Genomic DNA, 69,015 nt, shown 5'->3' with positions numbered 1-69,015 from the left:
TCTCTCTGGGGAGTCAGACCCCAAAGCCTTCTTGAGGCCATAGGAGCCAGTGTCCTAGGGTCCTGGCCTCCAATTACCAACCTGGTTTCCTCCCACCTTCACTGCTGTGTGTTGGTGGGAGTCACTCAAAGCAGGTGCACTGATCTCCAGAGAAGCAGGAGAGCCTCTGTCTCTCCTACACTCATACTCCTCCCCCATGGCCTGGACCAACCCTCTCTATTGACCCTTACCTTCCAGTGTTTCCCAACACCTACCTTGACTCCACCTAGCTTGCCTCCTTCTCCAGGCTCCTCCCCTGCTCCCAACATCTGCTGACCTACCCCCAGCTCAACTTTCTCCTTATTTCTGTCCAAATCCCTTTTATCTTTCAAGATACACTTGAGGCTCCAACCTCATGAAAGGTTCCCAGTACCTTCTGTTAATGCTTCTCCTGCTTTCTCACCTGTATTATCACCTGGACCCACACTTGATCAAATGAATTTTACTCATGGTAGTACTTCATGCCATATGGCATTATTATTCTTTGCTTCTTATATAAAGATCATGGGACTGGAAGAGGTTTTAAAGACCACCTAGTCCAACCTTCATTTTTTTTAAAAGGTAAAACCAAGATAAAGGTTTTATAACATAGCCAGGCTAAACCTGTTGGAATTACATTCAACCCCCTTGACCCAGTCTGAGGCTTGCCCACAAATCCCTGCTCTTCTCCATACGGAAGTCTGTGTCACCGGGAGGATAGGGCAGTCATGAGAGACAATCACATGATATACTCATCAAATGGAAAATGGCACCTCCCTGTTGGCTGGCCCAGAGTCCAGAGCTGCTGCTCACTTCTATACACCTTATGCTTTTCAAGTTCTTTGCTATCTGTTTTAAAAAACACGCTGAAAAATATAATTATCAGAGGTCACCCAGAGTTTCTTCAGGCCAGCCCCAATTCCCTGTTGTCTCCCCTTTTCTCCAGAGAGAACAAGCCCAATCCCTGCTCCACCACGTTAGGCAGCTGGCAGCCGGCTCCTCCTGCTACCAATCCCCATAATCCCATGCATTTTCATTTTGGAAGCCCAGATTTGCATCAAACAAGTGCCCCTTCTGACTTTCCCAAGGGAAAGCTGGGGGGTCAGAGTAGGAAAGAGCTGAGTACACAGCCAAGAAGAAATGAAGTGGAGGGTCTAGGTTGGAGCCCCACCTTCACAGAGGGTGGGAGCAAGCAAAAAACAGATTGGGGACAGAGGAGCAGGGAGTGGCCCAGGGACATTAGGGGTAGGGACAGGGTGACCTGCCCAAAATAAGGCCCCTAAACTCCAAGTAAGTTCCCTGATTCAAAATCAGCCAGGATAGGACAGAGCAAACATTTTTTTCTTTTTTCTCTCCTAGTCTGGTTGCCCAGCTCACTGCAAGGAAGAAAACTAGAATAATGAGCCACGTTGGAGACTGTCACCCGAGCAGCTCCGGAAGGACGTGGGCAGACGCCTGGCTGGGCGGCTGACTTTCTCTGTTTCTGGTTGAGATTTTACAAATATTCGGGGAGTTTGATCTGAGGCTGGTGGTGGGGAGGCGAGGGGAGCAGTGGAAGGGGTAGATAACTCAGCCCATGGGGGTTCTTGGACCTCTCCCAGGCCTGCTTTTCATTAGTGTCACCAAGGCAACTGCTCATCTGCTGTAGACCCCATCACGCCCTGCAAGACATCCACAGCATGTAGGGCTTTTCCTTTAATGATGAATCTGCTGCCATCAGTACTTCTCCAAACCCCCACCCCTCAACCCCATCGCTTGCCCGGGGAAGAGGAGATAATTCAGGGGGAGAAAAACTGATCCCAACTCTCTAAGCCTGGTGAGGAGGGAGAGAGGCACAATAGTCCCCTTCCAAAGGCTGCCATTTGTCCACTACTGTTGGAGTTCGGGTGGTAACAAGGCCCTGGTAACCAGACTGTAGCAACATCCACTTCCAGCCACTCCTCTGTTTCCCTGGCTGACCCAACCTTTCACCCTCCACACACCCCTTTATTCCTGACCAAGGCAAACCTTTGCAGAGGGCCAAGGAAGGACCTCACCAGTCAACATGCTGCTAAGTTCCAGATGCCCACTTGTGTACAAGCCCATATGGGTCTTTGGTTTCTCACCAAGGTGTCCAGAGGATCCTAAAAGGGTGGTGTTGGGGGAGATGGAAGCTGGCCAGAGGAGACAGGAGACCCATGTTTGCCAGGCTGTGAGAATGAGCAAGTAAACCAGAAGAGGTGATGGTTTTCTCTTGGAGAAAGGAAAGCTGGATTTTTTGATTGTGTGACCAGGTAGGGAACAGCACCCAGAGCCTGTAATCCCCACCTGGGCCCCCGCACCGCAGACACTCCCCCTCTCAGCACTGACTCCATGGAACTCCAGAGATCTGTTTAAAACTTGACTCCCTCTGGCTGTGAGCTCCGTGGGGCCACAGCCAAGGAATCCCGGCCTCTGCCGTGTGCAGCCTCAGCACAGCACCTGCACCAGAGGCCCTCAGTGATGTCTGCTGAAAGACGGGAAGGAGCATGTCAGGGGGCTGCAGGGGCTGGGTTTTCTGGGTTGTCCTTCTAGCCTGTCTTTGTGCTCCTGAGCAAACCTGAGCCAGAGCCTCTCCCCACCCCTCCTTTCTGTGGAATGCAGGTCACCGCAGCCTTACTGAAAGATCTGTCCTCAGACCCGGGAGCCAGCCCTGAGGGCTGCAACTAGAAAGCCACAGAAGACCCCCTCCCCCAGCTACCAGTGGAGCAGAACCAGGAGCCCACGTCATCTGGACTCAGACAAAGGCAGCTTCTGCCTCTTGCTTTTTTGTGCCTTTTCCCACCAAGATTGGCCCTGGAGGAGCAAACCCGAGTTCCTCTGCTGGTTTGAACAGGAAATTCCTGTCAGCTCTTTGGAGAGGCCAACCGGGGGAGATTTCATCACATAGATTCCCCCCGAGATACAGAATTGTATCAAAGTCCTATCCCAGCCCGGGGTGGGGTGTTGGGGGAGCAGCCGTCCTCTGACATCCGGTTCTGTGCCTCACTGAAGCAGCACTGCCAGCCTCTCTTACCTAAAGCTGGGGTGGGGTTTTCCAACTCAGCCTGGTAATGGGGAGGAATGGAATGATTAGCAGTAATTCGGTGCATCGCTTTAGCTGACTGGGTGGCACAGGTGGTTTTTCGGTCTGTTCTGGTGGCAAATCTACACTGAAGAGGCAGAGAAATGCCAGCCCGGATGGCACAGACAGCGTGGGTTGAGAAAGCCTGAGGGGTGCAGATCCTTGCTTCTCAAAGTCGTCCTGGGGCCTGCGCATGGCCATCACCATGGGTATGCAATCTCAGGGCAATCTCAGCCCTTACCCTTAATCGGGGAATACGTTTTAACAAGACAGCCCGGTATTTGGAGGCACATTGGAGTTTGCAACGCACCTGATCTCAGGAGAGAATGTACGGGTGCTTCCATCTCTGACCTCACGGATTTTAATATCAGTTCTGTCACTCAGTAACAGTGTGACATTAGGCACAGAAACACACTCGCTGAGCCTCGGTTCCCTCATCTGTAAAGCAGAGGTGATGTTATCTGTCATAAAGGGTTGACAGGAGGCGGGGGCCCAGCACCAGTAGGCTCCAACCTAGTAAATGTTAGCAGTACAGAGCTGATCGCTCAGGGAACATTAATATCATCTACTTCCACAGAGCTGAGGCTTCAGCCGGCCTTCTTGCTGTTTCACTTGTATTTTCTGAAAGGACCCATAGACCCTTGACCAATAGTTGTCCCTTTCATCTCTAGTTCTCTCCTGGCCCCCCATGTGAAAGGAGGGCGGTGAGTTGTCCTTGTGGCAGGATGAAGGTGGGGGAAGGAGCTGAAGGAAGAGACAGGCAGAGCCAGGTCAAGAGGAGGGACTTCTTTTTTTTTAATGACTTTAAAATTTTTTATTGTCCAAATTCTTACTTTTTTTAATAAATTAATTTTTATTGGTGTTCAATTTACCAACATACAGAATAACACCCAGTGCTCATCCCATCAAGTGTCCCCCTCAGTGCCCGTCACCCATTCACCCCCACCCCCTGCCCTCCTCCCCTTCCACCACCCCTAGTTTGTTTCCCAGAGTTAGGAGTCTTTATGTTCTGTCTCCCTTTCTGATATTTCCCACACATTTCTTCTCCCTTCCCTTATATTCCCTTTCACTATTATTCATATTCCCCAAATGAATGAGAACATACACTGTCCTTCTCCGATTGACTTACTTCACTCAGCATAATACCCTCCAGTTCCATCCACGTTGAAGCAAATGGTGGGTATTTGTCGTGTCTAATGGCTGAGTAATATTCCATTGTATACATAAACCACAGCTTCTTTATCCATTCATCTTTCGATGGGCACCGAGGCTCCTTCCACAGTTTGGCTACTGTGGACATGGCTGCTAGAAACATCGGGGTGCAGGTGTCCCGGCGTTTCATTGCATCTGAATCTTTGGGGTAAACCCCTAACAGTGCAATTGCTGGGTCGTAGGGCAGGTCTATTTTTAACTCTTTGAGGAACCTCCACACAGTTTTCCAGAGTGGCTGCACCAGTTCACATTCCCACCAACAGTGTAAGAGGGTTCCCTTTTCTCCGCATCCTCTCCAACATTTGTGGTTTCTTGCCTTGTTAATTCTCCCCATTCTCACTGGTGTGAGGTGGTATCTCATGAGAGGAGGGACTTCTAGGAAGAGGAGACTCACACAGCATCTTTGGGAATGGAGCCTCATCATTCATTTGGGGAATATAAAAATTAGTGAAAGGGAATAAAGGGAAAGGAGAGAAAATCAGTGAGGGTGACAGAACATGAGAGACTCCTAACTCTGGGAAATGAACTAGGGGTGGTGGAAGGGGAGGTTGGTGGGGGTTTGAGGTGACTGGGTGATGGGCACTGAGGGGGGCACTTGGCGGGATGAGCACTGGGTGTTACGCTTTATGTTGGCAAATTGAACTCCAATAAAAAAATAAATTTAAAAAAAGGGAATGGAGCCTCATAAATGGTACTTTGTTTCCCACAAGCTAGTAGCATACAGAGTCTGGATTTCATTTCTTTTACCATCTCTACATTTTCTTGAGAGACGATAGCGTTTGGTCCTTGTTGGGGAGGAGCACTGACCCCCCTCCCTTTGTTGTGTGTTGCCTGTTCTTCAGCCATAGCTCCCTCTTCTTCCCTTGTGCTGAGGTAACAGAGCCCTGGGACACACAGCCACAGGGGCCCGCTGAAGCCGTGAGGTCTCCATGGAGGCTGGGCTCAGTTTGCAGAGCTGCTTTCCCAACGGTGCTCAGCTGATGCTGCTTTTAATTATTTTAGGGGGGCAGAGACCACGAATGCTCCTGGGTGTTCCTTGAAATGTTCTGGCTGGTTACCTGCCAGCTCGTCTAACCTGGCTCAGCCTCAGTTTCCTCCTAGGATGGCAATTCTGAAGATGCCATGCGAGTCTCTACCCATTCCGGGGACCCAGGGACGATGGGTAGCTGGAGGACTAAATGAGGTGATACTTATGAGGAGTATGGCACAGAGAACGCTGTCTGGGCACTACGCTAGCTGTCGTTCTTGTAGTTGTTAGAAGAGGTGAGCCTTAGGCGGTTGGCCTAAGCAGAAAACCACAAACAAGAAAGTGGTCTCCCATTTGCAGATAGCAAGCACAGCCCCCCCCGCCCCTCCCCCATCCTGTGCAGCTCAGCAACTGACCCTCTCCTCCCCCACTTTCATTTTTTCTTTCAGCTGCAGGAGTTGACACATGTGGCCCACCAGGCTACCCCAGTGAATTTAAAGCTTTAAATAAATACATGCTCAAAACTGCTCCTGACCTGGGGACGCCTCTCCTCCCCCCTTCCTCTCCTGCTGGACACCAGGTCCAGGCAGAACCCTGGAGAAGGTATCTCCTCGGCACGTATGCGGGTCCCAGGGGCCCTGCATGGGGCGGACGAGGATCGTCCTGAGCCAGCACAGACTCTCCTCTTCCTGGGTTTGTTAGAAGCCTGACCAGGCCCGAGTCTTATGACTTCAACAGATGTTTCTGCTTAAGCAGCCCTGGCATCTTTATGGCCTGTTTTTTCCATTCTTGCTTCTCTTCCTCTGTCCCAGCAGCCCTGAACGCAATTTGGACTTCATTTTCTTTCTAATGGTTACAGGGATAGAAAGGACTTTTATTATTTTTTTCTTTTTCATTTTTTCCCCCTTTTTCCTTAGCTCTTCAAATCACACACACACATACACACTCCAGATGCATTCAGATCTGTGCTCACGGTGCGTATTTGTTAATGGCACTGGCATTTATTTCACTTAAGACTTAGTCCCATTTCAGAGCCTCCTTCCCTGCCTGCACTCTCACCTCACATTCATCCGCTGCCTGTCCCCACACAGGTCACCCCAGGACAGCCGATTGGTGTGTCCTCTCAGATGCTGATTCTGAGAGCTCACACTGGCCTCAGTCCCTGGCCTGCTATGTGAAGAGCTTTGCTGTGTGTTAGTTAGGTTCTGTGTGTCAGGGAAGGTTTGGGCTGGGTGATGGAGTGACAGTTGAGGCTCAAATGGCTAGGTATCTCTTCAAACTCCCTCGGTCAGCCGTTCTACAAAGGCTCAGGTGGGGCAGTTGACAGTTGTTACAAAATGAAATCTGTCTTCCACGGGTAGGTCATAAGCTTGAAACCAGTCTGGCTGCTCCTCACATTGTCTGTAATCCCACCCAGCTTGCCTGCATAGCAGGGTATTCATGTTCACCTGCCCTGCAGGGTTTGGGGTCACCTGTCTCAGAGTCTGGTTCCCACAGCAAAGAAACCCTGGAGACTTCAGGTCTTCTTCTGAGGGCTTCTCTATGTTAAAGGCACCTGGAACTCGGGTCTTCTTACTGCATCCCAAGACTGAAAAATAGACCTGGATTTCACCTCGGGGGTGCGGGGTGTCCTACTGCAGGTATAGACAGACCTACCTGGAGTCCTAAATGTCAGTACTACCTACAGCCTTACTTGACATTCGTCCACTGCCTTTGAGGGGCCATCCAATCTTAATTTTTCCATGTCCCTGTAACATTTCTACCTAAGAGTTTAATGAAGCACTCACCTCTCAGGGTAAGGCCATAGCTGAGCTACCTACCAACTACTGCAGACTACAGTGAGCCATTCTGATACTGACCATGGGGGAAGGTGAAGTCTTCAGAATGTCCTATCTCCAACATCCTCATCACAGAAGGGCCTTTCTGGAAAGCAGTAGGGGGGTGGCTGAGCTAAACCCCATCCTGTCCTTTCTAGATGACTGCCCCCACTTGAGAAGGGCCAGGCAGCCCCTGTCCCCACCTCTCCCCATCATGGCAGTGTCCCTGTATACATCTCACCTGTGACCCTTCTCCCTCCTTTCTATTAAAACAAGTTAAAACCCTGGTTCCTATTTGTGTTTAGAAACTGAGTCATGGCACCTTCCCTGCAGTGGGTTAGGGGAGGCTGCCACAGTGGACTGAGCTTGGGCTCTAATAGCAGGGTGACATGTGTGAAGGCAGTGGGGAGTGGAAGACTGAAAAAGACCTGGAAATAGGAGGGGGACAATGGCAGTCCTCCACACCAAGGTCTCCCGAGGAAGCTGTGTGTACTGAACAGCAGCCACACTCTTCCAGCTGAATCTTGTGGATGCCCCTTTCTGTTTGCTTTACTTATCTCACATTCACCAGTAAAGTGGCTTTTCCATCATAATCGCTCCAGAATATCCCTCCAACATGGACACTTCCCTATAAATAACTCCATGATGATACTATAACCAGAGTTCCCTCAGATAATTAAAATCAAATCCACATAGGGGTGCCTAGGTGACTCAGTCAGTAAGGTATCTGACTTTGGCTTGGGTCATGATTTCAGGATTCTGGGATGGATCCCCAGGGCTGGCTCCCAGCTCAGACAGACAGCTTGTCTGTCTGTCCCTCCCCCTGCTCATGCTCACTCTCTCTCAAATCTAAAAGATCAAATCAACCCATGAGCCCCATTGCTCTGACAGTCTCCTTCCCTGGGTGTTTGCCCCTAGCGGTACCATGTCTTCCTGTGTGTGTGTGTGTGTGTGAGTATGCGTGTGTGTGTGTGTAGTGCATGTTCAAGGAAAGGAAGAGAGAAGTGAAGAGGTGTTTCTTGAATATCAAAGGGAGGGATCTACTTAACCAAGGAGGTGAAAGACTTGTTCTCTGAAAATTATAAGCCACTGATGAAAGAAATTGAAGACAATAAAAACAAATGAAAAAGTACTCTGTGCTCATTCATAAGGATCAAAAGAACAAATATTATTGAAATATCTATACCACCCAAAGCAATACACAGATTTAATGCTATCCCTATCAAAATACCAACAACATTTTTCACAGAACTAGAACAATCATAAAATTTGCATGGAATGACAAAAGACCCCAAATAGCCAAGGCAATCTAAAAAAGAAGAAAAAACCTGGAGGTATCACAACCCTAGATTTTTTTTTAAGATTTTATTTATTTATTCATGAGAGACACAGAGAGGCAGAGACATATGCAGAGGGAGAAGTAGGCTCCCTGTGAGGAGCCCGATGCGGGACTCCCGGGACCCCAGGATCATGACCTGAGCCAAAGGGAGACCCTCAACCATTGAGCCACCCAGGCACCCACATCCCCAGATTTTAAGATATACTACAAAGCTGAAGTGATCAAAAACAGTATGGTACTGGCACAAAAACAGAAACACAGACCAATGGAACAGAATAAAGAGCCCAGAAATAAGCCCATGATTACATGGCCAATTAATCTTCCACAAAAGAGGCAAGAATATGCAATGGGGAAAAGTCAGTCTCTTCAACAAATAGTGTTGGGAAGACTGGATAGATACATGCAAAAGAATGAAACTGGACCACTTTCTTAAACCATACACAAAAATACATTCAAAATATATTTCAAAATGCATTAAAGACCTAAATATGAGAACTGAAACCAAAAAAACTCCTAGAAGAGAGCACAAGCAGTAACTTCTCTGACATTGACTCTAGCAACTTCTTTCTAGATACGTCTCCTAAGCAGGGAGAAAAAAGCAAAAATAAACTATTGGGATTACATCAAAATAAAAAGCTGCTGTACAGTGCAAGAAATAATCAACAAAATTAAATGGCAACTTACTGAATGGGAGAAAATATTTGCAAATGACATATGTGGTAAAGAGTTAATGTCTAAAATATACAAAGAACTTATACAACTCAACACCAAAAAACAAATCACTCAATGAAAAATGGGCAGAAGACATGAACAGACATTTTTCCAAAGAAAGACATACAGATGACCAACAGACACATGAAAAGATGCTCAACATTGTTCATCATCAGGGAAATGCAAATCAAAAGTACAATGTGATATCACCTCACATCTGTCAGAATGACTAAAATAAAAAACACAAGAAACAACAAGTGTTGGCAAGAAAGTAGAGAAACAGGAACCCTCATCCGCTATTGGTGGGAAAACAAACTGGTGCAGCCATGTGGAAAACAGTATGGAGGATCCTCAAAAAATTAAAAGTAGAATTATCATATGATCTTGTAATTCCAATACTGGGTATTTAACCAAAGAATATGAAAACACTAATTTGAAAAGATACATTCACCCTTATGTTTATTGCAACATTATTTATAATAGCCAAACTATGGAAGCAGCCCAAATGTCCATCAATAGATGAATCTTAAAAAAAGAAGACGACTAAGTGACCCAAAATGCTTTAACCATATGCATCTCGTTTGTAAAATAATCACAATAGTATAATTAATCATTTTTTGGCTATCGTTTAGTGACATCTTTCTCTATGCCAGGCACTTAGCATATATTATCTCGTTTAATTTGCAAAAAACCCTGTGAGGTACAAGTATTGTTATGCAATTTTTTTAATGGAAAAATAAGTATTGAAAAGTTTAAGTCAGGGATGCTTGGGTGGCTCAGTGGTTGAGCATCTGCCTTTGGCTCAGGGCGTGATCCCAGGGTCCAGAGATCAAGTCCCACATCCGGCTCCCTGCAGGGAGCCTGCTTCTCCTTCTACCTATGTCTCTGCCTCTCTCTGTGCATCTTTCATGAATAAATAAATAAAATCTTTTTTTCTTTTTTGCTTTGGGGAGGGATTTATTGAGAGCAGTTTCATGTACCACTGGGGTGCTGGGTTTTTCTCCATCCACCGGCAGGTGTCCAGGTCTCCACTGGCAGGTGTCACAGCTGGCGGTTCCCTTGCTGTCACTAGTTGGTGGGCCAGAATGCCACGACCACAATAGCCACGAGCAGCAATAAAATCACCATGATCATCCCGCAAGACGTTGACTTTCTGTCCACCATGTTCACACGCCTGGTCTTGGTGCGGAGCTTTCTCTCTGTGTTCTCCACCAGGTTGGCAAAGTCATCAATTATCTCGTTTTGTTCATCCAGTTCGTTCCCAATTTCCTTCCCCATCTGTTTCTGGCGACTTATGATAGAGGACAGGGCATCCAGACCTGCATCCCGTTCTTGGATAATCTTCTGCTGCTGTTGTTGGATTTCATCAAAACCCAAACCTCTGGCCTCCTCTGGCTCCTCAAAGAGCCAAGGGTTGGGGACTCCTGGCTTAGCCCCTCCAGTCATCAGGCTGGACCTGATGAGATCCGGTTCTGCACCCTCGTTCTTAAAAGATGCCACAAGCAGTCTCTCTCGAGTTACAAATTCATCCAGGAGGTTCTGTCTTTGGTCTCCTTCAAGCTGTGTGATCTGATGTGTTGACACAGCATTTAGCAATAAGTCCTTCAAAAGGGTGATCTTTTCCTTCAGATTCTGCAACAAAGTTCTGATTGTCACGGTAAGCCTGATTGTATTTTCACCATTTCTTTCATACTGATTTTGCTGTTGGATTTTCTTGGCAATCTCTTGTGCAATTTGGCAGGTAGAGTCGTATGTGGAGAATCAGGGGTCCGGGGCCATCGTGCAAGTCTCCGCCTGCTGCCGCCGCTGTCGGACACTTCCTCATAAATAAAATTTAAAAAAAAAAAAAAAGGAAGAAAAGTTTAGGTCAAATACCAAAAATCGTAAATTTGAGAAGTGGCAGAGATAGCATTCAAATCCCAGCTTCTGAGAATAGTCTTCCTGAGAGTGGTCTTCCACTTGTACACACAACAGAAACTACCAACACTTACAGTGCACTTTCCATGTGCCAGACACTCTTCTAAGAGCTTTACATAGATTCATTTAATTCGTTCTCACAAAACTCTATGATGCTTTCATTGAACAGATGAGGAAACTGAGGCACAGAGCTTTAGACATTGATTTCCTTCAGCAAATGTAAATGGAACACTCCTTGTGTGTTAAGCACTGTGCTAGAAGCCTGGGTATGGGACCCATAGTTGAGAAAGACATCAATCTTACTGCCTGGGATCTGTCAGCAAGGTCCATGACAATGACCAACAGCATGAGCTTAGGGTGGGATTCCAGAACTTGAAGTGAGGGATGGTAAGGATAGGGTATTCTAAGGTATGCTAGAGAGATGAACATACCAAGAAGTCTCTACAGCAAGAGTCTGAGCACAGGAGCAAGAGAGAATCTTGTCAGACTGAGGCCCACGGTCAGATCTGGGATAGCAGAAGGACGGATGGAAACAGAGCTTTTTTGTTTTCATCTGCAATATGGCCTTAAGGGCAGGACTCCAAAGCCAAGCTGCCAGGTTCAAATCTTCACTCTGCCGCTTGTCATCTGTGTGACCTTAGGAAAATTAATGAACCTTTCTGGGCTCAGTAGTCTCATCCGGAAAATAAGGATAAGGTAGGGGTCAAGTTGTCCTATTGGTAGGGAGAAGAAAACTGTAAAAAGAACCCATGAGGGCCTGTCCTTGTAGGCTTCAAGAAGGAGGAGAGATGAATTCTGATGGGACAGAGAGGGAATTTACATCCATGGTATAAAAGGTTGCAAATGAGCATGGGGCTGTTTCTTCTTAATTAACAGAGGCCAAGATGCAGGTGTCTGGAACTTGGGCTGGTTGGAGGTGGAGAACTCTCTGGTCTTGCATTTATATGGCATCACATTGTTCAATCGTGGGCATGAAGAGGGGTTGCTGCTGCCTTTGCCTGGCTCCTCAATCACCCAGGGCAGGACTATTGATCTATTCCCAGCATCCCCTCTAAAACTTCCCCCACATCAGCTTCCAGCCTGGACGAAAGGCTAGGGTGGCTGAGGGAGGTGGTGGAAAGCAGCCATGTTCTGTTGCAATAAATCTTTCCTAGAAGCTCAGCCTGCTTTCCTAGAAGAGGAGATGGCTGAGCTCATCAGCCAGGGCTGGAGCAGCCCAGAAAGAATGCTTTTCAACCTCCATAAGACCCCTTGGCTTGGGAAAGGAATGGCTCACTGGGGTGCTGTTTGTGGCCATGGGACTGTCAGGCTGAGCAGGGTGTTTGGTGACATATCATAGCAGCTGAGAAAGGAGGTAAGACAAACATGTTTGCCTGATGGGAATCTTGGGATCGCCCAGCTCCCCAAGCCCACTCTCTTTTGAGAGCTCATTCCAGGACTTCTTATAGACATTGAAGACCACAGTTTCCTCTCCCAGAAACCCCATTAAACTGTGAGTGAGTGAGTGAGTGAGTGCATGAGTGTGAGAATGTGTGCTTCTATTCCACCCCAGCCAATTTTTGATTTCTCACACTTTGCACATTTCAGCCATCATGTGTGTTCCTATGTCATTCACCTCAAACTCCTCTCCTTCTACCAGCCTCTTCTGGAAGCCTCAGGCCTCAGAGATGATGACAAGAGGGTCTAGACTTTGCCTTAGAATGAGAATGTCTTCCTTGGTGATCTCATCATCCACTGACCCTTGAAGACGTGGGGTGGGGTGAGAACTGGGATGAGAAGGGGTGATGGCATCATTCTGCTGATCGCCCTGCCCAGACCAAGCTCCCAAGCATGAAGCACCTGCCCCTTCACCTGACAGCTCCTCTGGGACTTCCTGCTAAGCTCAAATGTCAGTAATGGAAACAGAAGACATGTAGCACCCCAGGTGGCAGCTTGACTTTCTCGAACCCGGGAACCAGTGGCCTAGATTCTGCCCCAAATACTCAACTGGGAGTTTTCTCAGTGGCCAAGTCTCCCCCCAACTCCCCCCACAGCCCTACCCCGCTCTACCCAGGTCAAGCACAGTGTTTGGGTTAACCCTTTGGCTTGCTGGGATCCTTGGGCCTTTCTGCTATTCCCCTCTTGACTATTTACTCCAACAAAGCAGAAGAGTGACACCAGAAATACTAAATGCAGAGTATGATTCAGAATGAGGTATTAGTCACCCTAGAATGCATACTTCCAGGTGCCTCTGCTGACTTATCATACTCATTGCAAGCTTCTTCTGCTCTCAACAATAAGCTCACCTTCCTTGTCGCAAGATGGCCAGAGTCAAAGGGGAGCCAAGCAACATGTTTTGTCTGAAATAGCACATCTATGAACAAAGGAGTTAAATACAACTGTCTTTTTATCTTGGTGGGTGTTTCTGTGGAATTAGGAGAACCTGCAGGGCTTAATCTATTTGAGTAAATCAAGTTTGTCCGTATGTTCTGAGCAAGGGTTATGAAATAGCCAGTGTAGTTTCTCTGGCTCACAAAATGACCAGTGGCTTATAAGGAAGGACTACGTGACTTAAGACCAGGACAGTGAAACAGCCTGAGTTAGTGTCCCAGCATGTATATTGGGTTACTTAAAATAGCAAAAAACAGACGCAACCTCAATGTTCACCCATAGGGTATTAGTTACACAAACATCTGTATAATGGATAGTGGGCCCTTATTAGAATTATGTGCTAGAAGAAGGCTTAATCTCGTGGGAAAGTATTCACAACATATCATTAAAAGGAAAAAGCAGATTACAAAGCAGTATGGACAGAACATAGCAGTCTTGTAAGAAACTAGTACTGTGTATATTTTTTAACTGGAAGAATATGCATAAAAATGTTAATTGTGCTATCTCTGGGTAATTAGATTTGGCTTGAGTTTTTGGCTTTTTTTTTTTTTTTTGAGAGAGAGTGAGAGTGCACATGTGAGCGTGGGTGTGTGGGGAGGGCAGAGAGAGAATCTCAAGTAGGTTCCATACCCAGCAAGGAGCCCAACACAGGGCTCAATCTCATGACCCTAAGATCATTACGTGAGCTGAAATCAAGAGTCAGATGCCCAACCAACTGAGCCACCCAAGTACCCTGGTCTCTATTTTTAAAAAATTTTCTTCCATAAACATATATTATTCCAAAACCTGGGGAAAAATTATTTTAAAAAACAGATCACTTTAAAGGCCAGAAAATGGGTTTTCTGTTTCTTTATCCCATGTCTCTTCTCCATTTTATTTTGGAAATTCAAATCTCTCAGCCCTTCCCACAATAGACAGATACTTATGAAGCAAGAGGCACAGAGTAGCTGATGTCCTAAGCAATATCTCCAAGGTGAATCACTCACTGACAGTGACAGCTTTGGAATGGTGTCCCTCCCACCTGACACTGGGAATTAATAGTACCCAAACCAATTGTTCTTCTAACCAGTAACAAACTTCTCCATGGGATTGGGGCTCACAGAGGACAATTATAAATCTCAACAGCTGCTCCGTGGGTTTTTCAAACATGAAGGTGATTCATCCCTTCTCCTGAGCCTTTCTATTGCACCCTATCCCTTAGAGTTCTGAAAATCTGCTGTCATAGCGAGAAGGGGAAAGGGCCTGGGAGAACCATGGGAGGACAAGGAAGGGAACTGGAGGGGACACAACTAAGAGACTGACACAGCTGGGTTTTGTTTGCCTGGGTCACGGGACAGTGCCCTGCACAGAGGGGTGCCTGAGAATGCGCAAAGGGAGTAGCAATTGATTTCACGGAAGGAAACCACTGTAAAATCTACTGCCCAATAGAGACCGGCCTCGGTGCACACCATTTCTGCCACAGATTTCTAAAAACCCATCTAGTTTTAGCTGTTCCTTATCACCACCACCTTCTGAAGTAGAATGGTCCAGATGGTCAGCCCCTTCTCCTCCCTGGACATGGCACTACAGGTGTCCCAGCTGTCCCAAAGTCACTATTCTTGTCTGTGGCAGCTCTTGGTGACACACCTAGAAGGTAGCCCGGAGCACCACTGCTCTCCTGGTCCACTGGTCCGCTATGCCAGCTGGCCATTCCTGCCACCCCAGGGGGGGCACGTTACCCAAGTCTGGTGCCTGGTTAGATGGTGGCTTTTTTCAGTCAGCCTGTCCTTGGAAAACTCATTCCTTTCTTGTACTGGAAAATTCCTCTGGTGCCTGTCATTGCACTATCAGGAGACCAAGGTTTCCATTTTCGCAGAAGTCATTAACCAGCTCCTGTCTGAGACCAAGCCTGTTCCGGGAATTTTTTTACTCATCCTTTTAAAGCTATAAGCCAGCCCCAAAGATGAAGTCTGAAGCAGGGTCCTGGGTTCTCCCAAAGCAGACAAAGGAGTGGAGGCTAGGCTGGACTAAGCTATGCACTGAGTCTGGGGTCCACCTCCAACAGCTATGATCACCACAGCCCTACCTGATTTCATTTCATGCTCTCTACTCTTGATTGCCCGGGGATGGTGGAATAAAGAGTGGGCAAGGAAAGGCCAGCCAAGGAAAACTTACCCTGTAGAATGAGGCTCCCACCATCCTGACCCTGAGAAGACTTCTCAAAAAAGGAGAGAAAGAAAAAGAAGAAAAGAAAGAAAGAAAGAAGAAAGAAAGAAAGAAGAAAGAAAGAAAGAAAGAAAGAAAGAGGAGAAAGAGGAGAAGAAGAAGAAAGAAGAAAAAGAAAGAAGAAAGAAAGAAAAGAAAGAAGAAAGAAAGAAAGAAGAAAAAGAAGAAAGAAAGAAAAAGAAAGAAAGAAAGAAAGAAGGAAGGAAGGAAGGAAGGAAGGAAGGAAGGAAGGAAGGAAGGAAGGAAAAAGGAAAAGAAAGAAGGAATAGATAGATTGACCCTGCTGGAAGGAAGTCCAACCCTACTCTATCCTTGCCAGATCACAAGCTGGGAAGATGTTCGCTTTTCAGATGATTGACACAGAAATAGAGAATTGTATTTCTGTATTTCAGAGAACAAAAACTCAAGAGATTAAACTAAAGATCCTCATTGTTTCAGTTCCCAGGATTGGCTAGAGCAGGGAAGTCAGCTTGGAGAAATAGACAAGCGTCCCCTCAGCTCTAGAACCCCATGGAGGGCTCAATCTGTTTGAAGTCTAAATTCTCAAGTGAAAGTAGCTTCAGGGTGAGAAAACTACTTATGCACAAAGTGATGCTTTCTGTAGGAAATCCTTAGGTGCTACCATTTTATTATCAAAGAGGATGAAGGTGAAGCTTTCTGTTGATGTCATTGTCAGGCTATGCAAACCACACCAACTCAAACCTCATTCATTCATTCACATGTCCATTTAGCAAATATCTATTGAACACCTTGTAGGTACATGCACCAAATAAAATGCATTACCTACCATTCCCTCCAGGAGTTCACAGTCTAGGAGAAGGGCACTCAGAGAGACGAGAGACTCAGAAATTATTATAGACTATGGTGAAAGACTAAAGCAAGGTAAAAAGTCATGGGTGCATAAAGAAGCATGTTAATTCTGCTCACAGCTTCTAAAAGCTCTTCACAGTAAAGACTTGTAAGTTGGGCTGAACAATGAGTAGGAGCTTTCCAGGCAATTAGACTGATGTTTTCATCATAGACATGAGTGTACTTCACTATGTATCTGAGGTTCAAAAAGTCAGAACACAGTGGGTGACAGCCTTCTATAGAACATGCACCCCATCACCCATCAGAAGTCATAGCTGTGCTCTTTAGCAATGAACCTGTGGGCTAGTGGCCCAATGCAGGCCTTAACATTTGATGGAGCCAGAAGACATCTCAGACCTGAGTCCTGAGCATGTTCATCCAGACATGGCTCCTTCTTAGGGAAATTGAGAGTCCAGCTCCATTTAAGCATATAGGCAAAAACGCCTGGACAAAGATTGGAGAGAATTTGCATAGGGTGGGTCCTAATGTGCCATGGGCTTCAGTCCTTGGCTTGCCCCTTGCTCCCTCTGCCTACCATATCTGCCCCACTCTTCCCAGAGCATCTGATGAATATCTAGTCACGCTTCCAGACCTAGCTCAAATACCATCTTCTCTAAGAAGACTTTCCCAACATTTCTGGATCGAATGGTCATCCCCTTCCTTACCCCACTTTGGCACATGTTGCATCTTACCTGTTTCAGAAGTCGCTGTATTCATTTACTTATATGTCTAATTACCCAAGGGCAGGAAATGGGTCTCTCTCATCTCTGTAGCCCCAATTCCCAAGGCCTGGTGGACTTTTATTGAACAGATGCAGACTGCACTTGTAGGTCTTCTAATAGCAGAAAATATTCGTTGCAAAATCCCTCCTGATAGAATCAAGAAGTGTCTAATAACCCTGTTTCACATATGGAGAAACTAATGTGTGAAGGGAGACAAGTCCAGAATTTACTTGAATCTAAGACTGTAAATCTCAACCAGGACTGTGCCGACACCCAGATTCCTCGCAGCCCCCGGGCCACCCCACATCAGATGCAATTCCAAACAAGCCAGAGCCTTGCTGAACAGTTTCACAGTGCTGGGCTCTGTTATGTTCTGGAAGGTTCTTCAGAACTGTGCTTCCAGAAGGTCGGGGCAGGGAGAAGCCCCAAAGGCCCAGTGCAGTGTCAGGTTCCCCCTTTTCTGTCAGCAGGCCTGGAAGAGCCTTTAAGAAAATGGAGTATTATTATTTGTTTGTTTTTACAGTGACTCATCTGTCGTAACTGGGTTAAAGTCCACTTAGAGAAAAAAAGAACAAAAGACCTCCTGTTAGTGCTGGAAGTTTGCCTCTTAAGATATCACTGAGAGGAACTGGGAAGAAGAAAAAAAAACCCCAGCAGGGCAGAGGAAGCTGCAGGCGTGCAGGAACACAGCGGCACTTTGGAAAGGCAAACACGGTGGCTTTCATCTCCAGCGCCCTATCTGAGCGGGCCGCTCCCTTGCCGCTGCTTTGTGATCCGCTGCAGTGCTAGCCATCAGACACAGGCCAGTGCCCTGTTCCCACACTCTCCGGACCCAGGGAGGCTGCCAGGAGCTATGGCGGTATGGGCAAATCTCCATATTCAATCATCTCCAGGCCTTAGAAGAAGGCGGTGGTGGTGGTGGCGGTGGTGGTGCTGGTGGTACCAAGATAAAAAACTTACTAAGTGCCAGATGCCATCCTCACATACTATATCACAACTCATTTCAGAAATACCCAGGAGGCTAGCATGCCACCTCCCCAGCTGCAGCGGCAGGCAGCTGCCAGGAGGCAGAAATCTGGCCTCGCCTTCTTTGGGAAACCCATTGGCCTTGTGTAAGTACAGGATCCCTGGGACTGGTGGGCTCCCAAATAGGGTGGGACCAGGTTTCCAAGTGGCATTTTCCAGAGTGCAGACTCAGACCATCTGACCCCAAGACTCAAGTACTTAACTCTTATGTTCTTAAAAAAAAAAAAAAAGATAAAATAAGCTAGAGAAGGATAAGACTCTACAGTTCTCGTCCCACAGTCTTCCATCTGATAGGCCCCACTTGCAGTCCACTTGAATCCATGTCCTTCATCCAGCAGTTCTTTGAAAATATTATCTCACCTTTGGCCACCCAGACACGAAGTGGGTCTGCACCACAACTGTCCGTTCTGGCCTTGGTCCTCCTTCCCCTTAATTATAAAAGGCTGGGATTTCTCTGCTCCAAGCCTGCGAAGGAGGATTGGGGACATGCAGGAGAAGATAAAAATCCCCTGAAAGTACTAGATCCCTCCCTCCATTAGAAGCATTTCATATCACTCTCTTCCTTCCCAGGGGTCCTCTGGTCCCCCAGAGGTTAGGCCTCACCATGGGTCCCAGACCACTGCCCTGCAGGGTGATAGGACCTTCTGGGCCTTCCAATTCAAAGAGTCATCCCTAATCATTCCATTTCCTGAACAAGACTAATTTTTGGTAATTTATGATCAAACACTAAGAATCCTTCAACAGAAAAACCCAGAGGAAAGTATTGTGCTAATCTATCCTCTCTTTGCTCACGGATATCCACGTTCTACCAAATGCAGCAGACGGGTGTGGGAAACAACTTGCTTTCCATGATAGAGGTGCCATAATTAGGCTGCTCCAGTGCCGGGCTGGTCCCCTGGTTTTCTGTACGCTGCTCTGTGACTTTGAGGGGATTATTTGCACTAACAAGCAAGGCCTCCACAAACAATGGGTTGCAGGGAAGACTCAAAAGAAACCGACCCAGTGCTCCCTGGGATGCTTCTCCCTTCAGCTGGCCTCACGAGGATCAGGCCTCTGGTGGAATCACTGGAGATTTAGGGCTTAATTAAACCCTGGCTTTGGGCCAACATGCCGGTGGCCCCTTGATTTTCCCAAGTCCACCCAAGTGGCATAAACATCGGGCTAGGAATGTGAGCCGCTTAGCTGAGCCTGTAAGAGCCAGTGCTCATTAGCTAGGAGTCTTAGTCTTAGCATGGCCAGCTCACAGAGTTCAACAGGTGTCGGCAGGCCCAATCCTGGAAGGACAGCATGACTTTAGCTTAATTGTCCCTATATCTGCCACGGCTGGGGGGCTTTGCAGACCAACTTCACCATTGAGATCTTTGGGATTCCCTGCCTTTCTTGGCCCGGTAAAGCCCAAGCTCACCACCAGAGGCAACTAAATCATCTTATTGGGCTGTCCCTGATTATTATTGGCCATTCAGAGATCATTTGGCTTCTGAGCAAATGGTTGGATCTTGCACAGCCCAAACATAAAGACCAGGGGCATTTCCTTACTGGAAGGCAGTGGAGAATTTCCCATGTGAGGATACCTGTGAAACACAAGTGAAACAACGGCATGCTTTCTTCAGTTTGGCGATTCTGTTGTTGCTTAGACTCAGCATTTATTTGTGACCCTTAAGGACTCAGCAGACACAGTAAGCTGCTTAGGCCCCCATATGGCCCAGAACTGAGCAAACAACAGCTTCATTCCCAGGACCCCACCGCTGGCAGCCCCAGGACTCACCCTGGGATTATCCTGAGGCTACCCCCTAAAGCATGAACCTTGTAATTGGTCTGTCTCATAGCCAAGCCCCCCTCCACTAACATGGGGATCCCGGCAAGATGTGGGTGACTTAGGAATCCCTGCTTAGAAGCAGAAGGGGAAGAGCCAGATATGACGCCTCCCACCCTGACTAGCTGTGTGAACTTGGTTCTCATCTCTACCACAATATCCATGCCCATAAACATAATGACGATACCTGCCACAACTTTTCCCTAAAGGAGGCTGCAAGGGTGAATTAATTAATGTTTACTGAGCACCTGGAGTTCTTTGGAGAGAGGCCTTTATAAATATAAGGCATGATTAAAGGATATCAGTTTGCTAACTCTCGGAGGAAGTACTTAATGGGATCAGAGCTAAATATCTTGATGATTGAGTTTCATTCTTAAATCAAATATGCACTGGGCTCCTATCACTCGACTCTGCTGTCCACTCATGTTATTATCCTGTTTTCTTTCCTCATTTCTATACACCATAGTACAACAGCTGCTCCCCTCCTACCATGCTTACCCACTGCCTGCTTCCTTCACTCCAGCTTTTGTCACCTCCACCAAGGTTACAAGGCCACCTAATTGTTAAGCTCAATGGCTTTTCTCATTCTACATTCTCCTTGTCCTTTCTGGAGCATGACACTGGTCACTACTCGCTCCTCTCCCTTGCAAGTCTTATTCTGTGATTTCCTCAACCCCAACAGGTCCAAACTGAAGTCACCATTGTCCTCAGATCAATTCCCTGCCCTTACTTCGAGACCTCCCTGTCCGTGGACAACCCCTACTGCCGGGTTTTACTGTCCCAGCTCGCTCTGTCCTTGCAAAAACCCTCCCCAGGTGGCGAAACCTCTAGATTTGAGGTAGGTGTGACATGTGTATGTCCCTGAACTGTCCCACAGGCCTCTCTGTACCACTGTGCCTCTGGTCCTTTTCCCAAACCCATCTGAGTCTCCTGCCCCTTCCCTGTGGGCTGTTCCAGGTCGGGACACCACAGGACCCACTTCCTGCTCGCCCGCCTTCCTGCCCTGCCTCCCAGACCGGTGAGCACTCCTGCTCCCAGCCAGCCATCTGAACTGACTGAAAATCTAGCACCCAAGGTCTTCACCTAGGGGCACCCTGACAGACTCACCCCTGCCTACAGGCCCCAGCAGACCCAAACACATGGACACACATGAGCACTTGTGAGGACACACATACACTGATGTATAAGGATGTGCAAAGAGATGCTGGAACATGCACAGGCACACGCAGACACATGTATACATGTACACATCATGCAGGTAACACACACAGGCACACCCAGACACACACAGGCACAGACATAAGCACACAAAGATACAGGTACATAGACACACAGACACACATAGGCACACCCAGACACATGTAAGCAGGCACACACAGATGTAGAGACTCATATACAGATAGCCGTGCTCTCATGTAGACACACACAGACGCTCAGATATAGACATAGACACAAATACTCCCATAGATGTACAAACACATACTGCCACACTCGGAAGCACACACATTCAGATGCACACACAGATGTATACACAGACACACATACTCACATAGGCATATACACAATAACACACACAAAGTCAAAGGATACACACACACACACCCAAGTTTTGCTGCCCTCCCAACCCCCTAACAGGCTGCACTGGTCTCCCTCACCCTTGCTGAGCAACCACCTCTCCTGATTCCTGCCTTTCTGCACTCCTGTCAGGGTTCTCCAGAGAAACAAAACCAACAGGATATATACATATGTCTGTCTGTCTGTCTCTCCTCTACACACACACACACACACACACACACACACATAGAAATTTTAAGAAATTGGCTCATTGATTGGCTGGCAAGTCTGAAATTGCAGCTGGAGTCCAAAGGCAGTCTGAAAGCAAAATTCCCTTTCCCTCAGGCCTTTTCTCTCAAGGCCTTCGACTTATTGGATGAGGGCCACCCACATGACAGTGGGTTTTCTGCTCTACGCAAAATCTACTGATTTAAAAGTTAATCTTATCTGAAAAAAAAAACCTTCAGAGCAACATCTAGCTTGTTGTTTCACCGAGTATCTGGGTAGCATGGCCTAGTGGAGTTGACACATAAAGTTAATCACCACCCCACCATCTGGCAAAGCCAATGCTCATGTAAATCTCCTAACACGTCGCCCTCATCACAGTGGTTCCCTGCTCCAAAACCTGAGATCCTCACCCCTGACTCAGAGTACCCACAAGGTAAATACTCAGTAAAGGGATGACAAACAGCCTCTGTGATGGGCACCACGCAGCTTACTGGAGAAAGCCATTTTGAGGGCCCAACTGTGAGCTCTGCTAGGAGCTGAGGATACAAATATCAAAAGCCACTCCATGTGTTGTCTTCTCCCTCTGCCTTCTTGGGGTCAGGACCAATGCTATGGGTATCCCTAATCCCCCCTTAGTACCTAAGGGAGTACTTTCTACAAAGCAGGACCTCACTTACCTGGAGCATTAATTCATTTGATTCTTTTTACTGATCCCTATATCAAATTTACCTGAAATAGGACACATTTTCAAGCCTCATTTATGAAAGCATGAACTATAGTGCCCCAGTCTGTTTCTACCTTCATTTTCAAGGGGCAGCTGTTAAGAAAGATTTTCATACTGAGGAAGGGTATATATACCACAGACCATTGACAGTGGTCTCTAGGGATGGGATTGTGGGTGGCTTCTATTTGATTTTTTATACTTTTCTGTGTCTTCCAAATTGTCCTCTGTGACCATGTGTTACTTTTATAACCATAGAAACACAGTACATGTTTTTTCTTTCGTCTTTTCATTTATGAGTATGAGGGGATTCAGGGTTCTGCTCTCTGTGCTTTCTTGGGGCCCTTGGCCTATCTCTTGCCTTTCCTTTGAAAAGAAGGCGTTCTGGGACATCCTTGTAAAAATCTGTGTGGTCATAAAAGGTAAATCTAGCTGCAAATGGTTGTTCTGTTTTAATTATGTTCAAGTGTCAGATAACATGAAACTTTTAATAAAAGCATTCAGGGAGTTAATGATTACGGCTGTTATTAAACTGGTGTCAGGACAGAGCCGGGAAGCTGGGTACACCTCGTCTCGCCTTGGGCCACCTCTCCAGTCCCCGGGCCCTGTGGCCACTTCTGGGCCGCCTGTCAGAGTGTCGTCAGGCTGCATCTGGGCCAGATGAACAACACCCAGCCATGGTGGAAGCGACTGTTCCTTGAACTTTGCTTCAGACCCGCCTGCTGGGGTCTCCGGAGGAAAGTGTTCACCTCTGGCCCAGATGAAATGGAGCTTCAGAAAACCACAGCAGAGGCCACAGTGACCTCAGGCCCTGAACTTTGTAGTTCTTAGACTGCCAGAATCACCAGCTGCTGAGTGCCATGGAACTCCCAGAACTGTGAAGGGGAAGCCAAAGAGCCAGACAAACGCAGACATCTCATGGCTGGAGAGCATGTCTCGAGTCACCTTGGAACGTGGCAGGTGGGCCAGCGAGTGGCTGGAGCCATGCGGACCCAGGTAGGGTGAACAGAACAACGAGGCCAGGCTCGTTCCCAGGCTGAAATTCCAAGAAACTCACGCTGCACCAGGCCAAATTGGTGAAATCCCCCTCATTCTGGAAAGGATCCTACGCAAATTTCTGGGGTTTCCAGTGTGATATTTGATAAGTGCAAATGGGCTGAAAATATTCTCAATATTTTTTGGTTTCGTGCAATTAGCGGTGACTGCTGAGGCCCATCTCACCGACTGTAGTGTCCCGCCAGTGGTTGCAGCGGCCAGGCCAAGGCCAGCCTTTGTTCCAGACCACCGCGGCCCTCCGGTAAGGCGTGCTTCACCATCTGTGCCTGCAGAGGAAAGCAGGGGTCCAGCCCCATGTCCTCACAAGCATGTGTCCCCTGCAGGCAGAGAGAAAGCAGTGTCTCCCACTCTCCCCGCGCAAAATGCCCCGGTGGCAGCCCAGTGGCCCCCAGCCAGGCCACCATCCTTGCTAGGGGATGTCAGAGCTTTCAGCCACCAAATGTCAGGGCTAGAAGAAATCTCAGTGTTCATTGACCCAGCCTCCTCATCGATGAGCAGGGGACTCCTCAAAGGCAAGCTCCCTGAAGGCAGGGCAGGGCTGGCTCTGGTCTCTGTATCTTTATTTCCTGGAGCCTGGCACAGAGCTGGGCACCTCACATAGAAGGTGAACGAGTGAGGGAAGGCTCGAATGAACCCACTCCTTTGTTCTCTTCTTATCTTCACAGATTCACACTTCCAACGGGTCACACTTGACTCTGTCCCCCTCAGCTTCTCAGTAGAATGAGCCCCCCACGCTGTTCCCTTCCCAGCTCACAGGATCCTCGGCCCCAAGCCCACCGTGGTCCTGGCACGACAGTCAGGATTCCTGACATCAGCCTCTGCATTAGCTTCCAAGGGCTGCTGCAACAGAGGACCACAAACTTGGTAAAGCTCAGCTTATAACAGAACCTTCCCCACAATTCAGGAGGTTGGGAGTCTAAAATCGAGGTGTCGGCAGGGTTGGCTCCTGCTGAGGGCTCTCAGAGCCTCTGTTCCAGGCCTCTCTCCAGCTTCTGATGGTTGCCAGCTCTCCTCAGGCTTCCCTGACATTCGGGTCCGTCATCAGCCCAATCCCTGCCTCCACCTTCACGCGGTGCTCTTCCTGTGTGTCTCTCCTCTTGTAAGGAACTTTATCCCAGGACCCACCTTTTCCACTGCACTGACCTACGCCAACTGCCAAAGTGCTGTGTGACCTCAGATAGGTGTCTTTACCTCTCTGTGTCAGTTTTCCTGCTTCAACTTTGCAAGGAATTAAGAGCTTACCCAATTCCAGTATGACCTCATCTTAATGAATCACATCTGCAGTGACCCCACTTCAATAAGAAATAAGGCCACATTCTAAGAGTCCAGGAAAGACATGGATTTTAGGGCAATGCTATCCAACCCAGAACAGCCTTCCTGCCCTGACCTGACAAGTGTCTGTGTTATTCTCCACCTCCGTCCAAACTCACTGCCCTTTCCTTTAGCAGGGGCACAGGCTTCCGGAATGCGGTCTCTTCTGCTCACCAGTCTGAACAGCAGTTGAGAGGTAGAGGGTAGGGAGCTTGTTTTGTCTGTCACCGTTTCCCTCCATGGACATGGACACTCTGGGGCTCCCTGAACTGCCAAGTCGGAACTGTGACTGCCCACGCTGCACATTAGGATCCCCTGGGAAGCTCTTAGAACCCATGGGACACTAACCACTCTCCCAGCACGCTGCTTTGCCAGGTCAGAGGGAACCTGACATGGGTGTGTTTCAACCTCAGCAGGTGAAGCCTGGGGTAAAAATAACTGTATCAGATGCTGGGAAAACAGGTCTCTCCTTAGGAAAGGGGATGCAGCACCCCCACACATACACATACACACCAGGAATATGAGTTTCTGCACTTCACTGCCTGGCAGGTCCTAAATACCTGTTCGAAAACTCCCCACCTAGTCCACAAGCTGTGTAAGAGAGGATGCGTACTGGGAGGACCTGAAACAGACAGCAGCAAGCACAAGATGGCCTTAGTTTCCGGTTTTACTTTGAAAGTTTCAATTTTGCATTCCCTTCTATGACACAGCCATCTTGTTTTACAATAAAAAAAAAGATTATTTTCTTCCTCTTTAAATATCCAAGTATAGAAATGAGGCTCCAGAAAGATGTGCCATGTTTAAATGGTGCCTTTGCATATTCTTTGACACACCATTATGTTCCCCTGAGCTTCCTCTGAGGTTGATAAATGTAGGCACAGAGTTAGAGGGGCAGCCAATCTGCTTAAACTTTGGAAAGAACTGCATCTTACGGAAGAAAGCCTGTGTCCAGAGAGATTAAGTAACTCACCTAAGGCCACACAGTTCATTATCAGCCAACTGTATCTCAAAGTCCAACTTCTCCCTGGCATTGACTGAGGTCAACTGCTGATTTGCTGTGTGACCTTGGATAAGTGAGTTAACCTCTCTGTGTTAGTTTTCCTGCCTGTAAAATACTGCTGATATCTGTTCCACCTCAGAGGATCTGTGTAGAAGCACTTAAAAATTATATGGAAAGGCATGGTGCTGTAACTGTGGGGGTTGCAGCCTGACACTTCCAGGAGAGACCAGTGATTCCCGCCAGAGCGACCCCTCCAGGGTCATGCTGAGCAAGCCACAGTCTGAGGGAAGACCAGTGTGGTGGGCTCTGTGCCTTGGAGCCAGCAGAGAGGTCCAAGTGAACTCCCTAATGTTCCAGCATGGGGCGGGGGGGGGGGGGTAAGCTGAGTCCTCAGGAGCTCACACCTGCCCCTGTCTGCTCTCTACGGCTCCCAGCTTTTATCTGCCAGGCTCCAGCCACCATAACAGACTGAGAAGGCATTTCCCCCCAAACAACCTTCTTGTCCCAATCCTGAGAGTGTCATTAAAAAGGATAAGTCATGGAAAAACGAGTGGCAAACAGCAGCAGTGCCAGCATCTTCTTTCTCCTCTCACAAGGCCGCAGAGACCTTTCCCCACCACTGGTCTCTTCCAGGAAGTGGGTGGCCGCCAGGCGCTCCAGACCCCTCCCTGCTGTCCCAGGCCTGCTCGGCTCCTCGGCCCATGTCCGCCCTTTTCTGTTTACACTGGGAGATGAGCTTCTGCGGAGCTTAAGTGCAGTCCTGGCCGTTCTGTTTGTTTTTAAGTCAAGTTACAACTTTGCTCCTAGATTTATTGCAAATTCCATTTATCTTCTTCGGTCCAGGGTCTTTGCACAAATCCTTCAGAGCTTCCCTCCTCCTCTCTGGACAGATAAGCAGGAGCACGGGGTGGTGTGGGGAGGGGGGAAGAGGAACACAGGGATGGGTGGGTACAATGACCGACAGACGTGGAGGAGACACACACCAGGAAGGGCGGGAGGCCGTCCCCCTGTGGTGCAGGAGGATGAAGCGGGTCTGGCAACGCAAGCGCAGCCATAGATCACCCAGGGGGGACAAGGCCAAAGGAAGGCCAGCCGTCCAACCTCCTGCCCCCTTCTTGCAAAGGCCTCCATAGGGAGGGAGAGCCGGGCTGAGAGGCAAAGAAACCCCAGGCCTTAACTCAGGGAATCAAGAAAAGAAATTCTGATCTGGAGGGAAGGAGCCCAGGCGGTTTCTGGCAGGCGTTGGTCCAGTTCCAAAGGGCCTTTAAAAAAGTACACCACGAGGGGCTGTCTGACAAGACTGTGGGTCCGAGGGTCAGGCCCACGGAGGCCCTCCCCATGCCAGGGAGGCCTAATGGGAAGACTCAGGCCACAACTGCACACCAGCGCGCTCCAGAGAGTTCCCGTCCCTCCTCTTCCTCCCCTGACACCACAGTTTCCATAAACTGCTGATGAAGAGCAAACAACTACAGGCTGAAGCTCACCAGGGGGAGAAAGAGAATCAAACTGAGCCGAACAAACTGAGAGTGGGGAGTCCAGCCGTGCTGTTGGCTTGTCCTCCCTGGACAGGAAGTGACAACGGCCTGTCCTGCTTCCCCAGCAGGACTCCCCGGCTCAGGGTTGTGCCAGGAGCACTCACGGGCTTCCAGACAGGTCTGGCAGTGTGGGAGAGGTGAGGGGTGCTCCCAGGGGCTGGGACCCTGGACTGCTGGCATCTCAGTGCCCAAGGGCTTAGCCTCAGAGTAGGGTGCTAGCCTTCCCTGGCCCTAGGGAGCAGCTGCCCGAAGCTGGGGTGACCACTGTGTGTCCTCACAGCAGGAGTCACTTCTCACATCCTCCCTCCACATCATGGTCTGAAGGCATGGGACTCAGCCCTCAGCAGTCCACCCAGCCCAGCGCCCCACCCCGGGAGCCTCAGGAAGTGGGGGCTGCGTGAACCGGAACAGGGCAGGCCCCTCCGCCTTGGGGAGCCATTCTGGCCTCCACACAGGTGCTGTTGCTCACACGCGGAAGGGCTCTCCACAGCAGTTTCGCAGGCCACGCCTGGCTCCCACCCTCCTGGAGCTGCCGGGCCCTGGTTCTTTGTGTCACCCATCACTCTGCCACAAGACCGGCCTCGCCCTCCGCGCGGCGGGCCCTCGCCTGCACGCCCTCGTGTCTCCAGCCTCCAGCCTGCTGCGGCCTGGCTGCCTGGGCCCCTGCACCGCCTCCCATGCTCACCTCCCAGACCTCGCAGCCAGCCGCTCCCCCTCACCCCTTCCTTTCTCCTGCTTTCTCTCCCAACCCTCTCCGGGCCCACCTCCTGCCCATGTCCCTTTGGGAGCTTCCTTTTCTACCAAGTGCTCATCTGCACCCTGGGGCTCGGGAACTCCATAGGGCCCATCACCCATTTGCCCTGCAGGTTCCAGTCTGCAGCAGGGGCACAGCCACCCCACTAGCTGCACAGCTCACCCGAGGCCCATGCTCCTTGCTGGCCAGAGAGTCAGCCAGACCAGTGTCCCTGAGGCTTCCATCCCCCTGGGACCCCCGCCCCCCACCTGGGCCCCACCTCTGCCTTCCATCTGCAGAATCTCACTGCACACAAGACCGAGAGGGTCCAGGCATCCCCACAGGGGCTTCCTCACGCCTCTTTCTCCCCACCTCATGGCTCCTTCACATCACACTTTTGTCTTCCTTCCCTTGGGCTGAGCGCAGCTGATACCCCATCCTCCTCTGCAAAACCGACTTACTTACCTGGCCCAAGGTGGCATCATGGGCTCCTGTGTCTTCTGTGCCATGTGGTCACCTGCCCTCATTCCTGGATCAGAAGCTGCATTTAATGGGATTCCTGGTGATGCAAATGTACAACCACAGTTGAGAAGCACTGCCCCAAAGCCTGGCCACATTGTCCTGATCCTAAAATGGCTTCCTTTGGTCCCACTTTCTCTCAGTTCACCATTGTTTTGTTCTCATTCCATTACTTGTGAACTTCTTTATAGGATCCCTTACACCTTCTTTTTTTTTTTAAGATTTTATTTATTTATTCATGAGAGACACACAGAGAAAGAGAGGGGAAGAGACACAGGCAGAGGGAGAAGCAGGCTCCATGCAGGAAGCCAGATGCAGGACTCCATCCCTGGTCTCCAGGATCACACCCTAGGTATAAAGGAAGCACTCAACCACTGAACCACCCAGGCATCCCATACCTTCTGCCTCTATTTCCTCTCCTCAGGTTTTGGCCACTGGCTGCTACCTGGGGCCATTGTCATACACCTTCCTCCAAACAGTGGCCCAGGAGCCACCTCTATGACCTCCTCCTCACATGGCTCAGCCCCACTGACCATTCAGATTCCCTCCCTCAGGCTGTCCTGACAACCTTCTGCCAGGTTTCCGTTTCCTCCCTGGGCAGGTGCTCCTTACCTGTCCCTCCACCTGGCTTCTCTTCCCCGCACACCTATCCATCTTACCTGCATCTGCATCTTCAACCATTACTGCTATGAGCCCAAAGAGTCACTGAAATGTCCACATTTTTGCCTAACCGATGGCCTTCTCTACACACAAACCCTGTGGACGTCCCAGAGTCTCTCTGATTACATTGATCACCTCCTCTCTCGACCCATCTCTCTTCCTGCCTTGCCCATCTCTGTTCAGGAATCTCCATCCTCCCCACCGCCCGGGCTCAAAACCCTCAGAATTGTCACCATCTCCTTCTTCCCCTCCTCGCACATCCAATCAGCCTCCAGAAGCCTGCAGAATCTTCTTTTGCATTATTTTGTATATACCTACCTTTCTGTCCCAATGTTGCTATCTAAATTCAAACCCCTGTCATCTCTCCCCTGGACCTTTCCCCTCTGCCTGTGGGCCTCCCCTCCCATGTCCATCTGCCCTTGGACACAGAGCCCATCAGGGTGGCCGTCTCCCTTTCAGAAGCCCATTTGAACTTGGCGCTGCTCCTGGCTCCCCAGACAGGGAGACCCCTCCTGTCCTTCCAGCCTGGTCCTTGTCACTGCCATCATCCCTCGCAGATACTGACTTGTCATATGATGTATTCCTGTGCCCAGACCATAGCTCCCTACTTTCCACTCCCAGAATTTTCTACCCTGCACTCACCCAGTTTTCTGGTTTCTCTTTTTGTTCGTTTGTCTTATCTGCCAGAGATACCTCCTCTTCTTTGCTTCCATACCCACCTGTCAGCACTTCATCCAACCATACTCAAGGTCTAGTCCATAGCCCACCTCTTGAAGAAACCTGCAAGATTCCAAAGGTAAAATCCATCTCTCCCCTTCCCCATTCACTCTTAAAGTGGTGTTTGTTTCCTATTACAACTGCATCCCAGTGTGTGTGTGTGTGTGTGTGTGTGTGTGTGTGATCTCCTTGGTTATGTGGCCCTGCAGGCCAAAGAACAGCTAGTTCTTATGCAACTTGAAACTACACATGTGAATTAGGTCCTTTCCCTTGATTTCATAGATGATAAAACTGTGGCCAAAGTGGCCCCGGACTTTGCTGCCAGTCAGCAGCAGCATCACATCCCAGCCTTGGGCTCCTGGTTCCTGATGAGGTTCTAGGGAGACAAGGAATCCCAGGCTCAGCTGCACATCGTCTGACAGCACATGTCCTCCACAGATGTGCTCAACTGTCCTCAACTCTTTCCCTTCTCCCACAGACTGGGTGGAATAGAATCAGGACAGAGAGACCTTGGATGAGGAGTCAGGGGTCACGCAGCCCATTTTTCCATCACAACCACCCCCAGGCCCACATCAAATAGCCAACAGTGAGTACAGTCCTGTTTTTTGAACCTCTAGGGAAATTGCTTCCTCGCCTTTTTTTAGCAAAGGATGCCATCACCCCCACCATCTCCAGTGAAAAATCTCTCTCTTTGTTCTTCTCAAAATTTCCCACCCCTCTAACCCTCAACACCCATGGTAAATCTTTCCTCCAGCTAGGTCTTCTGCAGGGGTGGGAAGAGCATCTCCTGCACTCCCTCCTGCACTATCTTCATTGCAGGAAGATTTCGGGAGCTTGTTAAGCCTTGTAGCTCCTATAAGGAAATGCACCATATAAAAGTAAACAAATTAGTGTGTTTTGTCAAAGTCAAATAGGACACCACCCCCCTGTCCGCACTGGGTAGTCACATAGGTCATTTGTGGGAATTCAGAGAAAGCCAAGCTTTTTCATTCGGCAAGAGTTTACACAGATCTTTGTGCTTGGGCACCCACGGCACAGTATGCACCCAGCCCCTACCACCTGGTTTGGCCTGGGACAACCCAGAATCTGTTAGATGCATTTTTCAGCTTTTCTTGCTTCCAATCTAGCTGTGGCCTTACCTCAAATCCAGTGAAGGATTCTGTTTTTCAGTTTCAGAAGGAATTGGTTCATTTACCTTCACAAAAGCCAGTGGAAGGATCAGGCGTGTAAGACTCCAATCCTTTTGGTAAATTTCAAAGAACTGGCTGTGTAAACCCCATTGCCACTCTAACCTGGGATGGCACAGATGGCGCCGTTGCTGCTGGTAGCAGCAAGGGACATTTCCAAAGTCCTCTACCCCACATCCACACAACCTGGAGCAGAAAAATAGTCCTTTCTCAGGAGGTGCTTGTGTTATCTTTCAAGGCTAAGCTAGAGCAAGCTGACCCAGGAAAGGGCTCTCACAGTTGAATGCTTTCGCTTGCTTGCGTGGGAAGTACAGCTGTCTCACTGGGGCCCAGGAGACAGACAGACGAGGGGAGAATTCCTGTGTTTGGGATTGAGTTTGCAAAGTCTCCTGTTTGTAACACCCAGCCTGCAGAAGAGCAGAAAGAATTTCCAGCTGTTGTTGGGATGAGAGAGCCCCCATGACTCTGACCAGAGCTGTTTCTGTGCTCAGGACTCTGCTGTCACTCCTCCTGGGCTGGTCACCCCATCAGACATCGGTCCCCTGGGCCAGCTCGGGAATCAGATGACCCCTTGATAGAGAGAAGACAAGTTGCAAAAGCTGAAATAGTGTATGATTCTGCTTATATGAGGCACCTAGAGTATTCAAATTCATAGACACAGAAAGTAGAGCAATGGTTGGGGGGTCAGAGGCAGGGGAGGGAGGGGAGAAAGAATGGGGAGTTCATGTTGAACTGATACGGAGTTTCAGTTTGGGAAGATGAAAACGACAGATGGTGAACAATGTCACAGGACACTGTGCACTTAAAATTGGTTAAAATGGTATATTTTATGTTATGCATGTTTTACCATAATAAAAAAAAAGAGGCGGGAAGAAATACAAGTGGGGACTCAGCCCAGATCACATCACTGCTGGGAGGAGGCAGCCAGGTGACTCAGTTCTCAGCCCTTAAGAGAGGTTGTGTGTCTGTGTGTGTGTGTGTGTGTGTGTCTTTACACTCACACACACATGCCCAAGCATGCTGGGGGAGTCTGTGACCCCACAGGAGTGAAAATGAGTCCATAAATAGCATGATGAAGGAGGTGAGCATACTGGACAAAGCCATTTAATCTCTGGGTGCTCCCCATGACTAGTTCGGGGGTCATTCTGCATAATGCAGACCAATCGAGGGTTCTCAGCGGAAGCTGTTGTTTAAATGCCAAAGAGCCTGTGTAATATCCTTGGAGGGCTGAATGGGAGGCCTTTTCTCCATGACCTGTTCACAAACGCATTTGGCTTGTTCTATGAAAGACTAGATTTTTGGAGTCCGAGAAATTGGAGCTAAAGTTCAGGGCCAGCCACTGTGTAGCCAGTCATAATGCACGTTTAAATGTAAATGCCTAAGATCAAAAGAGCGGTGAATGTGAAAATGCTTTCTGTAAACTGTAAAGTGCCTCACTGTCGTCTTTTATCCTTCCAATTGAGCCTGGCTATGGGAACAAGATAACAATGGATTTTAAAGAATTCATACAGCAGGAAAGTTAGCATAGATCCTAAAAAAACAAATTCAATCTGCATGACCTGTTTTAGGATTCTTCAGGCTTTGGAGGCAGCCCAGTAGCAATCACAGCTGAGAATAAAATCAAAAGTCCTAGGAGCCAGATTTTCTGAGAAAATAAATTCCATAGCCTTTGGCAGGAAGGGTTGGCCCAAGTTAAATCAGGTATTCCTGTAAAGAGTGGCTCATTAAAACTTTATCAGTTATCAATATTGAGGCATATAGTCATTTCTATCGGATCCTTACTTTTTTTTTAAGATTTATTTATTTTTAAAAAGATTTATTTATTTATTTATTTATTTGAGAGAGAAAGAAAGAGCATGGGCAAGGAGGGGAGAGAAAGAATCTCAAGCAGACTCCCTGCTGAGTGCAAAGTCTGCCATGGGGCTCAGTCTCAGGACTCTGAGATCATGACCTGAGCCGAAACCAAGAGTTGAGCAGACTCTTTGCTGACTGAGCCACCCAAGGGCCCTAGATTCTTATTTTTTTTAATTCACATGCCATAAAACCCATCATTTAAAGTGCCTAATTCAGTGTTTTTTTTTTTTTAGTATATTCACAAGGTCATGTAATCAATCATCAATTACTATCTAATTCAGAATATTTTCATCATCCCAGAAACAAATCCCATTAGTAGTCACTCCTTGTTCCTCCCTCCTCCCAGCCCCAAGCAACCAGTAATTTACTGCCTGTCTCTACAGATTTGCATATTTTGGACATTTCATACAAATGGAATTATAAAATATATGATCTTTTGTGTCTGGCTTCTTTCACTTAGCATAATGTTTTCAAGATTCATCTATGTTGTAACATGAATCAGAATCTCCTCCTTTTTTATGATTGAACAATATTCCATTCATTGGTTGCACATTTTGATTGTTTCTACTCTTTAGCTAATGTGAATAATGCTGATATGAACACTTATGTATTACTGTGGTGAACGTGTATTTTTAATTCTCTTGAGTACATTACCAAGAGTGGAATTGCTGGGTCATATGGTAACTCTATGTTTAACTTTTGGAGGAACTATCAAATTGTTTTCCAAATCAGCTGTATCATTTTACTTTCCCACCAGTAATATCGAGTGAATTTCTTCACATTCTTGCAACACTTGAAATTGTCTTTTTTATTACTGCCATACAAGTAGGTGTGAAGTAGTATCTCATTGTGATTTTGATTTGCAATTTCCTTATGACTAAAAATGTTGTGCATCTCTTCATGTGCATATTGGCCATTTGTATATCTTCTTTGGAGATATGTCTATTCAAATCCTTTGCCTATTTTCAAAATTTAGAATGTTTGTCTTTTTATTGTTCCATTGTAAAAGTTCTTTACATATTCTGGATATAAATCTCTTATCATATATGTGATTTGTAAATATTCTTCCTGGGCCACCTGGGTGGCTTGGAGGTTGAGCGTCTGCCTTTGGTTCAGGTTGTGATCCTGGGGTCCTGGGATCAAGTCTCACATCAGGCTCCCCACAGGGAGCCTGCTTCTCCTTCTGCCTATGTCTCCGCCTCTCTCAGTGTCTCTCATTAATAAATAAAATATTTAAAAATAAATAAATAAATATTCTTCCCATTCCACTGGGTTGTCTTTTCACTTTCTTGATAGCATTTTTGCACAATTCTTTTTCATTTTTATGAAGCCTAGTTTACTTTTTCTTTGTTGCCATATTTTTCATATCATAGCCAAGAAACCATTGCCTAATCCAATGTCGCAAAGATTTGTTATTCTTTCTTCTGAGAATTTTATGTTTAGCTCTTTGATACATTTTTTAGTTTTGTATATGGTGTGAGGTAGGGATCCAACTTTTTTTTTTGCATACAAATATTTGCATACAAATATTTGTCTCAGGACCATAAGTTGAAAGGACTATTCTATTCCTATTGAATTGTCTTGATAACAATGTCAAAAATGGGTCTTTCTTCTTTTCTAAAATAAGCATTTAAAGCTTTAAAATTCCATCCAAAAGATAAGTGAAAGGAATCAGACACAAAAGCCTACATAATGTAAAATTCTCTTATATGAAATGTCCAGAATAGGCAAATCCATAGAAACAGAATGTTGATTAATGATTTCCAGGGGATAAGGGACAAAGGAGTTAGAACTGACTGGTAATAGGTATGCGATTTCTTTTGGGGATGATAGGAATATTCTGAAATTAGATAGTAGTGATTATTACTTTATTACATAGTGAATGTAGTGAAAAGCACCAAACTGCACACTTTAAAATGATGAATTTTATGTTATCTGAATTGTATCTCAATTTTAAAATGTTAGGTTAGGTACATGGGTATACAGAAAAGCTAACAACTGTTACTTTATTGCAATTGGAATTTAACAGTAGTTTCTTGAGGGACCAGAAGATAATACAAATTATGGTAATGGTTGCATGACTCTGTGAATTAACTTAAAATCATTGAATTGTACACCTAAAACAGTTTTATAATATGGAATTTATACTTCAGTAAATATTTTTAATAAGATTTTTTTAAAACTTCATTTAAACTCTGCTTTAGCTTAATCCCATAAATTTTGATGCATTATGCTTTTGTTTTTATTCAATTTAAAATCATTTTAAATTATCTTTGCATTGTTTTCTTTGACCCATGGGCTATTTAAAATGTGATATTTTACTTCTAAATGTGTGGGCATTTTCCAAACATCTTCCTGGCTTTTATTCTAATTTAATTATTTTGCAATAAAATTTTACACTTTAAAAATTATGAGGTGTGTGTGTGTGTGTGTGTGTGTGCATGTGTCCCAAATTGTAGCCTATCTTGATGAATATTCCATGGGACTTAAAAAGAAATATGTATTCTGCTGTTGAGTGGCATGGAGTGTGCTAAAAATGTCCACTTAGGATGGTGAACAAGTGTTCAAGTCTTCTAATTATTGTGCCTATTTGTTCCATCAGCTCCTGAAAGAGAAATGATGAAATATCAAAGTATTGTGGACTTGTTTATTTCTCCTTTCAATTTGGTCAGTTTTTGTTTCATGTATTGTGAAGCTCTGTTTGTGGGTGAACACACATTTAGGATTACTACACCTTCTTCACCTTCTTTTTTTTTTTTTTTAAATCTTATTTTTTTAAATTTTTTATTTTATTTTTTTTAATTTATGATAGTCACAGAGAGAGAGAGAGAGAGGCAGAGAGGCAGGCTCCATGCACCAGGAGCCTGACGTGGGATTCGATCCCGGCTCTCCAGGATCGCGCCCTGGGCCAAAGGCAGGCGCTAAACCGCTGCGCCACCCAGGGATCCCCCTTCTTCACCTTCTTAAAAAACTTTTCTTTTTATCATTATGAAATTATCCATCTATATCCCTGATAGTATTCTTTGTCCTCAAGTCTTTTTCTATTAATATAGTCTAGCTTTATTATGATAAAGGTTGGATGGTGCATCTTTTATCGTTCTTTTTCTTTTAAACTAATTTATGTTTTCACATTAAAAGTGGGTTTCATTTAATATGTTTTTTATCCATTTTAATGATCTCTGCTTTTTAATTTGGTCATTTGCATTTAATTACAAGTACATACAATGTACTTACAATCTGTTTGGCTTAGGTATAGCATCTTACTATTTGTTTTCTATTTGTTCCATTTGCTCTTCTCTTTTTCATCTCTCACTGTCTTCTTTTGGATGGAGGGGTCTTCTTTATGACTTCATTTTATCTATATTGAGTTATTAACTATACTCTCATATCCTATGTGCTATTGTTGTTAGACATTTTGTCTCTACATTATCAACTCCATAGTACTTTTTTATCACTTTTGCTCTAATATTTCAAAGAAATTTTTTTAAATGGAAAATAAGTTTTATATTTACCCTCTTCTTTACCATTTCAGGCATTCTTCATTCTTTTATGTAGATCCAAGTATTATTTTTCTGTCTGCCTAAAGAACTTCCTTTAACATTTGTCTAAGATTTCATGTATCTCTAAAAGTATTATGCCTTCATTTTTAAAGGGTATTTTTGCTGGATGCAGAATTCCAGGTTGATCAGTTTTTCTTTCAGCACATTAAAGATGTCATTCCATTGTCTTCTGGCTTGCATAGTTTGGATCAGAAGTTTGCCATTCTCTTTGTGACATCAGGCTGCTTTAAAGATTTTCTTTTAAAAATAATAATAAAAATAAAGATTTTCTCTTTCTCAGTAATTTTTAGCAATTTGACTTTCTTTGTTGGCTTTGTTTGTTCATCCTGCTGGGCTTCATTGTGATTCTTGGGTCTGTAAGTGCTTATAGTTTTTATCAAATTTGAAAGATTTTTGGACATTTGTATTTTTCCTTTCTGCACTTCATTCTGGAGAGTTTCTATGGCTATGTTTTTAATTTCATTTATTTTTCTTCTGTAGTGTCCAGTTTGTCTTAAATTCCATCCACTGACTTTTCATTTCAGATATTGTATTTTTTTTTCATTGCCAGAAGTTCCATTTGGTTCTTTTTTAAGTATACATATCTCATTCATTCCTCATTCTATTCATGATTTTCTTGAAATCCTTAAGCATATTTTATATATTTATTATAGCTGTTTTCATGTGCCTGTCTGCTCATTCTACCAGTTCTTACATTTTAAAGTCTATTTTTATTGACTGGTATTTTTTTATTCCTTAGTCATGGGTCACATTTTCCTGCTGCCTGATAATTCTATTGATTTTTCATTGGATGTCAGATATTTTATGTTACATTATTGTCTTGTTTTGTTAGCTCTCTTTAAAGAATGTTGAGGGCGCCTGGGTGGCTCAGTGGTTGAGCATCTGCCTTCCGCTCAGGTCGTGATCCTGGGGACCCAGGATCGAGTCCCACATCGGGCTCCCTGCATGGAGCCTGCTTCTCCCTCTGCCTGTTTCCCTGTGCTTCTCTCTTTCTGTGCATCTCATGAATAAATAAAATCTTAAAAAAAATAAAATAAAGAATGTCGAACTTTTTATCTGGATGGCAGTTAGGCTATTTATGGATAAGATCAATCCTTTAGAGGCATGTTTTAAGTTTTTTAGAGTTGGTCTAAATTGTCCTTAGAGAAAATTGCTTGAAAATACTAGTTAGCATTACCCTTACAGGGTCTCTACTACATGCCCTGAGTGATCCAACTGGTTGATATTTGAACATTTATCAGTCCCATGTGAACTCTTATTCAGCTGATAGCTTCTGATAATTTTTTGCCCAGTCTTATGGAGCTTCACTCTGTGTACATCTTAGTATTAAGCAAATACTCAAGAGAACTTTATGCAGATTTCTGGAGTTTTCTTCCACATACACCCCACTTTTCTAGAACTCTGCCCCACACCTTCCATCCAAAGTTTCATTGATCTTCAGGTTCTGTCTTTTAACTCAGCAAGACCACCAGACAGTTTGGTATTCCTTTTCCTGCTCTATACCAGAATATGTCTCTAATCAGAAACTGAGGCAATCACTGGACCCATCTCATTTATTTCCTTTATCTCAGAGATCACAGTCTTGTACTGCCTGTTATGCAGTATCTAAAGCCATCAATGTATCCCTTTTGTTTAGTTTACTAGTTGTGTATGGTAGGAAAGTAAATCGGGATCCTGTTGCTCTGTCATGGTCAGAAGCAGAAATCTTAAGGCCTGATTTTGATAAAGAAATAGTGGTGAGAAAAGTCATGCCCAAAAGTCAGACACTAATGACTTAGCTGGGGATCCCAGGGTATATGGAGGCAGCAGCAAGATTCTAGCATCTACAAGCCATGCAGGAACAAGTAGGATAATGGAGAAAGGAAGAAAAGGTGGAGGCTATTAAAACAAATCTCACTTGTGTTCCCAGGTGCCTAGATAGTTTCCATTTGTTTCTCCAGATCTACTCTCCACCCTTCACCCTGCCCCGTACCTTAGAGGATTAACCTTCTATACTGCATCAATAGGGCTCTGGTTTCTAGTTGTGCTCAGCCAAAGAGAGGTACAAGTGGGAAACTGGAAGACAGGAAGATTATTTATTCCCCTAATTCCTTACCTGCCAAATCACTGTGACTGTGGATTGGTTTTGTTATTCCACCAGAGATCATAGGTTATAGGTTTTGTCAGGTACTCTTTCTAGGTTCTAGTGACTATTTTTTTCTTTTGACTCTTCAGTTTTAGGGAATGGTAACGTCTTCTCAATGTTATTAAACCTTCAGTATCACACCACTTTTGTTAGTTCCCTTGAGCCTGATCAAACCTTGCTAAATAATCCTTTTGTTAAATTCTTCCCTTTTTCCCACAAAGACCCTGATACTATAGAATTATTGATGTTGTCCCTAACTGAACAACATACTGCCCACTAATTGTATGACTTTAGGCAGACCGCATTCTGACATCTCCTTAGTTTGCCCATGGCCTTGACTATGTAGGGCCTTATAAATCAGAAACTCAATTTCAGCAGACTACCCCACAGCAGCAGCCCTAAGATAATTAGTGCCCCCTCCCCAAACCTACCTTTTCTTTATTGTCTCCTATTCCCACACTGGAATTCCTGGTTTAGCTGCTGTGCCTCATAGGGTAATCCACATGCCTCCCTCCAGATCTTAGCAACAGATACAACCGGCTGAGGGCTAAGAAAGTAGCAGACCAAATGTAGACCACTTAATGAGGATGAGCATCATTTTGAGATCAAGGTGAAGTTCATACAAGCTACTGAGCATTTGGCCCTGGCCAGTAGGGCTCAATACACAAGGAAAAAAATTTTCCCTCCTGAGACATACACCCTAGAGAAGGCACTTTTATTTTGTAACTAGAAAGACAAATAGCATGAATAAAGAAAAATGTTTTTAAAAATCGAAAATAATTTAAATTATAATTAAATAATAAAGAAGGAAAAGTCATGAGTTTTAAAAGGTTAGTTTTATATAAAGGTATTCCTGAGGTCAAGAAAGTTAGACAGGGCTGTGTACTATAGCCTCCCTCAGGCTACAGGAGATTTAGAAATGGAAGCCGAAGGAAGAGTGGAAAAAATCCACAAGCAACAAGAACCAAAGAGTTAGTGGCTGTCTATCCTGATAGACATTAGGCCACACTGAAAACCATAAAAGTGAACACATAACCTTTGGGTCCAGCGTCCCCATCTCCCTGTCCTGAGAGGGGAAAGATGGTCTTCCACCCTTCTATGAAAACCCATTAAACCTACTTGCCTTCCTGGGGAAGTTATTTCTGCATAGTGCACCTTTTGTGTCTTCCCCTTGATCAAAGGAACACTTAAGGCCCCTTAGAGACTTCTAACATGACAGCCTATTCACTCTACATGGTTGATGTTTTTCCTAGAGTTTCACTTGACCCTTGCTCTAAATATAATGTACCTTTCCTCTGCCCATATTGGAACTCAGTGCCAACACCTCTGGAGCCACTATGTCCGAATTAACCCCTCTCTTTCCCAATCTCTCTAGGGCCCCTTCCAAGATTTTGGGGAAGGTTTACACCTCTCTGGGAACCAGACCTCCTCACTCTTCAACTCTTACAGAGGCCTGAACATGATCGTGCATTTTCTTTGCAGAAAAGGCCAGTATTTTCCTATTATTTTGTTGACATTAAATGCAACCCAGACTTACCTGAGAATGCACCCAGGCAGGTTGTTGGACTGGGTCTACCTAGGAGCTCTGGGATTTCCAAGTGAGTCAGCAGGCTCCTATAGTAGCAGGGCCCAAAGAATGGCACCCTTACCCTGCAGCCTCTACATAATGCCCCTTGTGACCTCGTCCTACCACTAGCTGTTATAACCTGACTCATGGCATCCCTCTGTGTAGTCTGGTTTCTGATAAGGAACCTCCATGAAAGACGTTTTGCTCACCCCTGTGCCAGCTACCCACACTACTGGTCCAAGGCTTGGAAAGTATAACCCTTTGACCCCTAACCCTTGACCCTGACCCTAATTCCCACTGGGCCTTCCCTGGGAATAGGTCCATACTTAACATTTTTTACTGAAGGGAGAAAAGAGACCATGTACTCAATGATTTGCTATTGTCGGAGTAATTAATACTCTAAATGCCTGAGGAGGAGTGACTGACAGTTTTGAGGCTCTTTAACTCTTCCTATCCTCAAACTAATCTGAAGTGTGTTTTCCCTGCTTCCTCTAATTATGTTTCAGGCCCTTGCCCGTCCATGCAAGCCAAATTCACTTGGTCTTGGAAGGGATTTAGTTAAAGTCAACATGATGCCTTGCAGTTGACCAGTGTTGGCTCTGGAGTTCCCGTAAAGAGGGACCTAGAGATGGAGAACTGGGTGATACAGGGGATTTTTCTTCAGGCTATTTGTATAGTAAGTACTAAATTTCTGTTAGGTCATATGTTTATCTAAGACAGAGATAGGGCAGATAGAAGCCCCTCCCCCGCCGCCTTTCCCACAACCACCACTTGGCACCAACATCATAGTTGATAGTCTCTAAAATGATTCACCCCATCACTGGATTCTCTCACTTTTCACTTTATTTCTTCCCCTTTCACTCACTCAATCCCTGGCAAATCCTATCCCACTGGTCTTTGTCCTATTCACCCGTCCATCCATCCATCCATCCATCCATCTATCCACTCATCCAGGATGGCAGCTCCTTCCCAATGGGAAGCAAAAGCCCCTTTCAGAAAGAATCCCTATTTTTTTTCATCCAGGCCTGTGGGGTCAACCCACTTTGGCTTCAAATCCGAAGTGATGCCAGAGGCTGCCAATGGGGTTACCACACTTCTCCACAGACACCTTTCTCCTCTTCTCACTCCCTCCCCATCTCTTTCTCTTCTACTCTTAAATCCCCTTTCTGTTTTCTCTCCTTTTTTCCTCTCCTTTTTCTTCTTCTAATCCTCACCCTTTAAGCATACCCAAGGCAGCCACCAGGGATATTTTGTAGCCATTAAAACTAAAGTGGGGCAACTGAGCCCAATCTTAGAAAAGCTGGTAACTCGGGGCACCTGAGTGGCTCAGTGGTTGAGCGTCTGCCTTTGGCTCAGGTCGTGGTCCTGGGTCCTGGGATCGAGTTCCACATCGGGCTCCTCACAGGGAGTCTGCTTCTCCCTCTGCCTATGTCTCTGTGTCTGTCATGAATAAATAAATAAAATACAAATTTTAAAAGAAAGAAAGAAAAGCTGTTAACTCCTCACTCACAGGTCCCCCTTTTTCTTGCCACTCCCAGTGTGCCTGGGTGGAATAACCTGACCTTGCCTTCCCTGGCCAAAAGGGTGTGGATTTTAGGGTCTTGATGGGGAGCCCAGGGCACCCAGACTTCATGCAAGGACCCTGGGCTGGTTGTAGCCCATCCAAAAGAAGAGAAAAATAAGCTCCCAACATGGAGAAAACTGCCTTGCCTCCTGTTGCTACTGACAACAAAACAACAAAGCCAGGATTTAATGGTCAGGCAAGACTAAAACAGTGCTGTCAGCAACCAGGGCCCAGCTAATCTCCTTCCAATGGTGACCTCGGTTCTGTGCACAGTGACAATGATTGTAACCAGACACAGCACTCTCAGGTGTAGGAGACAGGCCAACAGCCATAACTCCACTCCCCTCTCTCCTCTTGCCTCTGGCAGACCCACTGAAGGTCAGTCTCCCCTAACTGGAGCACATGTGCTAGAAGTGGAGGGTGGTCAGCCTCAGACCTTCAGGAGGCTCCTCTTCAGAGCCACATTCCCAGTTCACATATTTATTTCTTTCGTAAAGAAGGGATTATTAGGTCTGGAGCCTGGGCATCTGCAATGTTTCCACAAGCATGCCTTTAACGTGGCCCATCTTCATGCTCTATTATCCATTTACTGTCCAGGCTTCTAGAGCCCCATCTGTCCTAGAATTGCTGGCTTTAAGCTCGAGGGGCCTTGACAATCATCTGGCGCTGACCCTCTAGGAACAAATGAATCCTTGCTTGGGATCCAATCCTCCACAGGAGCCAGATTTCCTAAACACAGTAGTATCACAGGAGGAAGAGCCATTCTGATCTAGTATACAAGGTGGGGAACAAATGGATTCAGTCAACCCATATTTTGGGGGGCCACATGGCACCAGAATTTAGTGCAGATGCATTTTGATGAATGCAGACAGGGTCCTTTTGCTCCTGAAGCTATCTAGTGGTGAAAATAGAAATGGATGGAATAACTAAAGTACACTGCTGTTTACCAAAAGGGAATATACACAGGGGTCCCGAGCCGAGGGAGGGTATAGTCAGGGAGGGGTCCTCCTTCTTGGGAGGAGCCTTCCCAAGGAAATGGGATTGAAACAGAAAACAAGAGAATTATTTTTCTCATTTACATCATCACCCAGAGCCTAGTACAGAGCCAGCACATGGTAGTATGCTGTAAATGTTTGTCGAATGAATAAACTAGGAAATGAACAAATATCTCCACATTCCCTGAGAACCCTTGGTTACTAATGGGATTTGGTGCTGGGTCTGTTAATGTACCCATACACCAAAAAATCTAACTAAACTTAAAGTCATGAGTCCTCAGTCTATTCATGATATGGAAGTGTTGCTTGCGGGTCCTTCCATTTTAGAGGTGAGTTTGCTGGGTCACAAGTAGGAAAGATGATACCCCTGAGATCCCACAGGGAGTCTTCCGGACTCACCCCCTCCCCCCACACAGATCACACCGTGGAGAACTCCACAAATGGACTCATTAAAGCAGGAAAGGCCAGCCTCTTGACAGGTGATTGGATTTAGATATGAAAGCAGAGATGGGTTAGACTCCTATGCCCAGATGTCCTAACCACAGACAAGGGGTGACTAGCGCCATGAATCTACCCGCTCTTTCTCAGAAGAGGGGAAAGAGTTCTTGGAAATTACCATAAAGCATCCAAATGAGCAAATCCAAGGCCATTTGCTGTCAGGTTTCCCAGCAGGATTGTGGGCAGACTGACCAGCTGTCCCAGCCCCCAGAACTATCTTAACTTCAAAGACTGGGCTCTCTATCCCTGAAAAAGTGCCCTGAAAGTCTCTCAGACCTCAAAACTTGCCTGCATTAAGGTATTGCTCTTGGGTCTTGGGAAATCTGTCTCTAACACACAGCAGTGAGGACCCCCTTCCCAGTCCCCCTCTAGCAAACAGCTCCAAGAAGAGAAAGTAGAGCTAGTGACCCTGCTGGTATGCGTAGAGGCAGGGCTACCATATGTAGCCATGTAGGCTGTTCATTGCCCTCCCTCTGCTTGCCACGCTGTGCCCCCTGGCATGGCTGTATCCACACAAAGGAAGGGGCTTCTTTTTCTCACTTGCACGTACATGCCATGTGAGCTAGTGGTGACCCTGGGTGGAGAGCCCAAAGAATTACATCTGGGGAGAAAAATAAGCCAATCCATCCCTTGCTACCACCAAAATAGTCCAGCCAGGTGTTCCTCAAGCAATCAGATATGCTAATTGGACAGACTTCTTAGAAGGTAATAGAATATGATGGATAAACCAGTAGGCCCAGGAAGGCTTTATGTTTTATTTTTCTATGTCCTGAGTTCAGATGACAGTGCAAATTGAACTATTGAGATGTACTAAGGAAGGATCAAATGCCTTATTTCTGTTAAACTACTTTAAGGAGAGTAAAGATTACAGTAAGTATATCCTCTCTGTGTTGGAAACACCAGGGGTTTGGAATCTTTCCCAGACACCGGGCTCTAGCTTCACTTACTTTGAGCCTGTTGGTCAGGAAGGAGGCCCCGAAAGATGAGGTAAAGTGGGCATTTTTCAGAAAAACGAGAGGAAATGGAGGGCCCAGCTTCTCACCAGAGAACATACTCCATACTCAGAATGATTAGCTGACAGTGTTGTCTGAATGGTGGCATAACATGGGTGTGCTGCTTGAGAGGAGGATTGCGGTTTGAGCAAATGCTTGGTGGGTGCAGATGGGCCATGGTCCCTCACTGATTTCTTTACAGCGCAGGGACGTGTCGCAAAGGCAACTCATACCTGTGGGCAGGGGCAGCTACCCTGTCTCAGAAATGCTTTCCCAGCATGATATCCTGTGATATTTACCCATCTGCCCAGTCTTCCTGGAGGTTAGAAAACAAGCTATGGGAATGGAGCTAAGTGCTTGCTTTGCCAGCAGGGTCTCATCAACTCTCCATACATTGCTGAGATGAGATGGGGTTCAGAGAGGTTAAGCAACTTGGCCAAGATTATATAGCCAATAAGTCCTGGTGAAGTCAGGACTTGAACTCAGATCATATGGCATTAGTGCCCACACCTATTACCACCTCACAGGACAGGGATTTCCGGGTCTTTAAATGAAGTCAGGATTCTAAGCTATAATGAAGGGGGAAGACACAGCTCCCCTGATCCTCAGTGCCAGCCAAGCTCTGCTGACACAGGTGACATTGATACAATTCCTGAGATACAATTCCCCCAGATGTTTCACCCAGAAGCAGGGACTGCCTCCTACTGCATGCCCAGTGTCTGGAGCCAAGTGGGGCTTACAGCACAGCTGAATGTTTATTGAAAGGATGAAGGAATTTCTCCAGAGCTGCCCTTGCTCTGCCTTTCCCCTTCCTCTCTCACAAACTCTGAGAGTGCACTGGGCTCAGCAGGGCCCCTGAGCAGGTGCCAGGTTCTTCACACCATCAACCCTGGCGTGGCTTAAACACTCATGTCCTACAATGGACAGTTGGGGGAGGCCTTGAACATGTGGAAGCGTCCTTCATACAACGGGTTCTCAACTGTTCCTGGGAGCTCCACTAATGAGTCCTGGGGTCACAGTTACAAACCTCCTCTGGCTCCCAGAGCTGTCGGGTGTGTCCTCTCACTGGTTCTAAAGCCTCCAGAGGGACAAATCCAATCAGGAGATTTGCAACTGTCCCCTTGGCCCTGATCTCCTTCCCTTAAGTGGCCAGAGTACTGGGGGGGGGGGTTCAGACTCCCCCATGGTATGGCTGGCACCTAGGTGGGCCCAGGCAGCAGGGACTTGAGATACCAGGTATTAAATGTCAAAGATCAGAGGCCAAGCCATTTATGCACCTGGAGATACTGTTCCAGCAGTTAACTCTCCGTGTGTGTCCCCTAGTGCAGCTTGGCGAATCTGTCAGTACCAGGGAGGGTAGGAATCAAATAAGACAGGCCCTACCCTCAGGGTGTCCACCATCACATGGGAGAGCTGAGTACATGTGCGACAATCAGAAGCAGTACAAGGTTGGTGTGTTGTGTGCCAGCTCAGAAAGGCACGGCTCAGAAAGAACAGGTGCTGTTAGGGTACCTAGGGGGACAAAAAGAGAAACAGAACCCCTCAAAGTGACCACGCTGTCAGGAGTTCCTCTCTTTTCACTCTCCACACAGCATTTCATTCCTGTTCAGTTACCTATTGCTACATAACAGAACACCCTAAAACGTAGTACCTTTAAAACAACTCACTATTCTCTCTTATAGCTGTGCTGGCTGGGCTCAGCCAGCTGGTTCTCACTCAGGACCTCTTGCAGTGACAGCCAAAAGGTAGCTAGGGCTGGACTCATCCCAAGGTTCTGCTGAGCTGCACAGCCACGTGGGTATCACTCATTCACAAGGCTGGCAGTCATGTGAATCTTGGAGGAGAGCTCAGCTAGGTTCTTGATGACAGAACCTATTTCCAGCCTCTCTGTGGGGCCTGGACTTCTTACTGGATGGTAGCCAGTTATTAGAGCAAGTGTCCCAGGATTAAAGCTACTAAAAGACCCAGACAGATATCAGAAAGCTTCTTATAATCAAGGCTTGGAAGTTCTAGAATGTGGCCCACTGTATTCTGTTGGTCCAGCAAGTCACTATGGCTATCCCAGATTCAAGAGGTGGGAAACAGCACACAAACATCAGGAGGGAAAGGCTGGGGGCTTTGGAGACTGTCCCCCACCACTTCCTTTATTGAGCTTGGAGAGGGAGAGGAAATGAGCTATGGGCTTGGGAGGCCAGAAGGAAAAACTACTTTATCCCTGCGTCTAGAACAAGGTACTTCTTTCTCCAAGTCTCTCCTCACACGATTCTCTTAACTCAGATCCCAAGGTACATTCTTAGACTATATCCTAGGCCCAGAAGAATTCTGGGCCAGAATATGAAAGAGAGTGGAAAAAAACCACATACATCATTCTCACTGGAGAATGAATCTGCTACCTGACAGTTGCCAAGAAATTGCTTATCTGTCCTTCCTGCGATGTGGACTCTAAGGGACAGGATCTGGTGCCTATGACATCCCAGCAGCGGTTGCCCTGGAGACCTGGAAGTCAAGGACGGTAAGGGAGCTTCTTGCCAAGATGACCTCACAGAGATATCTCTTTGCTTTCTCGTGACCACCTGGTAACGAAGCTATGAAGGAGAGAGAAAGCCATAAATTCCTCAGATGTATGTACACAGGCAGAGCAGAGTAAGCTAATGCAGAGTCCTAGTGTACATGTCATGAGGTGTCCCTTGGATTCCTTCCACTCCCCTGACTTGCTCTGTTGGGGGCTGTCCATCTAACCTTGCTGGACTTGGGCCTAGGAGCTTTGTTTGCAAGGCTATAGAATCACCTGGTGGTTTGAGACCGCCCTTCCCATTCATCTGGATAAGTCAAGCATAATAAATCTGCAGTTAACCTCCGCAGCCTCTGCCTGTCACTCCTCATTACGTACCAAGGAAAGGTGATCATTGCTAGTGCAAAGCAGAATGGAGTAGTTTGCACGTCCCATCCGCCAGTCACTCCCAGTCTATGCTGCTGGAGAGACCTCCCCCAACCCAACAAAATGTGCTCAACAACTCCCTTCCTTCCTTCCTTCCTTCCTTCCTTCCTTCCTTCCTTCCTTCCTTCCTTCCTTCCTTCCTTTCTTTTTTCCTTCCTCCTTCCCTCCCTCCCTCCCTCTCTTTCTAGAAAAAAACCTCTAGCGCACAGATGAAGTTAATGACATTCCTTAGTTCATGACCCAATCTCATCTTTGTACCATGCACACTCTACCTCTATTTATTCAAAAAAATACAATAAACATCGTCCAGCCCACCCCCCCCCCCAAACAGAAGTCAGAACCTTGACCATAACCAACATATCTTCCAGCTCCCAAGCGACTGTAAACAGGAAGAGCAGCGGCCGGTCAGCCTGCACAGCGAGGCAGAAGCAGCTAGTCCTTTCAAAAGGTTCCCTGGCGTCCGAAGGCGGCGTCTTTTCGAAATGCCTCCACGTTCACGCGGCCCAAGTGTCCCATTAAATCCCCGCTCCTTTAAAATCTGGGTTCCCGATTGGTGTATCATTTTCTTTTAATGATCTGTGCTTCCTATAGAAACATGGAAAACGACTACTTCTTTTTCTCAATTAAACATGTAGCGGCCGGCAGATGAAAGGCACCTTGTCGGTCCGCCCGCCCCGGGGAGCGGCAGGCAAGGGGTTAAGGCGGGCGCGGCGGACCCGGGAGGAACCCTCTCGGGAACCCGAGCGCGGCCCGGCCCGCCGCGCGCATGCGCCCAGCAGCCCGCGCGCCGCCGCTCCCCGCTCCCGCTCCCCGCTCGCGCTCCCGCTCCCCGCTCCCCGCTCCCCGCTCCCCGCTCCCCGCTCCCCGCTCCCGCTGCACAAAGGCCTGCTTTGTTCCCCCGGCTCTGTTTTAAATATCTGACGACTGTTCCCCCCCATCCCTGCGCCAGTTCCCCGGGCCTGGCTGCAGGCGCGGCACAAGGGCGCATTGTGGGGCCGAGCGAGGGCCGAGGGGGGCTGGGGGCGCCGGCCCGCTGGGGACGCTCGTGTTTCGGCGAGTTGACTCAGCCGTTTCGGTCACCGGGACTGCGCGTCTAGGGGGGCGGGGGCGGGGGGCTCGTCCCCACAGTAAGAGTCTGAAAATGGGGAGTGGACAGAAGCGTTTCCAAAGCCCGCCTGGAAGGGGGTGCAGAGGCCGCCAGCGGGGCGCGAACCCGGGGAGTCAGCGCTTGGGTTCAGTCCGAAACTGTGCACTGACAAAGTGCGGGTCACTCGGTCCCTTGGAAGAGTGTGGCATGGGCACTGCGGCGCATCCCTACCCTAACGGGGGGAGGGGGAGGGGGTGGGGGCGGTGGAACCCTTCCTCCCCGCAAGCTCGCGGCCCCAAGGGGCGCTGCCCAAAGGACATCACCCCGGGCTTTGCGGGCCTCTCGCTGCCGGCTTGTAGGAACGCGCCCTCAGGGAAATCACACCTTCGCGGGCTCGGCCCCTCCCTGTGGAGGGTAGGTGGGTGAGGACTGGGATGAGAGTCGAACAAAAGTAGGCTTTCAGCTCGCTGGAGAGCGGCCCCGCCGCCGCGCCCTCCCTCCCCTGGCCCTGCTGCCGTCCCCTGCGGACTAGCGCGTAGCTTTCCTTCCCTGCGCAGGTGTGCGACGGACACATCACAAAGCCCCTCCTCTCGGTCCCATTTTCTCCTTTAAGAGTAGGGGAACACTGCCTCTCAGACTAGGTCTTGGAAACCAAGCAAAACACGGAATGTGGGCCTTAGCAACTCGGGGAAAGTGTGTTTGGTCTTCAGTTTCATCAAAAGGAATTTTTTTCTTTCTTTCTTTCTTTCTTTTCTTTTCTTTTTTTTTTTTTACTTTCACTTGTGACCAAAGCCCCCATACCTCTTAGAATCTTGAAGGGAAATTGTGACCCTCCCACCCAGGGCAGGTGAAAGAGGAAGAACTGGCTTGGGAGGATTTGATTCAGAAGTAAAGGATTTGGTAGTTTTGTTGTGGTTGTTCTAGGCCGGACTGAGAGCCCCTAAATCCTCCCTCATGATTTGTTATGAATCTGAAGGTTGACTTACATTGCCTTGGTCACATTTTTAGTCGTGAAGACCATAAATATTTTCAGAGATGTATTTTTTTTTAAGTCACATTTTGACGCACATGTCACATGTTGTCTCAACTCACCAATGCTGTAAGCATTGGAGCTGAGAGCTCATACAGACCAACCTTCTTATTTTGCAAATGAGGAAGCCTGTCCACAACCACTCAGAAAGACAGGGCTGAGGTGGGCCTGGAGACCAGGTCTCCCATGTCCACAGTTGGATTCTTTCTCTTCTGATGTGCTATTTAGGCGTGGAATAAAGACCAGGTTTCACCTACAGCTTCCTCACAAATCCGTCCCACGTAGAGGATTCTGAGCCAAGAGCCTAAAGCTTTGAGGAAAGGTTCTTGGTATTCACACAGCCCTGTGGAGAGATGAAGAGCCTCTGCTCAGTATATCCCTCAGATACACACTAGCTACAAGCTTAGAGACCCAGTCACGATTGGCTGCCAGGGTTGCTGAGTGGCAGAGAAATCCTGGCTGTCTGTTTCCAGGCACTCTTTGGTCTTCTTAGGAATTTCTTCAAGCAGCATTAAGTGTCCTTTCACCACTCTGTTGGCCAGTGAGCCCCCTATCTCTGGAGATGATAACGGCCCCCCAGGCCCCCTGCCTGCAGATCAACCTGCAGCTGAGTTGTTTGGGAAAGTGTTCCCTAGAACTGACTTCTCTCTGTGATGAGTGTGCAGAATACAAAAATAAGGTGGTGGTCCCTACAACCCCTCTTCCCTCACACACACCCCTGCAGACTCGGAGATGTTAGAAGGGATACTGGAGCATTTCTGTGATACAATACAGCCTGCTTGGAGAAAAGCCATCAGCAACAGTGCCATTGCATGGCAGTGCCCCTGTGTCTGGGGAGGTTGTGGCAGGATTTATATCCCAGTGAGCTTCAGAGGGTGGGATCACTGTAGATGACCTCTAGCTTGTACCTTTCACTTTGGCCCACCCTCCTTTACCATATATCCCGCCTTGACCTACAGCACCACCACCACTGCGTGCGACCCCTTCCTTGCACCAGCCATCCACTGATTTGAAGCTCTCCAGGGTTGGCAGATGAACTCACATTTCAAGCCATCGCATGGGAATGCTGCCTGGTGGCCAAGTGTTTGGTTTCAGCAGCATCACCTTTTGACTGTTCAGCAGTGTTTGTGCAAGTATTTGCATATGTTATTGCATTTGGACCTTGTTATTTTATAAGAATGAGTGGAAAATGGGAAAATAAAGTGCTGATGCTGGTGATAAGAAGGGCAGGCCTCATAAACTTAACGTGATTGAGACAAAGATGGAAATCATTAGGTCCGCCGAAAGTTGGAGAATACATGGCCTCAGTCAGATGCTCCCTGGATTTAAGCCAGTCGCCTGTGCGTTCGATTGTGAAGGAGAAGAATACGTTAGAGAGCGTATATGATATTCTGGACCTAACATGGTCGAAGATTGTATCTAAAGGTGAGATGTGATTGGGGACTTTACCACATTCCTTCAGTTCTACAGCTGTATTGACTTAATGACAGTTTTCAGGGCAGGGGTGAGGGCAATGTTGTGAGTTGGGAAATCAAGAAATCAAGACAAGACAAGAAATCAAGAAAATACAGTGATAATATTGTTCAGCCCCCGGGAAGGGAACCCTGCCTTATAGCTTTCAAGTGCACTCTTTGCCTCTTACACATGAGACCAGCGAATTTTCAGGAAAGCATTAGGTTTGAAAGGAAAGAGTGTCCCATAGACACATTCTCTGTGGGGGTCACTCCAGCACCAAAGCCTGGGATAAGGCCTTTAATCAATGTGCCAAAAGGGACGGAACCGAACTCAGCTGAGGCCCTTGTGCCAGGGAGTTTTCACAGCTCGCCTGTACCCAGCTGACAGAAGACCATGAGCGTCAAAGCAAAGAATGTGGGGCTGGTCTTTTCTTCTTGGGCACCCGCTCCCTTCAGAGCCATTGTACCAGCTGTCTCTAGGAGTGGGGAGGGGGCATGCTTCCCTCTCGGCCTTTGCACAGTCTGTGCCCTCTGCCTGGATTAGCTGTCCTTCCTCTCAGACTGCCTGGCCAACTTCTGGCTCATTCTGGAAGACTCAGCTCTAGTTTCTGCATCCCCAGGCCCACGCTTCTGCACTGCCACTGTGCACTCTCTGCCCACCCTCCACCTGTGCTCTTTCCACACCATGTAACCACAGCTGGCTTGCCTGCAAGAGCTTTGAGGGCAAGGAGACTTCTTGTGCGTCTCTCACATCCTCAGCACGCATGCCCGGGGCCCTCAGTAGGTGTCTGCCAAATGACCGAGGGACACAGGGAGCGCGAGGCCCTCAGGAAGGAACTGTGTAGGACGAGATGGTCTATCAAAGCTCACCGGGGTGACCTGGCACTGGCATTTTAAACTTCTTAGACACTGAAAAACCCTTTCTTTATGCTCCAGAAGCCAAACCATTTGTCTCTGGATTCCTCTTGGTCTGCTCCCAAGGTGCCCTCATCTGGAGGCCTTCCTGCCCACACTAGCGTCTGCAGTTCCAGGCCTGCAGCGCCACCCTGCTTACCTCCTGGACGGTTCTCGACGCATGCTTTTGCTAAGTAAATCCACTGACTTCTCCTTCAACCATGGGATTCTTGCTGAATTCTTACCACTTTCCTCAGGCAAAAACAACCCAGAAGTGCTGTCTGATCCAAAGCATTTCCCAGGGAGGGCAGCCAAGTGAGTGCAAGAACCTCTCGGCCGTCTGGGACTGTGATGTGATGTCTGAACAGCCTCTTTAGAAACACTCCAGCCTTTTCCAAGGATGCCATCCGGGTGGGGACACTCCATGTCAGGCCCTCTCTGTTGTCTGGGGGTCCTGGGGACAGATGTGGGAGCACTCGATCCGGGGATTTAACCTGGTTGGGCCTCAGCAGGCATCACTGGGTCAGCTCTGAACGAGAAGGGGTCCCAGCTCAGGTTTGTGCCCTTCCACCCACTGGCTTTTTCTTGACAAAACACACCCTGCCCTGCTGCCCTTGACTATGACAATGGTCTGAGCAGCCTGAGGAGGATCAGCTCAAAGAAGCCCACCACCACTGGCCAGCCTCCCACCCCACCCAGCTCGATGCCCCGCTGGCCCCTTCCTGAGGGCGCCGCCACCATCACTGGCTGGCTGAACTGCTCTCAGCACTAGTGAGTTCCACTTACTCTCCAGGTCCTCTGGAGCTTGAGCTCTCTGGGGTGGTGCCCAGAGTCCACTTGATAGAAAGCTGATTCTTTTCCTGTGGGGCAAACAGCTCTGATCAGAACATGTCTGTCAGGGGATGACTTGGCAGGGCCACAATGCCAGGCTCGGATGCCTCTTTTCTGTGTGATTTCCCAAAATTCAGGCAGGAAAACATGCCTTCCCCCAGAGCAGCCGGCTGCCCCACCAGCATTTGCATCCCCCAAAGATATATAAAAGGAGCCAGTGGCCGGCCCCCAGTGAGGACAAGGCTGTGATTCAAGGACGCTCCAGTGACATCCCCAGCGTGAGAGTGCAGCTGGGGCGGTTTATGAACAGTGCTGAGTCCCAGGGGGAAGTCGGTCCTGTCCTCTAACCCACAAACGTCTATTGTTCGCTTTCTTGTTTTGCTCCAAATGTTTAGTTGTGCTCGGAGCACAGAAAAGCCCTAAAACCAGGCCATCGGCCAGGGCCAGCCTGAAGCAGGGAAGCCTATGGCTGGAACTCTGTGGGACCCCTGCTGCCCTCTGTTGTTCCCACCTCTCCCTAAGATGTGACCGTGCTGGGGGTAGGGGGTGACGGGGTGACCTCTTCCTGGCCAGGGCTATTTGGACAACAGTGGGCTTGGGTCCCCCCACCCCACCCCCAAGCAAAGTGTGACCACCCAGGCTCACTGGCTTGGCAACCAGACACCACGGCCCATGCTGGTTACCTTGGGGCTGTCCAAGATCTGAGCAGGAGTCTCTCTCCTAAATGCTTGTCACTGACCAAGGTTGATGGGGTCTGATGGGAATAATTGTGTGCTGGGCCCCTGGCTGCATCAAGAACTTGGGGCCTGAGGTCCAGCCTCTCGGGGTTTGACTCCTGGCTCCAGCTCTTAATAGCTGTGCAACCTTGGGCAAGTGACTCAGCCTCTCTGAGCCTCCTTCTTGGCAGAATGACACCCGCCTTGTAGAGCCATTGTGATTTTAACAAGGTAATCGAGATAGGCAGTGGCATAAAATGAGCCCTCAGTAAATATTGGTTATTTTTTTGTATTATTCTTATTGATCCACTGGTGACTCTATCACACCATCCTGAAGCCACCCTCTCTGCTTTGAGCACCCACTTTTGCACCTAATCCGATACCTTTGACAGTCTCCAGTTGTGGGTCTGAGAACAGCTGTGCAAGACAGGCAGTGCCAGAGGAATGAAGGATGAAGTGCCTTGTGACATAGGGGAGGAGAGAACGTGCTCAAAAGCCCGTAGCCTCCACCTCCCCCTCCCCTCAGCCCCAGATCCCTTTCTCTGGGGCTCATATTACCTGCCCTCCCCCACAGCTGGTGATTCTCTGCCCCACCATGTGGCCCAGGGCAACCCCAAGGCCTGCCCAGAGAGACCCTCTCCCCCTCTGTACCCACCCTGACATCCGCCAATGGCCGGTGGGGGTGGCTGGGGGCTAGGGGGACAGAAGTAGAATCTCTGGAAATTCTGCTAGACAAGGCGGTGAGGGATCCAGATCCCAAAAGTTCTAAATGTGGTTTAGAAAGGCTGTGTTGTAAAGGGGTGGGACAGAGCGCAGAGGGGCAGAGCACCCAGGAAAGGCAAGAAAGGGACCTGAGTTCCAGTCCTCCTCCCCCAGACAGTCCACATCCCTGTTTGGAGCTTTGGGACTTCTCCCTTCTCAAAAAAACAGCACCGAGATGACCACCCCCACCTTGGATTCATTAATCCTTTCAAGAATAAGGTCTTGGGAGCCTCCAGACAGGGCCATATGGTTTCCTTATCTTCCTAATCTCCCAGCACTCACCTTCCATTTGGAATGTTTATCCCAAGATAACGATCAGATTCCACTTAGGGTGATTGAATGGGGGCCTCCTCCAAGTGAGTATTTTCCCCCACTCCCCTTTGCAAATGAACGGAGAACCCAAACCAATAATAAATGAGCCAGACCAGGTTCTGAGAATGGATAGGGCTCCTCCCACACTCTCAGCCCCCTCCCTGCAACCCCAACCTCCTCTCCCGACAAATATCCCTCTCTTCCACCTGGGCAGCTCCACTGTTAGGTGCTTTGCAGAGTGGAGTTCTGTGTCCGGTTGCTGTTGAACAAAGCATAACTGCCATAAGCAGTGTTCTAAAAAGCAAAGATCTGATACAAGAGCAACGCTTTTCGATACCAAAGTAATGCAGGCCACAAAGACAAGTCCATCTGCAATTTTATATTTTGTAATAGCCACATTGAAAAGATAAAAATGGGGGTGCCTAGCTGCTCAATCAGTGGAGCATACGACTCTTGATCTTGGGGTTGTAAGTTTGAGTCCCACGTCAGGTCTAGAGATGATTTAAAAATAAAATCCTTAAAAAAATGGTAAAAATGAACAGGTGAAATTAATTTTAACAGTACATTTCATTCATGAGTATTATTAATTAGACAATATTTATTTACTATAATGATATTTTTTATTTAGCCTCAAAATATCATTTCAACATGTAATCAACATAAAAATTATTTGTGAGGTATTTCGTGTTTGCTTTTTTGTACTTAATCTTCAAAATCTGGTAGGTGTTTTACAGCTTGCAACATGCATGCATTCAGACTAGCCACATCCCAGTTGTGCGTAGCCTGCTGAGGCTGGTGGCTGAGGTATTGCTTGGGGAGGATCCAGCTAGATCATGCTAAGAAACCTGGGGCCGGGATGAATGTTATGGGCAGCATGACTACCACTAGCGAGTTGGCTGCCCTAGAGCCTCCGTGAAAAGATGAGCAATCCATAACTTTGTTCCCAGTCTAAACAGAGAGCCAGATTTCATCTCCTACCCCTCCCAGCCTTTCCCCTCCCAGGAAGGAAAACACACATAGATGACAATTTTGTTAAAAACTTCTAGCAGGGACGCCTGGGTAGCTTAGTGGTTGAGCATCTGCCTTTGGCTCAGGGAGGGATCCCAGGGTCCTGGGATCGAGTCCCACATTGGGCTCCCCATGGGGACCCTGCTTCTCCCTCTGTCTGTCTCTGCCCACCCCCTCTGTGTCTCTCATGAATAAATAATAAAATCTTTTTTAAAAAATAAAATTTTAAAAACTGCTAGCAATTGTGTTAGTCATTTCACTTGCTAATAAAATTGTTCCTTGAAGCTTTTCCCATAGGCTGTTTACAGCTGAAGGTGGTACCCGATGAGCATCGAGCAGCCGTGTTGTGGGCTCTCTGAAGAGGGGAAGGCCTAGCTGCAGTAGACAGAGCCAGATTCGGGCCATCGATGCCAGTGATGCTCCCTGATTCCAGGAAAGGGGAGGAACCGCTCGGACAGTGATGGGATACTCGGACAGATCTCCTGCTAGTCATTCAGACACCAGATTTACATGACTGTGCGTTCTGGACGGGGCAATGGAAGAGGACTGGGTCTGTGTTAGTGATTTGTGTGTGTGTGCTTGGTTCCTTCTCCCCATGGTGAGTCTTCCGTGAGTCAGTGATGCGGCAGGTCTCCTGCTGCAGCAGTTATGCCCGGTGCCTCCCCTACTCTCAAGATCAAGATAAACAAGTTCCAAACAAAGAGAAGGATGGGAGGGGAGGCGTCTGGCCAAGCAGGAGGATATTAGGCCAGTCCTCAGCCCCAAATGGAAGAAAGGTGGGGAGCAGGATCCAGGTTTCCTGGGGAAGGCCTTCCCAACCACCCTGGGCCAAAACAACTCTCTGGCCCTCTCTGCTCTTGTTTCCTTCCTAGTGCTTACAGTTCCTGACAGGCCATTCGATTTTTCTCTGCCGACTGCTGTCCTCAGTTTTGTTTCTTGCTTCACTCCAGTGCCTAGAAGAGTGCCTGTCACTCTTAATAAACATTTGCTGACTGAATACAGTGCTGGAGCTTGTGCCAGAAACACGGCACAGGGCTCCAAAGAGCCATGAGCTCAGGAATGGCAAGAAGATGAAAAGGAGCCTGTAGGAAAGGCAGAGAGAGGCATGGGAGTGGAGGCGCACCCAGAGGGGTGGGGTGCAGGGCGAAGGAACGAAGAGGCAGAGAGAGGTGGTGGTCTGTGTGTGCAATTCACCCAGTAATGGGAGACAGAGAAAACTTTGGAAAAGTGGAGGAATGTGATTGCAGCACAAAGGCAGGGAGATTATTTTGTCAGCAACATTTGGATCCCATTGGTGATGAGAGACATGTGGGCCCGGCAAGGAGACAATTGTGGTAGTCAAGACAGGATGTGAATAAGACATAAAGAAGTGTTTCATCAGTGGGGATGGAAAAGGACCAGGGCTGCGGTAGCCAAGTCAAGGAGTAGGAAGGGTCGGCCCCAGCATTCCCATGCGCGGCCTCACATGCACCGCCGGTATGCTCCCCACACGTGTGCACACTCACACGCATGCACACACACACAGGCCACCCCCGGGGAGTGTTCGTTCCGAGGCCCCCCTCCCACATTCTGACTAACTGCAAACCCCACTTTCTGCTTCAGTCTCTGGTCTTCTGTTTGCTTCTTCCCCTGGCCGCCAAGGCGGCGGCCCCGTGGGCAAGGAGGGACGGAGGAGCTCTGGATGAGGCAGGATTTTCTCCATTCATGAGGTTTGCTTGTGGCTACCTGAGGAGGGAAGAGGGCTTGAAGAGGGTCACAAGATCCCGAGGACAGAGAGGAGAGAAAGGCCCCAGCAAAAGAAGACCCAGAAGAGGAGAGAAATCCTCCTCTGAGCGTGGACAGGGATGGCAAGCGCTCACTGACGTCTCCCACACATTCACACATGTGTAGGCCACGTGAAAGGTCTGGGATTGACATGGGGACCCAGAGGAGGTGACCGGCTTCTCGTTAGGAGAGGGTGGGGACGTGCTCGGGGATCCAGCTGAAATAAGACTTTATTTTTAAAGAGCCTTAGATTGATGTCTCTGCTAGCCTAAATATAACTGAACAGACAACTCCTTCCCCGGGCTGGGCCTCCAGGCGAGCTCCAAGACCCTGTGTTTGAAAAAAAAGAAAGAAAGAAAGAAAGAAGAAAGAAAGAAAGAAAGAAAGAAAGAAAGAAAGAAAGAAAGAGGATTCCACAGATGCAAAAGTTCACACAGCTAGCCCCATGAGTGTGTTGGGAGGAGGGAGATGGATGAGCTGGCCATGGACACTCTGCAATCCCCTGGCCTTACCCTCAAGGAAGAACTACGGAGGCTTGTTGGAGGAGAGGGAGGGGGCCCCAGTGGTAATAATGGGGGACCCAGGCTTGTGTTCAGGGAGCTGACAGTCCAGCGGGAGGGGGCACACACACCTCTAGGGCAGCACAGTGACAGAGGGCCCTGGGTGACATGCAGGTGGAGGATGGTGGGTGTTCCTCGGTCTGTATGGATGGACAACCCAAAAAGTTTGTCTTGGAGAAGGAAGGATTCATGATGAGGGATCTTGACAAAGATGGAGAGAAAACATGAGCATAGGCAGGATACATTTGGGCAGCTCTGGGCATTCTGATTTCACATGAATGTAAGGATGTGAGAGGGAACAGGTGGCTTGAGGTCTCCAGGCCACTTCCAGAAGCTTGTCCTTGTGTCTGTGGGTGAGGGGCAGTCACTGAACATTCAAGGACAAGGTAGGGACACGACCCAGATGGATTGAAGGAAGATTAGATTAGCAATGGGGTATACGGCAGAGTGGAATGAGGAGGCTCCCGGGGTGGGGAGAGACCAGGAACACGAAGTTCAGTTAGGGATCTTAGTAGAGCCTTGCTAGCTACTGCAACACACTCCCCAACCTGAGTTCCATGCTAGAAGTTTTTTTCTTGCTCACATAAGTCTGACTTGTGGAGCTCTGCTCCTACAGTAATTCAAGGATCCTGACTGAGGGAGGCTCACCCTTCAATAGATGGATATCCATCTGGCTAGGAGAAGGTAGAGGATCTCATAGCTGGTTTTTGTGAGCCAGACATTCCATTGGCCAGACCTCAGCCACTTGGCCCCACCCACATGGAGGGGACCCTGCCCTCTGGTAGCCCCCCTGCTGGCCGTCTGTCTCTGGGGGGCATGACAATCTGGTGGTCATCTCTGCCCCAAAACATGGACAGGGACCAAAATCTGATGGAGTGTGTTGGCAACAGAAGTGCAAATGGGGAGCAGGGAGAGTGTCCATCCACATTTAGGAGGGAGGAAGAGGAGGAGCCAAGGAAGGAAAGCAAAAAGAGGCAGCTTGGAAAAGAGAAAGAATCCATCAGTACTACAAAGACTACAAGGAAGGGGGACTGAGAAGGAGCCCTTCAGTTTAAGTCCCACAAAGCCTAAGGAGAAGTGGGGCTGAGCCAGCTTTCAAGGCTTTGGGAAGCAGCCAGCAATGATTCCCTAGCACCTTCCATAAGCACATCCCATGACTGCCTGGTAACCTCTCTGTGGTGCGGCGGCGGGAATATGGGTTTGGAGTCAGAAGATCTGGGTTCAAATCCAGAAAAGCCACCTTAACCTTGAGCAAATGTAACCTCTCTGAGCTTCAGTTTCCCCATCTGTGAAATGGGCATACCGGGACCTACTTGCCACCTGTGTTATAAGAGTGAGCAGTAATCCACTTGGTGTCGATACTCGGTAATTTGTGCAGCAAACATTTATTGCTCATTTGCTGAGGGTCAGGCACCTCATGGGGGGGGGGTTGGATAGTCAAAGGACCCAGACAAAATGACTGCTCCCAAGAAGGGAAGCTTAAACTATAGACAGGGCTGACAGACACACCAGCAGATCCTCCTACGGTGTGGTAAGTGCAGAGACCGAGGCATTCCTAGGAGCAAAGGAGCAGTGGGGAACACCACCCCCACGTGTGTGTGTGTGTGTCCGAGCAGGGGCTGAGATGCCGGTAAGGCGGGCATCTCCGAGTTTAGCGTCTCTGACCATAACATTGTAGTAGAACGGGTGGGCTATGTGACGGGAAGTGTTGGGAAGTGTCGGCAGGACCGTGAGTGTGGGGACTGGCCAGTGGGGACTGGAGAGAGCTTTAAGCAGGAAGCGGATAATGGTCTTGTGTGTATGCTGGTGATGTCACACAAAGCCAGAGGCCCTGACCATGTCACCAATCCAGAAATATTGAGGGGATGAGGATTCCTGCCTCCCTCCCCTTGGCCGGCGGTGCCTCCTCCGGCCACTGAAGCCAAAGCGTTGCAAGGCTGAGGGGGAGATGAGGAGTTCTGTTTGGGAAATGATGGGTCCGAGGCTCCTCGGGGGGCACCAGATAGAAGTGTCCAGCAGAAGTCAATTGGGTGTATGTGGCCGCCGTGGCTATGAATGATTGCCACCTTCATTGTCAACTCTGCTTCGGGTGCTACAGGGAGAAGGGGGGTGGGTCCCAGCGGAGGACAGAAACACCAAGGGAATAAAGCCTAAACCAGATCCCTATAAATTAAGCAAGTACTTGAGTCAAGCCATTCTATTTCCTCATTAGAAGAGGGAAGTGAAGACGTGGTTGCAGGTGGAATGGCTCTCCTCCTCTGCCCTTCACAGGCACACCTCGGGTCCCTTCCAGACCACTGCAATAAAGTAAATGTTGCCATAAAGCAAATCAAATGTTTCTCGGTTTCCCAGAGCATATGAAAGTTATGTTTACACTATCCTGTAGTCTATTAGATGTGCAATAGTATCATGTCTTTATAAAAGAATGTATATACCTTAATTTAAAAATGCTTTGTGGCTAAAAAATGCTAAGCATCATCTGAACTTTCAGGGTTCCGTATCTTTTTACGGGTGGAAGGTCGTGCCTCCATGTTGATGGCTGCTGACTGTTGGGGTGGCTGTGGCAGTTTCTTAAAATAAGACAGAGATGGAGTTCACCCCATCAGTTGACGTCCCCCCCCATGCTGTCCCACCCGCCACCCCCACTGAATGATTTCTCTGTGACGTGCGATGCTGTTTGATGGCATTTTACTTCTTCCAAAATTGGAGTCAATGCTCTCAAACCCTGCTTTATCAACTAGCTTTCTATCATATTCTAAATCCTCTGCGGTCATTTCTACAGTCTTGACAGCATCGTCACTGGGAGTCGATCCCACATCAAGAAACCACTGTCTTTGCTCCCCCGTAGGAAGCAGCTCCTCATCAGTTAAAGTTTGATCATGAGATCACAGCCATCCAGTCCCACCTTCAGGCCCCACTTCTCATTCTAGCTCTCCTGCTATTTCCACCACATCTGCAGTTACTTCCTCCACTGAAGTCTCGAAACTTCAGTCTGTAAAAAAACACGGTATCTGCAAAGCACGATAAAGTGAAGCGCAATAAAATGAGGTCTGCCTGTATCACTTCCTTTTATCCTGCTCCTCTGCGGAAGGGGCAGACGTGTTCAGAACACATAACTCACGGAAAATACCATTAATGCTAAACACATGCCAGGAAAGAAACCAGACCAGTCCTGTGTCTTCCCCTTTTCGGGAAGGTCTGGGAGGGTCACCCACCCCTCCTCGAAGGCTGTGCCTCAAACACAACAGCCTCAGGTTGCAACTGCCCGACTCCCTGCAGAGCCACAGGCTCCCAGAGGAGAACAACTGAGATGGAAAGGAGGCAAAGCCTCTTGGGATGGGAGAAGGTGCTGGAATCAGTAAGCCAGCATCTCTCAGCTTCCATTTTGGACTCTGCCTCTCCCAGGGTTAGTCCCCAGCCTCTCCCCAGGGGTGCTTACTCTTTGTTATGGGGGCACTCGGTCACCTGTTCCCTCCTCCTGTGTCCCATACCTCCCCTTCTCCCTTCCTCTTCCTGGGCCTTGCTTCAAGCTTGCCCTGGGCATCGTGGCATCTTAATTCATGCAACAAGCATTTACCTGCCCATAATTCATGCAATGAGCATCAACTGGATGCTTAAACATGGAGGTTGCCCCTACCGTCTTCGGGAGGGGGTGCTGTGGCCCAGGACACTTGCTATGGGGCTCGTCCCTGGTCACATGGCTACAAGACCTACCTCTCTCTACCACTTTTCTGCATGCCCCCCTCCATGAGGAACCCCCAGAATCTTTCTCTGTGAGACCATCTAAGAGCCATCTACAGCACATCTCTGAGGTCTGGAGGCCCTCCTGAGGCCCTGCCTGGAAACAGGTTTCCCTACCACTTTCTGAAGCCCACAGACCACCCTAAGAGTTGGCTTGCTTCAGGAATCACTCTCCAAAGAGGGAGGATAGGTTGCCTCCAGGGTATTTCCCAGGTCACTGCAGGAATCTGCCTTTAGACCCTCATAGATGTGTCCTCAAGCTTGGCAGTGTAGGTTCTGATCAGACCCTGAATTGGTTTTATTTTATTTTACTTTTCTTTTTTTTTTTAATTTTTATTTATTTATGATAGCCACACAGAGAGAGAGAGAGAGAGGCAGAGACACAGGCAGAGGGAGAAGCAGGCTCCATGCACCGGGAGCCCGACGTGGGATTCGATCCCGGGTCTCCAGGATCGCGCCCTGGGCTAAAGACCGGCGCCAAACCACTGCGCCACCCAGGGATCCCTATTTTACTTTTCTTAATTGGTTTTACCAATCCCCTGCCACCCGCCACCCGCTTAAAAAAAATATATATGTGTGTTAATGGTGCAGAATTAGGGAAAACAGAACTGCACAGAGAAGAGAATAAAAATAACCCATAATGTCAGCACTTAGGGAGGGCCACTGTTGACATCTTGTGTTCCTCTCCTGAGCATATTGTTTTATTGTTTGGGATCATTAGCTTTGGCCTCACTTGTTTAGTTTTTAATTTTTTTTTTTTTACTGTGGTAAAATACACTAAAATTTACCATCTAAACTATGTTTAAGTGTGCAGTTGAGTGACATTAAGTGTATTCACATTGTGCAACCGTCGCCACCATCCAGCTCCAGACCTCTTTGTCATCTGGCAAAACTGGGACTCTATCCCTGTTGAACTCGAACTCCCCCTTCCCTCCTGCCCCAGACCCTGGCAGCTGCCCTTCTGAGGTCCATCTCAGGATTCTACTCTCAGTATCTCCTGTAAGTAGAATCATACAGTACTTGTCTTTTTGTGACTGCCTTATTTCATTTAGCATCATGTCCTCATGGTTCATTCGTGTTGTAGTGTGTGTCGGAATTGCCTTCCTTTCTAAGCCTGAATGATATTCCGTTGTAGGTAGATGCCACATTTTGCTTATCCATTCATCCGTCAATAGGTGCTTGGCTTCTTCTTTGCCAATTTGAATGCCTTTAATGTCTTTTTGTTGTCTGATTGCTGAGGCTAGGACTTCCAGGACTATGTTGAATAGCAGTGGTGAGAGTGGACATCCCTGTCTGGTTCCTGATCTTAGGGGAAAGGCTCCCAGTGCTTCCCCATTGAGAATGATATTTGCTGTGGGCTTTTCGTAGATGGCTTTTAAGATGTCAAGGAAAGTTCCCTCTATCCCTACACTCTGAAGAGTTTTGATCAGGAATGGATGCTGTATTTTGTCAAATGCTTTCTCTGCATCTAATGAGAGGATCATATGGTTCTTGGTTTTTCTCTTGCTGATATGATGAATCACATTGATTGTTTTACAAGACAGTGTGATACTGGCACAAAAACAGACACATAGATCAATGGAACAGAATAGAGAACCCAGAAGTGGACCCTGAACTTTATGGTCAACTAATATTCGACAAAGGAGGAAAGACGATCCACTGGAAGAAAGACAGTCTCTTCAATAAATGGTGCTGGGAAAATTGGTCATCCACATGCAGAAGAATGAAACTAGACCACTCTCTTGCACCATACACAAAGATAAACTCAAAATGGATGAAAGATTTAAATGTGAGACAAGACTCCATCAAAATCCTAGAGGAGAACACAGGCAACACCCTTTTTGAACTCGGCCACAGTAACTTCTTGCAAGATACATCCACGAAAGCAAAAGAAACAAAAGCAAAAATGAACTATTGGGACTTCATCAAGATAAGAAGCTTTTGCACAGCAAAGGATACAGTCAACAAAACTCAAAGACAACCTACAGAATGGGAGAAGATATTTGCAAATAACATATCAGATAAAGGGCTAGTTTCCAAAATCTATAAAGAACTTATTAAACTCAAAACCAAAGAAACAAACAATCCAATCATGAAATGGGCAAAGGACATGAACAGAAATCTCACAGAGGAAGACATAGACATGGCCAACATGCACATGAGAAAATGCTCTGCATCACTTGCCATCAGGGAAATACAAATCAAGACCACAATGAGATACCACCTCACACCAGTGAGAATGGGGAAAATTAACAAGGCAGGAAACAACAAATGTTGGAGAGGATGCGGAGAAAAGGGAACCCTCTTACACTCTTGGTGGGAATGTGAACTGGTGCAGCCACTCTGGAAAACTGTGTGGAGGTTCCTCAAAGAGTTAAAAATAGACCTTACCTACGACCCAGCAATTGCACTGTTAGGGGTTTACCCCAAAGATTCAGATGCAATGAAACGCCGGGACACCTGCACCCCGATGTTTCTAGCAGCCATGTCCACAATAGCCAAACTGTGGAAGGAGCCTCGGTGCCCATCGAAAGATGAATGGATAAAGAAGCTGTGGTCTATGTATACAATGGAATATTCCTCAGCCATTAGAAACGACAAATACCCACCATTTGCTTCAACGTGGATGGAACTGGAGGGTATTATGCTGAGTGAAGTAAGTCAGTCGGAGAAGGACAAACAGTGTATGTTCTCATTCATTTGGGGAATATGAATAATAGTGAAGGGGAATATAAGGGAAGGGAGAAGAAATGTGTGGGAAATATCAGAAAGGGAGACAGAACATAAAGACTCCTAACTCTGGGAAATGAACTAGGGGTGGTGGAAGGGGAGGAGGGCGGGGGGTGGGGGTGAATGAGTGACGGGCACGGAGGGGGACACTTGAGGGGATGAGCACTGGGTGTTATTTTGTATGTTGGTAAATTGAACACCAATAAAAATTAATTTATTAAAAAAATAGGTGCTTGGGCTGCTTTCATGTTTTCACTGTTGTGAATAATGCTGCAACAACATGGGTGTACAAATAATCTCCTCGAGATTCTGCCTTCAGTTCTTTTGGGGATATACCCAGACGTGAAGTTGCTGGATCACACTGTAATTCTATTTTTAATTTTTTATGGAGCTGCTATACTGTCTCTTACATTGGCTGTACTGATTTACATTCCTACCAACCATGCACAGGGTTCCAATTTCTTCTCCACATCCTTCCCAGTGCTTGTTATTTTCTGGAGTTTTTTGATAGTAGCATCCTAAAGAGTGTGGGTGCCTGTTTTTTTTTTTTTTTTAAGTTTATCTTCTATTGTAAGTATTATCATTAAAAACTTCGGACACAGACCCCTCTCCCATTCTCCTATTGTTGAAAATTTAGGATTCTTTTCTCTCAGTATTTTTGCTGTTAAAAATAAAATTGCAACAGAGATTTGTGCATAAATCTTTGCTGCATTTTAAATGATTTTCATAAGCAAAGATTGACAGGTAAAGTACAGGATGTCCAGTTAAATTTGAATTTCAGATAAACAATGGATAATTTTATAGTGTAAGTTGCCCTAAATATTGTCAGGAGCAAATATATCCTTAAAAAGTATTCACTGTATGCCTGGAATTCAAATTTAACTGGGTGTCCTAAATATTTTTATTTACTAAATCTTGCAACCTTACCATAGGTAGAATTCCCAGGAGTGGGATTAATGGATCAAAGTTGATGAGCATTTTCAAGGTTTTGGATGCCGATGGCCTAAAGTCTTTTCAGTAAAATACTGCCAGCTTCCTCTCCCCCAAGAGTGAATGAAAACTCCTGTTTCCTTACAAAAGTGGCAGCTTTGAGTTATTTCAACAATGTGGATAGAACTAGAGTGTATCATGCTAAGCGAAATAAGTTAGAGAAAGACAAATATATGATTTCACTCATATGTGGAATTTAAGAAACAAAACAGATGAACATAGGAGAAGGGAAGGAAAAATAAGATTAAAACAGAAAGAGAGGCAAACTATAAATGACTCTTAACTATAGAGAAGAAATAGGGTTGCTGGAGGGGAGGAGGGTGGGGGATGGAGTAACTGGATGATGGACATTAAGGAGGGCACTTGTAGTGAGCACTGGAGGTTATATCACTAAATTCTACTCCCGAAACCAATACTACACTATATGTTAACTAATTTGAATTTAAATAAAAAATAAAATAGTAATAAAATAACATTTTTAAAGAGGAAAAAATAAAACTTTGCTTTTTTGATAGATAGAAAATGATCATTCAAAAAGTTTTGATTATCAATGAAACTCACCCTTCCTTTCCAGAGGCTGGTTTTTAACATTTCCTTTTATGTTAACTACGTGCTCTTGACTTGGTTTATATTTTTTTCTTATCAGACTACATGGACTCTTCTAAGATAATAACCTTATGTGTTTCCCATTTTGTTGCAAATATTACTCTTGGCATGTTGTTTGCTTTTTAAATTAAGTTTCTATTACTTTCCAAAGTAAAGGCATTAAACATTACATCTAATCAAATTTCCAATTCTTTCATCAGTCTTACTTTCTCTTGGTCTACAGTCTCTCCTCATTGAGAGATTAGATGTATCTATCTATTCACCTATATTTCCATCTATGTATCTGTATGGGTTCTTTTTATTGTTTTTGTTTTGTTTTGTTTGTTTGTTTTGTTTTTTGTTTTTTGCATTTAACTCTCTAAACTAGGACGCCTTGGTGTCTCAGTGGTTGAGCATCTGCCTTCAGCTCAGGTCATGATCCTGGGGTCTTGGGTCTTGGGATCAAGTCCCACATGGGGGTCCCCAAGGGGAGCCTGCTTCTCCCTTTGCCTATGTCTCTGCCTCTTTCTCTGTGTCTCTCACGAATGAATAAATAAAATCTTTAAAAAATAAAAACTCTCTAAACCATGTGGAGTTTATTTGGAAATGTTGTGCAATGAGTTTCTAAATTAATTTTTCTCTCAAATCTTTAATATGTCTCAGCTTTATTTGCTGAATAAAATTCTTCCCTTCACTGGGTGACGGGGAGTGAGGGGGGCACTTGATGGGATGAACACTGGGTGTTATGCTATATATTGGCAAATCGAATTCCAATAAAAAAATACCAAAAAAAAATATACTTCCCTCCCCAGTGATTTGTGGTGACTCTTAATTTCATACATAAAGCAAAATCCATTTTTCTTAAAAGTGACCTTATTTATGTCATTTAATCATTCATGCATTCAACAAATATTTATTGAGCATCTTCTGTAGGTCAGATGTATATTTAGGATTTCTTTCAACATTAAAATTCTAAATATAAAGGAACTTCTATCTATTTATTCTCAGATCATTGGAGGATTTTGACATAATTTGCTTTCCTTGTTGGTAATTACTCACGTATCTTACATTAATGTATTTTACTGTAGCCTAATTTTATTTCTCTCACTTCCAAGAGTTTTACCTCCTATTGCCTTATCATGTGTTACTGCATCAGAAGAAACTTCAAAAATGATTATTACAGAATAAAACTACATAGTAAAAATAATAGCTGGCATCCTTATTTTATCTCTGCACTTAATGAGAATGCATCTAATGTTGTGCAATTAAGAATAGTTTTGGTGGGGCACCTGGGTGGCTCAGTGGTTGAGCGTCTGTCTGCCTTTCAGCTCAGGTCATGATCCCGGGGTCCTGGGACCAAGCCCTATGTTGGGCTCCCTGCTCGGAAGGGAGTCTGCTTCTCCCTTTCCTTCCTCCCCTGGACCAGATCGTGCTTACTCCCCCCACCCCCTCTCTCAAATAAATAAAAAAACAAGAAAAAAAAAAAGAATAGCTTTGGCTTTTTATTTAAGATAAAAAAAGTATTTTCATGTTAACAAAGTACTTGTCTTTTCTTATTTTCCTAAGAGGTTTGTTTGTTTATTGAAAAAAGGAAAAATTAGGAGTGATTAATTTTATTAAAAGTATTTTGTAGGGGTGCCTGGCTCTCTTGATCTCAGGGTTGTAGACATTGGGTGTGGAGGTTACTTTAAAAAATGAAATCCTTAGAAAGAAAGAAATAAACATTGCATCATTTTTTTCTTTGTGAGTTTTCAAATGTGAAATATTAGTACTCCTCACCCTGTGGTATTGCATAAAGCAGAATTAGGGTGAATTTACACAAGCCCCATCACATTATATCATATATTTTGTAAACAGCAACTGTGAACTTGAACTGTGTGTTAAAGTCTGATTGCATATGCCTATTAAAAAAATTGTGGACCCCCAAATATATATGTGTATGTGTTGTGTTTTACAATGTACATATTATAGTAAAAAAAAAACAATTTTTAAATAGACTTTCTAATCTTTCTCACTTACCCCAATAAATCAGCTTGCACATATCCTACTTCAGAGACCAGTCATAAAAAAGATGAGTATTAATAGGATATTTGTGGGTTCATTCTACCCTGGGGCATATAGAGTTCTGTGGCACATCTGTATGTTGGTTTCTATCAGTCACCAAGGATTACAAATAATGTATTTGAATTTGAATACGCACACTTCAAAATGGCCTCTGAAGCTTGAAGAATTTTTAAACTATTGAGATCAAACTCAAAAATGTCAAAAATACACACATGCGCATGCGCACGTGCACGTACACAATGGGAGAAAAACAAGTTTTTCAACTTTGCCTGACCTTGGGCAAGTTATGTAGCCTCTTTGGGACTCAGTTTCCTCATTACTAAAATGACAGGGTTGGTCTAGATGACCGCCAAGTCCCTTCCTGCCTGACATCTTGTAACAGTGATGACCCTGGGGAGGTATTGGGTTAGGGAGAAGCAGCTCTGGGAGTCAGCCGGCAGGACAGCCTTGTTATTAGGAAATCAAGCAGAGTGCAGTCCTAGGGCGGATGGCCAGCAGCACAGTGTGCACTAAAATCAATTCTGGCCATCCCCAGGGGCGACCGCGGCACCAGTCAAAAGAGTGGAACATGAGGGATTTGGAAATCTTTAGAAGGATGAGAGAAAGACGGCATAAGGATTAAAGCCTTGGGGGGCACCCAGGTGGCTCAGTGGCTGAGTGTCTGCCTTCCGCTCAGGGTGTGATCCTGGGGTCCTGGGATCCAGTCCCACATCGGGCTCCCTGCAGGGAACCTGCTTCTCTCTCTGCCTATGTCTCGCCTCTCTCTGCGTCTTTTGTGAATAAATAAATAAATAATCTTTAAAAAAAAAAAAAAGGAACATTGGAAAATGCGTCCTCTGGGGAAAAGCTAGATACAGAATTCCTCAGGTTTGAGGAGAACGCATTAACGTCTTGAGCAAAAAGGCAGATTGTCTTTTAATCTGCTGCTAATATGAGAGCAAAAGAAGCCTGACCCTGAGCTCTTATGCAGGAGTCAGTAATAGCACTTCTCCGGACACTGTTGAAAGAATGTGAGACTCCTCCTCCTTAGGCGCACTGACAATGTTGTCTTGAGGCAGTGGCCTGGCTGCAGGGCCTCTGAGAGTCACCTCTTGGCCTGTTGGCCTATGAGAATATAAAGTCACT

General features: G+C 47.0%; 1 protein-coding gene across 1 annotated transcript; it reads right to left on the bottom strand.

Annotated features, from left to right (window-relative positions):
* Positions 1-8,291: 8,291 nt before the first annotated feature.
* Positions 8,292-52,912, bottom strand: LOC129496320 (syntaxin-8-like). Its single transcript, XM_055304413.1, is given in 4 exon segments — positions 8,292-10,962; positions 28,652-30,145; positions 51,988-52,356; positions 52,614-52,912. Coding segments are annotated over 2 exon segments (900 nt in total). The 5' UTR covers positions 28,804-30,145; positions 51,988-52,356; positions 52,614-52,912; the 3' UTR covers positions 8,292-10,214.
* Positions 52,913-69,015: the final 16,103 nt, after the last annotated feature.

This window comes from Nyctereutes procyonoides, unplaced genomic scaffold (assembly GCF_905146905.1).
Source record: "Nyctereutes procyonoides isolate TBG_1078 unplaced genomic scaffold, NYPRO_anot_genome, whole genome shotgun sequence".
Taxonomy (NCBI): domain Eukaryota; kingdom Metazoa; phylum Chordata; class Mammalia; order Carnivora; family Canidae; genus Nyctereutes; species Nyctereutes procyonoides.
Note: the sequence above shows the minus strand (reverse complement) of the source record. Positions and strands in the feature narration are given on the sequence as shown.